This window comes from Oncorhynchus gorbuscha, linkage group LG09, assembly GCF_021184085.1.
Source record: "Oncorhynchus gorbuscha isolate QuinsamMale2020 ecotype Even-year linkage group LG09, OgorEven_v1.0, whole genome shotgun sequence".
Taxonomy (NCBI): Eukaryota; Metazoa; Chordata; class Actinopteri; order Salmoniformes; family Salmonidae; genus Oncorhynchus; species Oncorhynchus gorbuscha.
The window spans coordinates 27972580-28044668 of record NC_060181.1 but is presented as its reverse complement, the minus strand read 5'-3'; the positions used below and the strand labels follow the sequence as shown (position 1 = coordinate 28044668).

General features: G+C 42.1%; 2 protein-coding genes across 7 annotated transcripts in view; both read left to right on the top strand.

The window, feature by feature from the left end:
• Window positions 1-9990, top strand: part of umad1 (UBAP1-MVB12-associated (UMA) domain containing 1) — a 16341-nt gene extending 6351 nt beyond the window's left edge. For all 4 annotated transcript variants that reach the window (XM_046361867.1, XM_046361868.1, XM_046361865.1 and 1 more), the window contains 2 exons: window positions 3445-3524; window positions 8547-9990. In XM_046361867.1, the coding sequence (XP_046217823.1) occupies window positions 3445-3524; window positions 8547-8849 (383 nt within the window). In that variant the 3' untranslated portion in view covers window positions 8850-9990. The remainder of the gene's footprint in view (window positions 1-3444; window positions 3525-8546) is intronic.
• Window positions 9991-16369: 6379 nt separating this feature from the next.
• On the top strand, window positions 16370-51670 carry glcci1a (glucocorticoid induced 1a). 3 transcript variants are annotated; one of them, XM_046361864.1, is made up of 8 exons: window positions 16370-17225; window positions 35409-35554; window positions 40265-40354; window positions 46300-46446; window positions 46670-46819; window positions 47443-47659; window positions 47803-47923; window positions 48095-51670. In XM_046361864.1, the coding sequence occupies exons 1-8, from the start codon at window positions 16817-16819 to the stop codon at window positions 48423-48425; spliced, it is 1611 nt and encodes a 536-aa protein (XP_046217820.1). In that variant the 5' UTR covers window positions 16370-16816; the 3' UTR covers window positions 48426-51670. The 3 variants fall into 3 exon arrangements, with proteins under 3 accessions (XP_046217820.1, XP_046217819.1, XP_046217818.1); XM_046361863.1 differs by having other exon boundaries at window positions 35406-35554; window positions 46303-46446; XM_046361862.1 differs by having other exon boundaries at window positions 35406-35554.
• Window positions 51671-72089: the final 20419 nt, after the last annotated feature.

The window sequence follows — 72089 nt, the reverse complement described above, 5'->3', positions numbered from 1 at the left end:
CGAATCATGACATAACGTGATGTCAGTGACAAGGTCCACACTCTAAGCAGGTCACACAACTCCAGCATGAATCATGACATAACGTGATGTCATTGACAAGGTCCACACTCTAAGCAGGTCACACAATGAATCATGACATAACGTGATGTCATTGACAAGGTCCACACTCTAAGCAGGTCACACAACTCCAGCACGAATCATGACATAACGTGATGTCATTGTCAAGGTCCACACTCTAAGCAGGTCACACAACTCCAGCACGAATCATGACATAACGTGATGTCATTGTCAAGGTCCACACTCTAAGCGGGTCACACAACTCCAGCATGAATCATGACATAACATGATGTCATTGACAAGGTCCACACTAAGCTGGTCACACAACTCCAGCACGAATCATGACATAACGTGATGTCATTGACAAGGTCCACACTGCACAGAGCAGAGGTCGATGCAGAATGTAACTGTACTCCTTTTCATTCCTCTTCGCTTGTGTTAAGATGATCAGCTCATGATCCAAACCAGAACGTTATGTCTCTCTCCTTCCCTGACACTGTTTAGACAAGATTTTCATTTTGACGTCCTTTAAAAAAAGTTTTTTTTGCCAGTCCAGTTTCCGCTGACAGTTATCCAAACACACAAAGTGAAGGTATTTTCACGATGTTGAACGTGAAAACGACATGCAGCCTTACAATAATATGAAGTCAAGTACTACCACCGAACTAACCTGTCCTCTGTATCATAAAGCAGAGATTGTGTGTGTGTATATATATATATATATATATTTCAGTACTTTAGCTTGGTTATCCCTCTCTCCTTCTGAAGGATTTAGTAAATGGGAGAGAGAAATTCCTGCACGCTATTGAGCAGACGGATGCATGCTCTGTGTTTTACTGACAGAGAGAGAGGCCTGTTCCCGGATAGGGAGTTAGGGCCTAACTGCCTGTATGTGTACTCTCATGCCCAGAGAGAGAGGCCTGTGTCTGACTGAGTCCAGAGACAAGGCCATGTGTGTACAATGCTGACAACATATAAAGAGGTGAATATAGGCTAGGCTTACTTTACATGGCATTATTAAGATGCCCTTGTTGTCTTAGGACTTGCACTGCTTGTTGTGGAATAATGAGTGCTTTGTAGATGAACAATGCTTACCATGCCAATAATTAATTCACAGATGTGGATGGAAATGTGGGCTTGTCGGGAAATTGAGGGAAGAGCTAGGGATATTTTTGTACCTGTAGATCACAGCTATAAATTCAAGGCATGAATGGCATTTATATTGCATACTTCTATACCTCAAACATGGATGGATATATGAATATCCATCATAACAATAAATTAAGACAATAGACAAAATATTTGTATAAAAATAATCTGAGCTTGATGTTAGTGAAGCTGAGAGACATTGTACAACTAGACTAGAGTGAGCCGATAATTCCCATTGTTCCTGTGCAGAGTAGAGTAACCTTTGTTTTGTCAGGGTGCTCTGGGCCTCAATTCCCTCTCATGGAGATAATTTAACTCTCTATAGAGAGAGACGTTGGTGGACTGGAGACGCACTGAGCTCCGATCAAAGGAAACTGGTGAGATCAGGGAGGATGACTCCATGCTGGAGAGCGAGTTTACTCCCAGAGGAGAGGGGTAGGAGTGGAGATGGAAATGGTTACAGAGGGGAGGAAAAAGGGAAGGAGGAGAGTTTGAAAAGTGTTTATCTGTGGACATTGACAACATGCAGTCAATTAGTCTAGTTACTAAGGCCTGGTAGTTGTCCCCCAGATGACATTATGCAATAGGAATGGGGTTGGGAACATAGGCTAGGCTACACAAGAGAGAGGGTTGGGGACAGGCTAGGCTACACCAGAGAGAGGGTTGGGGACATAGGCTAGGCTACACCAGAGAGAGGGTTAGGGACATAGGCTAGGCTACACCAGAGAGAGGGTTGGGGACATAGGCTAGGCTACACCAGAGAGAGGGTTGGGGACATAGGCTAGGCTACACCAGAGAGAGGGTTGGGGACATAGGCTAGGCTACACCAGAGAGAGGGTTGGGGACATAGGCTACACCAGAGAGAGGGTTGGGGACATAGGCTAGGCTACACCAGAGAGAGGGTTGGGGACATAGGCTAGGTTACACCAGAGAGAGGGTTGGGGACATAGGCTAGGTTACACCAGAGAGAGGGTTGGGGACAGGCTAGGCTACACCAGAGAGAGGGTTGGGGACAGGCTAGGCTACACCAGAGAGAGGGTTGGGGCTATGCTACACCAGAGAGAGGGTTGGGGACAGGCTAAGCTACACCAGAGAGAGGGTTGGGGACAGGCTAGGTTACACCAGAGAGAGGGTTGGGGACATAGGCTAGGCTACACCAGAGAGAGGGTTGGGGACATAGGCTATGCTACACCAGAGATAGGGTTGGGGACAGGCTAAGCTACACCAGAGAGAGGGTTGGGGACAGGCTAGGTTACACCAGAGAGATAGTTGGGGACATAGGCTAGGCTACACCAGAGAGAGGGTTGGGGACATAGGCTAGGCTACACCAGAGAGAGGGTTGGGGACATAGGCTAGGCTACACCAGAGAGAGGGTTGGGGACATAGGCTACGCTACACCAGAGAGAGGGTTGGGGACATAGGCTAGGCTACACCAGAGAGAGGGTTGGAGACATAGGCTAGGCTACACCAGAGAGAGGGTTGGGGACATAGGCTAGGCTACACCAGAGAGAGGGTTGGGGACATAGGCTAGGCTACACCAGAGAGAGGGTTGGGGCTATGCTACACCAGAGATAGGGTTGGGGACAGGCTAAGCTACACCAGAGAGAGGGTTGGGGACAGGCTAGGTTACACCAGAGAGATAGTTGGGGACATAGGCTAGGCTACACCAGAGAGAGGGTTGGGGACATAGGCTAGGCTACACCAGAGAGAGGGTTGGGGACATAGGCTAGGCTACACCAGAGAGAGGGTTGGGGACATAGGCTACGCTACACCAGAGAGAGGGTTGGGGACATAGGCTAGGCTACACCAGAGAGAGGGTTGGAGACATAGGCTAGGCTACACCAGAGAGAGGGTTGGGGACAGGCTAGGCTAGGCTACACCAGAAAGAGGGTTGGGGACAGGCTAGGCTAGACCAGAGAGAGCTGCAGGTGTGTTCTGGTCCACGTAGTGCTCTGTGGGACTGTATTGCTGTGTTAATGCTGTGTAATCTATTAATGTGATCAGAAGGCCACTCTACTCGTTAAACTACATCTAATCACCCAATTGACCTGGTTGTCCCAATGAAGGAAAAAATACACCAGTCAGAATAATAACTTCTGTTACGAAGACCATTAGGAAAGTAGGACTTGGAGAGGGTTCTAGTAGTGGGACTCATGCACAGGTATGTTGATGAAGAATCTAGGCCTAAGCCCACAGTGTATAATGACACAATGACTCTTGTTTTTTTTTTCTCTCCAGGAGAAACTGTTGAGGAACAGAGGCAGAAGATCCAAAACATCAGCAAACCATCATGTAACGTCATTCTGCAACCATCAAAGGTGATTGTCTTTATAACCAGGGGACGGCGCTATGCAGAACATACAGTATAACTCTCCGTATGGGATCTGGTTGAAAATAGCACACCATATAGAGTCATTTAGGACGCAACATGGGTTGCGTTACTCAAAACTGCCAAGATGTCCGTCTAGCATTTGCTGTACCAGGAAACACAACTGTTGTAGACTTAAACCGACAGCAGTGAGACTGACTGACTTAAAGCACTGTGAGTTTGCTTTCTTCTTCCCTGTCTGGCCTAACTCATCCTGCCTGCATACATACTGCCTACAGTCTGCTGCTGCTGTGTTGGTGACAGATGCTGAGTGGCATGGGTGTGATCCTGTAAACACACAGAGGCTTGCGGGCCAACGAATGCCACTACCATTCAGCATGCTCCATGCCCGCTACACTGGGTCTGGACTGCAGTATGGACATATGGTGTCTGTAGAAAAGCTCTATTGTGTTGCTGCTAGTTGTCCGAATGATCTAGTTAGGGCTACTAGTCCTTGAAGTTGCCTGTGGCCATTATGAGTTTAATCAAGGGCAATATGTCAATGGAAGCTGTGTGTGTGTGTTGAATGTCAAATGGTGACATTGCACTGCAGCTTGGCTCCCGTAGTTCAATGATTAAGATCTACGGTGTGCCGTGCCCTGCCCTTTCATGTTGTGCACATAGGAAGTTGCAGACCCTTGACCTTCATACAGTACAGACACCTACCTACAACACTATAAACCTGTCCTGATTCATACTGTACAGACACCTACCTACAACACTATAAACCTGTCCTGATTCATACTGTACAGACGCCTACCTACAACACTAAACCTGTCCTGATTCATACTGTACAGGCGCCTACCTACAACACTATAAACCTGTCCTGAATCATACTGTACAGACACCTACCTACAACACGATAAACCTGTCCTGATTCATACTGTACAGACTCCTACCTACAACACTATAAACCTGTCCTGCTTCAGGGTGGGCTATATATGACAAATAGAGAGTGACAGATGGTGGGACACTACCTACAGTGTTCTTTATTGGTTTTTACAGAGGTTATATTAGGCTATAGTGGTTAAGGGTTAGAAATATAAGCTTACTTTATATGTGAAGTGGTAGAAGTTATAAAAAATGAGGAAAAGACGGCACACTGCTGTTCATGCTCCTAGGTGAGTCCTCGTCATCATCGTGTTTGAGAGCACAAACACTCAGACTCATTAAAGGATGTTTCCGTGGTTACGTCCCAACTGAATGTTATGTTAATTGTACAGGAATAAGCCATTTCCTGTAACATCTTTTCTGCATTTAGGCTTTTTTTCGGTCTTAATTACAAGGCCCAAAGCACAGCTTTGCACTTGGTGTGTACACCAAATTCTTTTGAATTAACGAAGTCAATTGAAGAGTAAAAACAGTAGGCCTATAATATCATGGAAGACACAGGCTAAAATCATTTTGTGTGGTGCTTGCTTGTGTTTTGTGGTACACTCACTAGTACGCTAGTTGAGTTTCAGTGTTTGCTTGTGTTTTGTGGTACACTCACTAGTAGAATTAGTGAGTGTACACAATTAAGTAACTAAGCGTACTATATACAGAAAATATTGAATTAGTCAGTTCCAATACCATATTTACATGTGAAGGAATACTGAAATGATGGAGGTAGATATGTAAAGGGTAAGGTGACTAGGCAACAGGATATAAGATAAACAGAGTAGCAGCAGCTTGTATGTGAGTGGGTGTGCGGGTGTGTATAGAGTAAATGTATGTACAAATTATGTGTGAGTGAGCAAATCGTGTGTGTGTGTGTGTGTGTGTGTGTGTGTGTGTGTGTGTGTGCGCGCATTAGAGGTCGCCCGATTTATGATTTTTCAACGCTGATACCGATTATTGGGGGACAAAAAAAAAGGCGATACCGATTAATCGACCAATTTAAAAAAAAAAAACATTTATTTATTTTTTATTATTATTTTTTTGTAGAAATGTTTTTGATTTGATTTCTTATTATTATATTTTTTTTTTTTGCGTGTGTGTGTGTGTGTGTGTGTGTATATATTTTTGTTTTTTTGTTGTAATAATGACAATTGCAACAATACTGAATTAACACTTTTATTTTAACTTAATATAATGCGTATGGGCTTTTGGATGGGTGTTCTTAAGGTGATTCCACAGGTTGGTGGTATTTTTTGATTTAGCAGTTGCTGACTCCATGCTTACATCTTTATCACAAATAAGACACCTGGTTTCCCTGGTGCCAATTCCATGTAATAGTCCCACACGGGTGCTCTGCTTTTCTCTGCCATCTGTAAAACACACACACAGCTCTGAAGTGACAATGATACTGAAGAGTCTGCTTAGGAGACAAATACTCTCAATTGTTTGAATAAAAATAGAGTTTAAGTTACCTGTGATGAATGTTGAAAACAAAAACTGTAATTTCTATATGCAGGAAATCCTATTTTAATAACGGACATGTTAAGAATTGACGACCAAAGTGCGAGTCATAATCCCCATGACACCTAGTAAAATCTGAAAAGCGGTTCCTTCATTTATTCCATAGGATATTTAGATTCACTTAAAATAAGGTCTGTGTTTCGTGTAGCCTTACACCACCTTGCCAATTTTATAACTGTAGATATCCATAGGACAAAGATTTATGAAAATATTTTGACAAAGGTTACCTTATCCTAGTGAGATTTACACGGATGTCAAAACGCCGAGGCGGTTTAAGCCTGCACGAGACACAGACCTTATTTGAAGTAGATCAAGACATTCTCTATGGAAGACATGAACAGTAAAATAACGAAGGAACTCCTTTCAAGTTCAGCCGCAAGTTATTACAGGAATTATAACGCGTTGACTATTTCTCTAAACCATATACCTTTGACTATTACGAGTCTGCTGCTGCCTACCACCCCCCAGTCAGACTGCTCTATAAATATCAAATACGAGCCTTAGGTCAAATCTGGAAACAATCACCTCGAAAACAAGACGTTTATTCCGTTCCGTATTTTATCTAACGGTTGGCATCCATGAGTCTAAATGTTCCTGTTACATTGCGCAACCTTCAATGTTATGTCATAATTACGTAAAATTCTGGCAAATTAGTTCGCAAAGAGCCAGGCGGCCCAAACTGTTGCATATACCCTGACTCTGCGTGCAATGAACGCAAGAGAAGTGACACAATTTCACCTGTGTCACGAACCGGCTCAAAGCCCGTAACAAAAGAGAGACAACGTGGAGATGAGTAACAAAATATATATTTATTAAATAAGTAACTAAGTACAATATACAATGGTGTGTGTAATCAGTAGTGTGAGTGTTTTGCATGCATGAATGTGATAATGCAGGGTGTTGAAAGGTGCCAAAGCAAACAACCAAAAGGCCACCAAGATGCACAACAAAATCTAGAAAGGTGTCTGCATGGAGAGAGTCTCCTCCATGAATGTGGAAGAGGTCTATTTATCCCGGGACACACAGGGTCCAGGTGTTTCCGGCATCCTAATAAGGAAACAAGAACAAAGAGAGAATACGGCAGACAGAGTGGGAGGGTCGTCACACCTGGTTAATATTACCTGCTAACCTGGATTTATTTAGCTAAATAAGCAGGTATAAAAATATATACTTGTGTATTGATTTTAAGAAAGGCATTGATGTTTATGGTTAAGTACACATTGGAGCAACGACAGTCGTTGATTGATTGTTTTTTATAAGATAAGTTTAATGCTAGCTAGCAACTTACCTTGGCTTACTGCATTCGTGTAACAGGCAGCCTCCTCGTGAGGCAGGTGATTAGAGCGTTGGACTAGTTAACTGTAAGGTTGCAAGATTGGATCCCCCGAGCTGACAAGGTAAAAATATGTCATTCTGCCTTGTTGCTAGGCCGTCATTGAAAATAAGGATGTGTTCTTAACTGACTTGCCTAGTTAAATAAAGATTAAATAAAGGTGTAAAACAAAACAAAATTGGCGCCCAAAAATACCGATTTCAGATTATTATGAAAACTTGAAATCAGCCCTAATTAATCGGCCATTCCGATTAATCGGTCGACCTCTAGGGTGCATAGAGACAGTTCAAATATTGAAATAGGTCAATAAAGATAGACGTTAAACTCGGGCTGTGTAGGTATTTTGTTAGCAATTTATCAGTCGTATTGCTTGGGGATAGAAGTTGTTCAGGAGTCTGTTGTTGTCAGACTTGATGCACCGGTATTTCTTGCCGTGCGGCAGCAGAAAAAAAGACCATGGCTTGGGTGGTTGGAGTCTTGGATGATTTTCTGGGCCTTCTTTTCTCACCAACTGATATTGAGGTTCTGGATGGCAGGGAGGTCGTCCCCAGTGATGTACTGGGCTGTCCACACAACCCTCTGTAGTGCCATGCGATCGAGGGTGGAGCTATTGCCATACCAAGCAGTGATGCAGCCAGTCAAAATGCTCTCAATGGTACAGCTGTAAAATCTTTTCAAGATTTGAAGGCCCATGGCAAACCTTTTCAACCTCCTGAGGGGAATGAGGCACTGTCGCGCCTTCTTCACAACTGTGCATGTGTGTTTTGGGCCATTTTTAAGTCTTTAGTGATTTGGACACAGGAACTTGAAGCTGTCTACCTGCTCTATTGCCGCCCCGTCGATGGGGCTGTGCTCGCCCCCCCAATTCCTACAGTCCACAATCAGCTCCTTGGTCTTGCTTGTGTTGAGGGAGAGGTTGTTGTTCCGACACCATATTGCCAGTTCACTGACCTCCTCCCTGTAGGCTGACTCATCGTCGCCTACAGTTGCTGGAGTCGTGTGTGTGGCCACACCTTGTGGCTTCCTTCCTTAAGACTTTGCAGAGCTCTGAAACATCATCTTGACCGTGTCATGACACTGTTTTGTATTCGATCACTAGTGTTTTAGTTGCAACCTACCCGCCCTTAAAAATCTGTTTTCATGTTTGCCAAAAATGTGCCACATTAGTGTTCCTTGTCATGTGTAACCTTTCTAAATGTAATGCCTGAAGGTGGACATTTTCTCTCCTCTGCTCCCCAGTCTTCCAGTGCAACACTTTCCCAGGCCTACCACTCTCCAGCCCCCGCTCCACCTTCCGTGATCGCCCCATCACCAGGGCCCATGTGGAAGCCCCCTGCGCCCATCGGGGAGGCCCCACCGTCTCTCCCAGAGCTACTAGGAGATGTCCCATTCACCCTGGCCCCCCATGTCCTGGCCATGCAGACAGGGGGTCCCGGGTTCCTCTTTTCTGAGATGCTGATGTCCCCCCGAGACATCAACCACAACCTGGCCTCCTTCACTTACGACTTCACCCTGGAGAACTCTGTGCTCTGTGACCATTGACCTGTCTACTTTCTGACTGTATGACCTCTGACCTTTTTGATCTGTCAACCTCCTCCAATACCAACCCTTTGTCAACCCTGGGTCGTGTTCATTGGGCAGCAAACAGAAGAAAAAGTACTGAAACAGGGCAGAAGAACCTGGGCTTGCCTAATAAGAAAGGCACATTTTTGTTTTTAGAGTTTAGCTACATGTGCTATACTGAACACAACCTTGGACTGTCTTGTCTCGTTACCATTCAGGTTTAGTTTCAGTTCCATGGGGCTCTGTCTGAGAATGGCAATACTATAATTAATAATAAACTTGGTTCTGGTGACGATCAGCATTAGGTGGGGTCAAAACTGCTCCTGCCTGCAGTGATGTAGGTACACACAGTATGTAGGTAGATGGGTACACAGAGTTCCACCTTTTTAAGATTGCAGATTAGGAATACTAGTTAAGCATGTTAATCACTTGCTGATGCATGTCATAGTAGTGCTGGTTCACTGTTTTAAGTGTGTGTGTGTGTCAGAGCGTTAGCTTCATGTCTGATGATAGGAATGCTTGAACATAGCTGAGACTTGCGTTGAAGAACAGAGTCAGGGTCTAGATTCACCTGCTGCTGTTGTTGGTTTAGGAATCACTGATTGACCTTTTGGGTTTGCACTAATGTACGTACCAGACAGATTTCAAATGGAATCTTAGGAAGGAAATGACTTCTTTATCTGGTTACGGTTTTTACCCTGGTGTCCTCACCTTTGCCAATGACGTTAAGAATACTTTAACAAGACATTTCCAAAAATTTTTTGTAGCATAAGCATTTCTACAATGGAACTTTGTAGCTTTTTGATAATGTATTTAAAATGTAAGAATATATATACCCCCTAATTTACAACAGTTATTTTCAGGAGAGTGGCCTTCTCTTTTGGTCATCTTCAGCATGGTGTCATCATGTGTTGTAACCTCCCAAACATTGTATTTGTTATTTATTCTGAACCAGGTTTCCTCTAGTTCTCATGGCACAGTTCAGATTTGACAGTGTTTCAAGGTATCCTGTAATATACAGTGCCTTCGGAAAGCATTCAGCCGTCCTTGATTTTTTCCCCACATTTTGTTATTTTACAGCCTTATTCTAAAATGGATTAAATAAAACATTTTTTTCTCAGCAATCTACACACAATAACCCATAATGACAAATTTGAAAACATTTTTTTTTTGTGATTATTTTTGCAAATGTATTACAAAAAATATACTTATTTACATAATTCAGGCCCTTTGCTATGAGACTTGACATTGAGCTCCGGTACATCCTGTTTCCATTAATCATCCTTAGATGTTTCTACAACTTGATTGAAGTCCATCTGTGGTAAATTTAGTTGATTTAGACATGATTTGGAAAGGCACACACCTGTCTATATAAGGTCCCACAGTTGACAGTTCATGTCAGAGCAAAAACCCAGCCATGAGGTCAAAGGCATTGTCCATAGAGCTCCGAGGCAGGATTGTGTCAAGGCAATGATCTAGGGAAGGGTACAAAATAATTTCTGCAGCATTGAAGGTCCCCAAGAACACAGTGGCCTCCATCATTTTTAAATGGTAGAAGTTTGATACCACCAAGACTCTTCCTAGAGCTGGCTGCCCGGCCAAACTGTGCAATTGTGGGAGAAGGGCCTTGGTTGGGGACGTGGCCAAGAACCCGGTGGTCACTCTGACAGAGCTCCAGAGTTCCTCTGTGAAGATGGGTGAACCTTCCAGAAGGACAACCATCTCTGCAGCACTCCAGCACTCAGGCCTTTATGGTAGTGGCCAGATGGAAGCCACTCCTCATTAAAAGGCACATGACAGTCTGCGTGGAGTTTGCCTAAAGACTCTCAGACCATGAGAAACAAGGTTCTCTGGTCTGATGAAACTAAGATTGAACTCTTTGGCCTGAATGCCAAGCGTCACATCTGGAGGAAACCAGGCACCATCCCTACGGTGAAGCATGGTGGTGGCATCATCATGCTGTGGGGATGTTTTTCTGTGGCAGGGACTGGGAGACTAGTCAGGATCGGGGGGCAAAGACTAACGAAGCAAAGTACAGAGAGATCCATGATGAAAACCTGCTCCAGAGCACTCAGGACCTCAGACTGGGATAAAGGTTCACCTTTCAACGGGACAATGACCCTAATCACACAGCCAAGACAACGCAGGAGTGGCTTTTAGGGACCAGTCTCTAAATGTCCTTGAGTGGACCAGCCAGATCCCGGACTTGAACCCGATCTAACATCTCTGGAGAGACCTGAAAATAGCTGTGCAGCGACGCTCCCCATCCAACCTGACAGAGCGATCTGCAGAGGCATGAGAGAAACACCCCAAATACAGGTGTGCCAAGCTTGTAGTGTCATATCCAAGAAGACTTGAGGCTGTAATCGCTGCCAAAGGTTCTTCAACAAAGTGCTGAGTAAAGTCTGAATTTTGCAAAAATGTATAAACACCTGTTTTTGCTTTGTGAGTTGTGTGTAGATAAGGATAAAAAAAAATCTATTTTAGTATAAGGTCACAAAAAAAGGTGGAAAAAGTCAAGGGGTCTGAATACTTTCTGAATTCACTGTATATACTGCATTGCACACTGGTAAGCAAATGATCTTGTGAACAATTACACATTCAGTTAACTCTCAATCAAAACTTTTGGACTGCTGTACAAATGGCCAAGAGAAGCCACATTATGTTGCATAATAAACTGTTTATTTTATGAAGTTAAGTAATTATGTGTAGTTAACTCACAAGACAACCACTCAAGAATCTGAAACGATGGCTCATAAGTTGCACTGGTATTTTCAGTGCAATGTTGTGGTATTCCACATCATGTGAAATCATCCACAGATGCTGCGTTTGTATAAGCAGCTCAATTATTTTTTTTCAAATTGATTTTACTAATCAGATCAGCTCTTGACAATAATTGGGCAAAAAAAAATCTGAATTTGGCTGCCTGTGTAAAGTTACTTTCTACTGTATACATTAGGAAATGTTTGGTATTGACCCTCTCTGGACAATCCTTTGCTATGCATAGCTGCAAACCAAGTGTATTCTGTCTGTCTATGTTAAACGGCACTGTGGATTTTCCCAGGCCTCTTCCTCTCTTTGTCATTCAATCACTGACCTAACCTTGCATGTTGATTTTGTTTCACAGGCATGGAAATACACTGCTCAAATAATAAAGGGAACACTAAAATAACACATCCTAGATCTGAATTAATGAAATATTCTTATTAAATACTTTTTACATAGTTGAATGTGCTGACAACAAAATCACAAGAATTATCAATGGAAATCAAATTTATCAACCCATGGAGGTCTGGATTTGGAGTCACACTCGAAATTAAAGTGGAAAACCACACTACAGGCTGATCTAACTTTGATATAATGTCCTTAAAACAAGTAAAAATGAGGCTCAGTAGTGTGTGTGGCCTGTATGACCTCCCTACAACGCCTGGGCATGCTCCTGATGAGGTGGTGGATGGTCTCCTGAGGGATCTCCTCCCAGACCTTGACTAAAGCATCCGCCAACTCCTGGACAGTCTGTGGTGCAACGTGGCGTTGGTGGATGGAGCGAGACAAGATGTCCCAGATGTGTTCAATTGGATTCAGGTCTGGAGGAACAGGCAGGCCAGTCCATAGCATTATTGCCTTCCTCTTGCAGGAACTGATGACACTCCAGCCACATGAGGTCTAGCATTGTCTTGCATTAGGAGGAACCCAGGGCCAACCGCACCAGCATATGGTCTCACAAGGGGTCAGGATCTCATCTCGTTACCTAATGGCAGTCAGGCTACCTCTGGCGAGCACATGGAGGGCTGTGCGGCCCCCCAAAGAAATGCCACCCCACACCATGACTGACACTCCGCCAAACCGGTCTTGCTGGAGGATGTTGCAGGCAGCAGAACGTTCTCCACGGCGTCTCCAGACTGTCACGTCTGTCACATGTGCTCAGTGTGAACCTGCTTTCATCTGTGAAGAGCACAGGGCGCCAGTGGCGAATTTGCCAATCTTGGTGTTCTCTGGCAAATGCCAAACGTCCTGCACGGTGTTGGGCTGTTAGCAAAACCCCATCTGTGGACGTCGAGCCCTCATACTACCACCCTCATGGAGTCTGTTTCTGACCGTTTGAGCAGACACATGCGCAGTTGTGGCCTGCTGGAGGTCATTTTGCAGGGCTCTGGCAGTGCTCCTCCTGGTCCTCCTTTCACAAAGGCGGAGGTAGCGGTCCTGCTGCTGGGTTGTTGCCCTCCTACGGCCTCCTTCATGTCTCCTGATGTACTGGCCTGTCTCCTGGTAGCGCCTCCATGCTCTGGACACTACACTGACAGACACAGCAAACCTTCTTGCCACATCTCGCATTGATGTGCCATCCTGGATGAGCTGCGCTACCTGAGCCACTTGTGTAGGTTGTAGACTCCGTCTCATGCTACCACTAGAGTGAAAGCACCGCCAGCATTCAAAAGTGACCAAAACATCAGCCAGGAAGCATAGGAACTGAGAAGTGGTCTGTGGTCACCACCTGCAGAACCACTCCTTTATTGGGGGTGTCTTGCTAAATGCCTATAATTTCCACCTGTTGTCTATTCCATTTGCACAACAGCACGTGGAATGTATTGTCAATCAGTGTTGCTTCCTAAGTGGACAGTTTGATTTCACAGAAGTGTGATTGACTTGGAGTTACATTGTGTTGTTTAAGTGTTCCCTTTATTTTTTTGATCAGTGTATATACTTGTTATCTTTTGTATTTTGGGGAGATTTAACTTTGAGTAACTTTAGTTTGTTTGTTTTACTTGGATGTATTTTGGGGGTTTAATTACAAAGTGGTTCATTTATGTGGTTGTGCTTGTTTGCTATTAACAATACATTGTTTTTAAAATGATTTAATTATCTTGTCCTGCTGTTTATTATTTTGTAATTGAACTGAGGTTTCTCTAAAGGTGGTTGAACTGTAAAAGCATGAGTACTGTATTTTTATTAGTAGTAGTAGCTACTACATAGGAAATGTGTTTTTATTGGGTTAGAATATGTTTTACATGCTCTAACCCAATGACAACATATCCTCTATCTGCCCTACTTACCTGCTTCTGTTTTCATAATGGCAGTACCTGAGCATCAGCCAAGTATTTGCACATTATCCTGATATCAAGTACTCAGTGTTGGGGAAGCTACTCTGAAAATATTGTTACCAATTACTTCACACTGGAAGAAAGTAAGCTACACTAAAGCTACCCTTAAAAAATATACAGTTTACTTCACTAAAGTTATTTTGAAATTGTAGTCCACTACATCCAAATGTAAATCTGAAATGTCATAGTTGAAAAATGTCAAGAACAGATCCCTCTGTTGTCCGATGTTAACAGAATGTAATTTGTTCTATTAATCAAACTATTTTTCAAGTGAGAATTGGACAGGTCTGATGCTGATTTCACCCATATTTTGTTTTTGCAAAAAGAGTAGTAGAGTTTAGTTCTAGTAGTTAGCTACATCACTACATGGCCAAAAAAGTATTTAACTAATGAAAATACTACCTTGATTTGAATTTAGTTCAACGACCACCAAGCTACTTCAAAATGTAGGTAAATTACTAGTTGAACTACTCCCCAACACTGCAACTTCAAAGTGATATTAAGAGTATATGAAGGATGTTACATGCAATAGTACATCTGGAAAACCTCAACATTCAGTTGTGGTTTCTTTGAAAATGTAGCCTACCTGTGAAGAAGTTTGAATGGCACGTTAAAATCAAACTATTTTACATTGTGGTATATCTGGAAAGTTTACACCCCCCTATTCTGAACCCGGTCTTCAGCGCTACTTCTTTTTCAGTCCTTGTCCAATGCATTTTAAATGTGCAATATGCAGAAATGGCTCTGCCATTTCCCGGTTGCTAAAAATCGAATAGTTTGCAAAATATTGTATTTTCAGCTGTTTGAAGCTGCTGTACAAAACCAAAAGTAAAAGATGCTAAAGACAACTTATAGCGCACATGGAACAGATCTACCACTTCTTAGACTTGCTTTCAATGAGAGTGACATATTCTATGACTTATATTTCTATGTGAATTTGGTCGTCACCCAAAAAGTTACATATTGCAGCCAGTGGTGGAAAAAGTACCTAATTTTCATATTTGAGTAAAAGTAAAGATACCTTTAATAGAAAATGACTCAAGTGAAAGTTACCTGGTAAAATTCTACTTGTGTAAAAGTATTTGGTTTTGAAATATACTTAAGTATCAAAAGTAAATGTAATTGCTAAAATATTCTTAAGTATCAAAATCAAAGTTTAAATCATTTAAAACTCCTTATCTAAAGCAAACTAGATGGCATTATTATTATTATTTTTAAATATATTTATGGAAAGCCAGGGGCATGCTCCAACAGTCAGACAATATTTACAAACTAAGCATGTGTTTAGTGAGTGTGCCAGATCAGAGGATGTAGGGATGACAAGGGATGTTCTCTTGATAAGTGTGTGAATTAGACCATTTTCCTGTCCTGCTAAGCATTAAAAATGTAATGAGTACTTTTGTATGGAGGAAAAAGTACTTACTTTTCTTTAGGAATGTAATGAAGTAAAATTTGTAAAAAATATAAATAGTAAAGTACAGATACCCCCCAAAAAATGACTTAAGTAAAAATAATTGAAAGTACTACTTTACACAACCGATAGCAACTGTAACATTTATTTTGGTTCTGTATCCGCTTTGTTTTTCAATCGTATATGCATTTGATTGTGAATCAGCTACACACACACACACATATATATATATATATATATATATATATATATATATATTGTATGTTTAGCCTAGTGGTTAGAGCGTTGGACTAGTGACGTTAGTAACGGAAGGTTGCAAGTTCAAATCCCCAAGCTGACAACGTACAAATCTGTCGTTCTGCCCCTGAACAGGAAGTTAACCCACTGTTCCTAGGCCGTCATTGAAAATAAGAATTTGTTCTTAACTGACTTGCCTAGTAAAATAAATACATTTAAAAAAGAACTTGATCAAATTTGTACAAAAGCAGGCTATTAAAACAAGTTAAAAAAAATATTTGGATTATTATTGTCTTGTTGGTAGTGAAAATACATATGGGGCTTAGTACTTTATAAAACTGTAATACATGTGTTAGTGTAACAGTATTGCTTCTGTCTGTTACATTAGTACAGCAGTATGTGGATTTTTAGGAGGGATCTAGCTACACTATTTTAATATTTCAACTGTGCAGTGGATGTTTCAATTTACGATGTATAAGAATAACATTGCAAGTTGTCAACAACAGAAACCCAGACGACCTTTGTTTTTCTGAAGATTGTGCACCACCCATTTCTCTGAGCTTTAACTCTGCAACCAATCGCTTGCTCGAGAGCGGTCTGTCTTCAGCCAACTTCAATGAATCGATTGGTGGATGCATAGTGTGCCCGATGACCTCGTCCTTCTAGTATTATATGAACCAATCAGAGGTTTACAGTGAGTTTTTTTTGTCCCGCCCTGGTCTGTCAGCCAGTAGTTTGCCAGAAGAGGGACACTGGAAAGGGATTGCGCGTTGGAAGACAGACGACACAGCGACATAGCTAACTAGCTAGCTATGTTGTTATAGCGCTTTTATAAGTGAACTTCGTGATTTAAATAGTTTTGTTCGATATGAAAATGTTTAATTGAGTTTTTCGAGAATGCATATTTGTTGAAACACTTCAACATGGACAAGTAGAAGAAAAAGTGAGAAAATGTAGTAGCTAAGCTAACTCTGGGCAGCTTATTAATAACTAAACTCAACTGGACTTTTACAAGAACAAATGTTCCAGCTTTTTTGGGAAAGTTACCAACTTGCTTTATCATGTAACATTGATATATGTGAGTAAACAAACGAAAGTACTCGCAAGTAACTTGAGGCTTATTCAAGATTTAACTTTGTATATTTGTTTTTGCCAAGTTTGTGAACTGGAAGAGTTGCACTGTGGCAATCAACATAATGTCAACAGCATCATCAGCAGCAACCAACTCAACCCAACAGCAGCAACAGCGGGTCAAGCGAAGCGGTGACAGCGGGGTCTCCCCAACCATCTCTCCGGCCGGCTGCAGCAACGGCAGCACCACCACGATCCGGTTGCAGCCTATTCGTGCCACGGTGCCATACCAGCTCTTGCGTGGAAGTCAGCACAGCCCAACCCGCTCCTGCTCCTCTTCCTTCACAGTCGCGAGCAACACAGAACCGACATCGACGTCCCCTTGCAACAGTCCCTCCAGCCCGACGCAGCTGCTGCTCGCGAACCCGGGTGGAAACGGCTCGGTGGAGGGCAGGCTGGTCGCAAGGCAGAGACGCTCGCCGCCGGACAGCAAGAGCTCACCTGAGCAGTGTCCGATCTCGCCTGTTTTCAAAGGTGCAGTAGTGCCGTTTGTCCACCATTTATTGCATCCAAAGCTAGACAGGCTAGCTGTTGCTATAGCTAGCAAGCTAATTGGGTCAGATCGGGGTCTCTGCTAGACGCATCAGCATCACTAACACTTATTGTTTTGCCCAACATTTGTGTGTTTATAGGCCAATCCAGATATAGAAAAAAACAAACCTAGCTAACCCTGAAAATGCTGAAATGTATTGCGTATGTCATATGAATTATTATGGACCCAGTATCCAAATGTTGTCATGTTCAAATAATGAATTGGCATCGAGGCGATGCTTTGAAACCAGATATGTACTATGTTGTTTGATTTGCAAACTACTACTTTGGGCTTTCGATTTCTGTATCCGTGGCTATTATGGTGACGATGCAGTTACTGTACCTCCAGGCCAGCGCGCGGCAGTTGGATAAACACGACTGGTTCGCCGTATTAAAATAAATGAATAACTGCAACCACATCGGCGGACATGTTAAACGTATTCAATCAATATCATTCATGATTAGAGTGACATGGAAATGTATTTAGGTATTTTCTCTGAAATGGACGCTTGTTTACCAGCGCGAAGGAATGGAAATAATTACGTCGTTGACTGGAGAAGGTCGCGCGCTTATGGCAACACTGAGGCCTAGCAGGAGCGAGCGCATCTCGAGACGTAAACACGATAATTCTATTGCAAATATGAGTGCTGCTCTTGCTCGTTGCAAATAAGTTTATCTAAAGCTGTAGTGTTATTTTCCACCAGAGTCAATTGCACTCTCCTGTATTTGACAGGTAGGTAAATACATCCATCTAAGAGGTGAAATGTTATTAGGGAGTGCTATTCTTTCCCATAACTTATGATGGTATGGATTCTCGAAGAGGTAGAGACTGTATTCCAATCAATTTCTTTACCCACCAGGTCCACAATATGCTCTCTCTGTGCACCCTCTCTCAAAATAGGAGACCCCAGTAGCCTAGGTGTGCAATGCGGATTCTGCAGGTTTAGTAGGACTGTCAGCTGGTATTAGTACTGATTGAACAGCGGGATACCACTGCCCAGACCCCTAGAAAGCCTTGACCTCTCTCCATGTCAAGCTAGATATTATGGATGCAATATGGTGAGGTCACTGATCACCACAGAGTTTCTATACTTTTTAGGTCGGGGGCATTGGACAGGGGGCACCACGACCGGGTTTGAATGGAAAAGGAGGCCTTAACATGTCTTATCATACAATCTCTTAAAAAGCATATGATATTAAAAGGGCTAGATTTCTCATCTTTAACAGTTTGTCATTTGTACTGTAGTATTTATGAATTTGAGCTCAGGTCAAGCATGTAGGGTCTAGTCTCCAAAGAATGACAAGTGACAACCACATGATAGAAAAAGTAATTTGATACCCTCTGTGTTAGTATGCCATGCGTATGCAGTCATTGTTGATGGCCCAATGTGTTATGCAGTCATTAGAACTCATCTATTAACATTAGAGGTCGACCCATTATGATTTTTCAACGCCAATACCGATTATTGGAGGACCAAAAAAAGCCTATACCGATTCATCTTAATCGTCCGATTTTTAAAAATCTATTAATTTGTAATAATGACAATTGCAACACTACTGAATGAACACTTATTTTAACTTAATATAATACATCAATAAAAATGTATTTAGCCTCAAATAAATAATGAAACATGTTAAATTTGGTTTAAATAATGCATAAACATATGAAAGTTGGTGGTTCCTTTTAACATGAAACTTCAATATTCCAAGGTAAGAGGGTTTAGGTTGTAGTTAATATATTATTTATAGGACTATTTCTCTCTATACCATTTGTATACCTTTGACTATTGCATGTTCTTATAGGCACTTTAGTATTGCCAGTGTAACAGTATAGCTTCCGTCCCTCTCCTCGCCCCTACCTGGGATCGAACCAGGAACACATCGACAACAGCCACCCTTGAAGCAGCGTTACCCATGCAGAGCAAGGGGAATAACTACTCCAAGTCTCAGAGCGAGTGACGTTTGAAACGCTTTTAGCGCGCACCCCGCTAACTAGCTAGACATTTCACATCGGTTACACCAGATTCATCTCGGGAGTTGATAGGTTTGAAGTCATAAACAGCGCTGTGCTTGCGAAGAGCTGCTGGCAAAACGCACGAAAGTGCTGTTTGAATGAATGCTTACGAGCCTGCTGCTGGCTACCATCGCTCAGACTGCTCTATCAAATCATAGACTTAATTATAATATAATAACACACAGAAATACGAGCCTTTGGTCATTAATATGGTCAAATCCGGAAATTATAATTTCAAAAACAAAACGTTTATTATTTCAGTGAAATACGGAACCGTTCGGTATTTTATCTAACGGGTGGCATCCCTAAGTCTAAATATTCTTGTTACATTGCACAACCTTCAATGTTATGTCATAATTACGTAAAATTCTGGAAAATTAGTTCGCAATGAGCCAGGCTGCCCAAACTGTTGCATATACCCTGACTCTGCGTGCAATGAATGCAAGAGAAGTGACAATTTCACCTGGTTAATATTGCTTGCTAACCTGGATTTCTTTTAGCTAAATATGCAGGTTTAAAAATACATACTTCTGTGTATTGATTTTAAGAAAGGCATTGGTGTTTATGGTTAGATACAGTTGGATACAGTCCAACGATTGTGCTTTTTTCGCAAATGCGCTTTTGTTAAATCATTCCCCAGCGTTGCATCGATTATATGCAACTCATGTCACGCTAGATAAACTAGTAATATCATCAACCAGGTGTAGTTATAACTAGTGATTATGATTGATTGATTGATTGCTTTTTATAAGATAAGTCTAATGCTAGCTAGCAACTTACCTTGGCTTCTACTGCATTCGCGTAACAGGCAGGCTCCTCGTGAAGTGCAATGAGAGGCAGGTGGTTAGAGCGTTGGACGAGTTAATTGTAAGGTTGCAAGATTAGATCCTCCGAGCTGACAAGGTGAAAATCTGTCGTTCTGCCCCTGAACAAGGCAGTTAACCCACCGTTCCTAGGCCGTCATTGAAAATAAGAATGTGTTCTTAACTGACTTGCCTTACCTTTTTAAACGGCAAAATCAGTCCCCAAAAATACAGATTTCCGATTGTTATGAAAACTAGAAATTGGCCCTAATAAATCGGCCATTCCGATTAATCGGTCGACCTCTAATTAACACTATTTAGTTCCTACATTAGCATTAAGGACTCCCTGAAAAACACTGGCCATTGTTACTGAGTGGACTATCCTGGTTAAATAAATTAAATGAGGTAGTGCTTTGGGCCCAGTCTGTGTTGGTTATGCAATATGCACAAGTCTGTGCGTAAGTAGGTGTTTGTTTGATAATGGGAGACAAGCTGGCAAGCTCACACTCTGGTTTGTCACTACTGAAAGCGTTCCTTGGTTCAGTGTGGCATGTTCTGACATTCCATCACATTAAAAAAAGGTAATTTTCTGAGAGATGACATCATCATGCTTAAAGACCAGGAAAACCCCTAGAGAGACACTCCCACAACATTCTCATTCATCTTGACTCAAAGGCCCTTTTAACACATAACCTTTAGCTGAAACTAGCTTATATGAACCCAAAATAACAGGAAGGTGTTTAAAACAATCTGTTTAAAGTTGACTGACACTCAGTCAGTTCTGTGTCGGAGGTATGCCTATATCCTATCTATGGCTTTCTGCAGAGACCGGCCTAACTCATTGCTACAGGGTTGTTATGTTAAGGCAATGATTTTGTACTGCTTCAACCTAACATATATATGTTAGGGACATGAGTTGCTTGCATTTCCATAGCATATTGAATCTGGGCTCATATTCCACCATGTATAGAATAATCAATACCTTGTTGTATAAAAAGGGGGGATGTTATGGTTACAGGTCTTTAAGCGTATAGCTTGTAAAGCAGGCTTATAGATGACTGCAGGCTGGGAGTGATTTAGAATACATTACTCTGGCATGAACAGCTTTTATCTTCAGGTAGTAAGTTGGGGGGCAGTTAAACTTTCTAGCAATTTCTTGTAGTCACCCCTTTATGGCCGGTTTCCTGGACACAGATTAAGCCTCAGTCTGGTCCAGGACTAAAAAGCATATTCAGTGGATATTCTGTAAAGTGTTTCTGTGCCCGAGAAAATTGCCCCTCGTGTCAAGTTAAGTAACAAATGGGACAGTGAATATGTTGACGTAGGCATTATATAATCTAGTCTATGTTCCATTTTGACACCTGAAGTCATTACCTACAAGGGACTTGTGAATTCTGTCCAGGTATAACTTCAGAGAGAGCGAGGGCTGTAAACTACGCTGAAAAGTGTGTGACGCAACAGTTAATGAGCCAGTTCACGACGCTCTCGTGAAGCTGTAAAACAAAGACATGGCAGCTTCCTGTAATAGGCTTGGCATTAAAGGAACACAACACAACAACAACCACCTACTTCCTGATGAAAGGATCCATACTGCAGATCTGTGAGCTACGTCCTATATTAAGCTAGTGTACTACTTTTGACCAGAGCCACAGCTGTTCAAAATGGCACATAGTGCACTACTTTTGGACAAATCTATAGGGCTCTGTCATGCTCAGAGCCTGTTCTGCGAGTGACAGTCTTTGTGTGACCCTGTGCTGAACTGTCAGCCACACTTAAAGTGAGAGAGGGATTATGAGTGATTAACTCATGACATCATCACCTTGAATCGAGAACACAACCTGTCTCTCTTCCAAACTCCAATACGAGTCAATGTTGCCTTTCAATAGTAAGGGGTTGAATGAATGAGTTAGTCGTGCAGATAGAGAGGGATTGCGTATCTTGCATGAATGCTGAGCATTCAACCTCTGGAAACACCAGGATTGTGGGTTCAATTCCCGCATGGTTCACAGAGCCTACACACACTCAAAATATATGGATGCACTAACTAGTGTAAGTGGCTTTGGATAACAGCGTCTGCTAAGTAGCATGTGTTATTGTACTATTAACCCCCTTTTGTAAACCGTTTAATACTGTACGGATACACAGTGAGAGTGATTTCATCACCTTTATTTAAGAACTATTATTTTGAATCATCACATAGTTTTCTGTCACCAATGTCAAATAAATGTCCCATAGCTTCTACATAAAAGGCTTTCATCTTGGTTAGAGAAGCTTGTATCTGCGACCAGACCCAAATGTTAGGCTATTTCAACTTATTTCTTCCGTTGTTTACATCTCTATTTTTGGCCTGGCTGAAAAATCATTGAAATTTCCGGAAAGCATATGCACACAGGGCATCATTCCAAAGTGGGAATATGTGTTTTTCTTTCATTCTTGTTTTTTGGTATGATGACGGGTGCTCTCAATGTAGAGGCCTGGTTGGACTGACACCCCAATGCTAACATTTATTTAAGTTAAATACAAAATGTATAACTAAAATATAGTTGTATAAGTATTCACCCCCTTTGTTTAGGCAAGCCTACATTAGTTGAGGAGTACAATTTAGCTTAACAAATCAAATAATGAGTTACAAGGACTGATAATAGATGTTGACATGATTTTTGGAATGACTAACCCTTTCTCTGTCCCCCATACATAGAACATCTGTCAGGTCCCTCAGTCAAGTATTGAATTTCAAGCACAGATTCAACTACAAAAGACCAGGGAGCTTTTCAAAAGCCTCATAAAAGAGGGCAGTGATTGGTAGATGGGTAACAATAACAAATCAGACATTGATTATCTCTTTAAGCATGGTATAGTTAATAATTATGCTGTGGATTATGTATTAAACCACCCTTACACATCAAAGATACAGTCGTCCTTCTGAGCTGACCTGCAGGACAGGAATGAAACTGCTCAGGAATGTTAACAGGAGGCTATTGGTGATTTTAAAACAGTTGGAGTTTAATGGCTGAGATGAGAGAACTGAGGATGGATCAATAACATTGTAGTGACTCAAACAGAGTGAAAATAAGAATACAAATATTCCAAAACAAGGCACTAAAGTAATACTACAATTAAAGGAAAAGAAATACACTTTTTTGGCTTAAATGCAAAGCCTTCTGTTTGGGGAAAACCCAACACATCCGTGAGTAACTGCCTCCTTATTGTCAAGCATGGTGGTGGCTGCACCATGGTATGGGTATTCTTTATTTAATTAGGCAAGTCCATTAAGAACAAATTCTTATTTACAATGACGGCCTACTCCGGCCAAACCCGGGCAACACTGGGCCAATTGTGCGCCGCCCTATGGGACTCCCAATCACAGCCGGATGTGATGCAGCCTGGATTCAAACCAGGTACTGCAGTGACGCCTCTTGCACTGAGATGCAGTGTCTTAGACCACTGCGCCACTCGGGAGCCCACCCGGGGTATGCTTGACAGCGTCAAAGACTGGAGAGTTTTTCAGGATGCAAAGAAGCAGGATAGAGTTAAGCACATTCAACATTCTAGAGGAAAAGCTGTTATGTCTGCCTTACACCAGACACTGGGAGAGGAATTCACAAATCTCTTATGAAACTTACCCAAGAAGGCAGCTTTAGTTGCTGCCAAAGGTGTTTTTTTCATATGTTATTTACTCAGGGGGGTGAACAAGTATGTAACCAAGCTATATTAATGTTTTATTTTTAATTCGTCTTTAAAAAATGTTTAAATATTTCTTCCACTTTGACATTACAGAGTATTTTAAGAAGATTTTTGACAAACATTACAATTAAATACATTTTAATTACAGGTTGTAATGGTAAAATGTGGAAAAGTCTAAGGGAGTGAATACTTATACAAGCCACTGTAAGTAGCCACATAATGTAAACCTGTGCATTTTTCCCCTGGTATGATAGATTGGTGAGAGATATGCTATAGTAATGGTTACATTATAGTCAATATGCTATTGTAATGGGGGCTATAACCATATTAGGGTTATTGAATGACTTGAGACTGATGGTTATTGCATGTGTTAGCTGTTGTTTCTGTCACATATGTAACCTAGGCTTAAACCTGTGACATTGTCCTGTTAAGATAGGTTTTCCATAGGTAAGCCTGTGTTCCCTTAAACATTGTTCTGGTGTGGGAGAGTTTCTCCGTCAGTCAACACCATTCCTTTCTCTCTGTTCGTTCCCCCGGTAATTGCCATCTATCACCTTAATCTAAGTCATTGTGGGTGTATTTGATACATAGTTAGTCCTTGCCTCACCAATGTTCAGCAGTAGGTGTTAGTCTATGGCCTGAGGAGAAAGTATGTAGGTTTAGAAGTGTCTTTCTAACTGCCATGACGTGCCTAGTACTGTATAGCACTTTATTGTTGTAACTGTTTACTAGGCCTATTCCATATAGTATCGTATTCTAGATTTTCCAGCTCTGTTTAACTATTATTTTTAAAACTGACTGCAGATTGGCCCTAGCCTGGCATCCAAACGGATTACGTTTTAATCGTGAAAGCAGCCTTCCGTCTGGTTTAACCAGGCTAGTTTGGATCTTTTTCCTTCATGAAAGTCTCCACTTTAGGCTTAACCTTGTGAAACCTGACCTTAACTGTTGGATGTTATTTTGATAAGGCACTTTGAAGAGCTCAGCTTGAATGTTTATTCTTTGTTATCTGACTGGTGCCGTTTTTGAACGTTCCTTGTGACAGTGTGTCACATTACCTAGCTTTGAAGAAGACATCGTAATGTCTGTTTTGAATGTTTGCATATTGATCCATTCCCTTACAGTTTTCCCCCTCGTGTGATAGGGATTTACGCTTCGTTGCAACAGATATAATCAAACTGATCTTTGTTTTTCTCGTTCCCTTATGTTGATATGAATGCTTGTATTGCCGACTAGACCTAACCATTACAGGCACAGAGCTGGTGTGAGGAAGGCCAACACTCATAAGGTGTCCGCATGCTTCAGTTCGGCTGACACCTAGCTCAGCTTGCATACTCCCTTAAAAGACGGCTTGAAAAACGAGAAAAATGTGGCAATAGTACCGTTTGTCAATTTTGAGACTCCATAGCCAAGATACACTTCCTCAAAATAATCAGAGGTAATTCAAGAAATATCTCATTCATTTTGACGTTTTTTTGCCGAACAAAAGTTTGTCCCGCAGTTTTGCATCTGACTAGGATGTTTGGTGCAGTATATCCCTAGTGACAATAATTTGCATGAGAACGAGTCATCTCTCATTTAATGACAACAGGCACTTCATTGACGAATCCCTACTGTTGACCAATCGCTGATGAGGGGGTGTAGACTTATGCTCTTGACTTTGGCTTGCCTTGAGAATTTTGTGTGTGCGCCCGAACAGCCGAAAAACCTCTGCTGAAGTCAAAAACCAACAAAACGTCACAAAATGCCGTCATAATAAATGCTCGAACTGTTTCGGCTGGGAAGCATGCGGACGCCTTTAGAAAAAGGGTTCGAAAATCCATTTTGTTTCCAGGTAGAAACATTTTGGGTTCCATGTAGAACCCTCTGTCGAAAGGGTTCTATCTGGAATGAAAAACGATGCTACTAGGAACCAAAAGGGTTATACCAGGAACCAACCAGGGTTCTTGATAGGGTTCTGCTATAGGGACTGCCGCAGAACCCTTTAAGGTTCTAGATATAACTGTTTTTTTCTAAGAGTGTAGTAGAACAGCAAACATTTAAATGAGCAAGTTACAACTCATACAAATGAAATGATGAGAAGTCCAATAAGTTTGAAGAGGAGTGTCTTAATGATTTGACCTGCGATATAGATCAAAACTTTTGGGTGAACTGTTGGAATCATAGAAATAACATGATTTATATTAAGAAGCAAAGTGGAAAGCAGCATCATTTTTGTTTGGAACAATCTGTTGACTGCATTTGACCTAACATAATGGCATGCAACTGTTCCACAAGAGGAGAGAAAAATGGAATAAACTATGAAAACGGACATTGCACTTGGCTGAGTGGCATTTGAAAATATTGCATGTGATATGAATTTCTTGCTATATGGATATTGCACATGTCAATATTTTGTGATTTTGAATGTGAATTAGATTATGATGTGACAATTCTAAAGTATCCCAGAGCTTTTGTGTTTAGTCGGAAAAAGACTTTCAACATCTTTCAAGAAGAGCTTAGCATATTATTTCCTCTTTCTTACTTCCTGTTACTTCTTACTTCTTCTGACCTCTGCTTCGCTGATACAGCTAACTGCTGCTTGACATAGTGTGTCAGAACACAGCCAAGGCTTTACTAGAAGTACCCTCAGAATGCACTAGTATTTACCTGTAATCCAGTGGATTTTCCCCAGGTGACGCTGTCCTGTGCCTTTCTCAGTGGGATCTGATCCCACTAAGGCGTACAGGACCTGTCAGTCAGCGCAGGGGGCCAGCCTCCCTAAGCCCACCTAGTACACTTGAGGGCAAAACACTGCTGTGCTAATGTCTTTGAAAAACATGTCAACCTCTTCCCTCAAAACCTATTTTTGTCAAATACACATGGTTAGCAGATGTTAATGCGAGTGTAGCAAAATGCTTGTGCTTCTAGTTCCGACAATGCAGTAGTAACCAACGAGTAATCTAACCCAACAATTCCAAAACTACTACCTTATACACACGTGTAAAGGGATAAAGAATATGTACATAAAGATATATGAATGTGTGATGGTACAGAACGGCATAGGCAAGATGCAGTAGATGGTATTGAGTACAGTATATACATATGAGATGAGTAACGTAGGGTATGTAAACAAAGTGGCATCGTTTAAAGTGGCTAGTGATACATGTATTACATAAAGATGCAGTAGATGTTATAGAGTACAGTATATACATATGAGATGAGTAATTTAGGGTATGTAAACATTATATTAAGCAGCATTGTTTAAAGTGGCTAGTGATGTATTTTACATCCATTTTCATCCGTTATTAAAGTGGCTGGAGTTGAGTCAGTGTGTTGGCAGCAGCCACTCAATGTTAGTGGTGGCTGTTTAACAGTCTGATGGCCTTGAGATAGAAGCTGTTTTTCAGTCTCTCGGTCCCTGCTTTGATGCACCTGTACTGACCTCGCCTTCTGGATGATAGCGGGGTGAACAGGCAGTGGCTCGGGTCGTTGTTGTCCTTAATGATCTTTATGGCCTTCCTGTGACATTGGGTGGTGTAGGGGTCCTGGAGGGCAGGTAGATTGCCCCCGTGATGCGTTGTACAGACCTCACTACCCCTTGGAGAGCCTTACGGTTGTGGGCAGAGCAGTTGCCGTACCAGGCGGTGATACAGCCCGCCAGGATGCTCTCGATTGTGCATCTGTAGAAGTTTGTGAGTGCTTTTGGTGACAAGCCGAATTTCTTCAACCTCCTGAGCTCCTGAGGAGCTGCTGCGCCTTCTTCACGACACTGTCTGTGTGGGTGGACTAATTCAGTTTGTCCGTGATGTGTACGCCGAGGAACTTAAAACTTACTACCCTCTCCACTACTGTCCCATCGATGTGGATAGGGGGGTGCTCCCTCTGCTGTTTCCTGAAGTCCACAATCATTCCCTTTGTTTTGTTGACGTTGAGTGTGAGAATATTTTCCTGACACCACACCCCGAGGGCCCTCACCTCCTCCCTGTAGGCCGTCTCGTCGTTGTTGGTAATCAAGCCTACCACTGTAGTGTCATCCGCAAACCTGATGATTGAGTTGGATGTGTGCATGGCCACGCAGTCATGGGTGAACAGGGAGTACAGGAGAGGGCTCAGAACGCACCCTTGTGGGACCCCAGTGTTGAGGATCTGCGGGGTGGAGATGTTGTTACCTACCCTCACCACCTGCGGGCGGCCCGTCAGGAAGTCCAGTACCCAGTTGCACAGGGTGGGGTCGAGACCCAGGGTCTCGAGCTTGATGAGGAGTTTTGAGGGTACTATGGTGTTAAATGCTGAGCTGTAATCGATGAACAGCATTCTCACATAGGTATTCCTCTTGTCCAGATGGGTTAGGCCAGTGTACAGTGTGGTTGCGATTGCGTCGTCTGTGGACCAATTTGGGCGGTAAGCAAATTGGAGTGGGTCTAGGGTGTCAGGTAGGGTGGAGGTGATATGGTCCTTGACTAGTCTCTCAAAGCACTTCATGATGACGGAAATGAGTGCGACGGGGAGGTAGTCATTTAGCTTAGCTTTCTTGGGAACAGGGACAATGGTGGCCCTCTTGAAGCATGTGGGAACAGCAGACTGAGATAAGGATTGATTGAATATGTCCGTAAACACACCAGCCAGCTGGTCTGCGTATGCTCTGAGGACGCGGCTGGGGATGCCGTCTGGGCCTGCAGCCTTGCGAGGGTTAACACGTTTAAATGTTTTACTCACGTCGGCTGCAGTGAAGGAGAGTCCGCAGGTTTTGGTTGCGGGCCGTGTCAGTGGCACTGTATTGTCCTCAAAGTGGGCAAAAAAGTTATTTTGTCTGTCTGGGAGCAAGACATCCTGGTCTGTGAAGGGGCTGGTTTTCTTTTTGTAATTTGTGATTGACTGTAGACCCTGCCACATACCTCTTGTGTCTGAGCCGTTGAATTGCGACGCTACTTTGTCTCTATACTTATGCTTTGCTTGTTTGATTGCCTTGCGGAGGGAATAGCTACACTGTTTTTATTCGGTCATGTTTCCGGTCACCTTGCCCTGGTTAAAAGCAGTGGTTCGCGCTTTCAGTTTTACGCGAATGCTGCCATCAATCCACGGTTTCTGGTTTGGGAATGTTTTAATTGTTGCTATGGGTACGACATCGTCAATGCACTTTCTAATGAACTCGCTCACCAAATCAGCGTATTCGTCAATGTGGTTGTTGGAATCAACGTGGAACATAATCCCAATCCACGTGATTGAAGCAGTCTTGAAGCGTGGAATCAGATTGGTTGGACCAGCGTTGAACAGAGCTGAGCGCGGGAGCTTCTTGTTGTAGTTTCTGTTTGTAGGAAGGGAGCAACAAAATGGAGTCGTGGTCAGCTTTTCTGAAAGTAGGCCTTATATGCGTAGCGGACGTTAGAACAACAATGATCCAGGGTTTTACCAGCCCTGGTTGCGCAATCGATATGCTGATACAATTTAGGGAGTCTTGTTTTCAGATTAGCCTTGTTAAAATCCCCAGCTACAATGAATGCAGCATCAGGATATGTGTTTTCCAGTTTGCATAGAGTCAAATAACGTTTGTTCAGGGCCATTGATGTGTCTGCTTGGGGGGTAATATATACGGCTGTGATTATAATCGAAGAGAATTCCCTTGGTAGATAATGCGGTCGACATTTGATTGTGAGGAATTCTAAATCAGGTGAACAGAAGGACTTGAGTTCCTGTATGTTGTTATGATCACATCACATCTCGTTAATCATAAGGCATATCCCCCCGCCCCTCTTCTTACTAGAAAGATGTTTGTTTATGTCTTCGCGATGCGTGTAGAAACCAGCTGGCTGTACCGACTCCTTTAGCGTCTTTTGAGTGAGCCATGTTTCCGTGAAGCAAAGAACGTTACAGTCTCTGATGTCTCTCTGGAATACTACCCTTGCTCGGATTTCATCAACCTTGTTGTCAAGAGACTGGACATTGGCGAGAAGTATGCTAGGAAGTGGTGCACGATGTGCCCGTCTCCTGAGCCTGACCAGAAGACCGCTTCGTTTGCCTCTTTTGCGACGTCGTTGTTTTGGGTTGCCGGCTGGGATCCGATCCGTTGTCCGGGTGGAAGGCAGAACACAGGATCCGCTTCGCGAAAGTCATATTCCTGGTCGTAATGATGGTGAGTTGACGTTGCTCTTATATTCATTAGTTCCTCCCGACTGTATGTAATGAAACCTAAGATTACCTGGGGTACCAATGTAAGAAATAACACTTAAAAAATACTGAATAGTTTCCTAGGAACGAGAAGCGAGGCGGCCATCTCTGTTGGCGCCGGAAGTTTTTTGCAACACAACAAAATACCAACATTTACTCAATACTTCCTAGTTATGAGAAACTTCAGCGTAGGTCAAGTCCTCCATAAATCATAGGGGTTATTGTGCACTTCACCAGTCTGTTTCATGTCATACTGGAATGTTGTTTTTAGAAACCTGGCCTGTTTGGTCAACTTTGCTAAAGGCCTATATATACGCTAGCTAGCATCGTGTGAGTTGAAAGTTTTAGTTTTTGAATATTCTAGTCCCTTACAAGGCCACAGGGTTAGGATGGTGTAAATATTGCTGTTTCTATCGCACATACACACACACACCAACCAGAGAGTGTTGCTAGAACAAACACACAGCCCTTGACCCAGATCCTCAGGTCCCAGGGAGCCTGGAAAGAGCCTTGGGGGTGTGTGAGAGGTATTTTTTATCAGGTGTAGGGTTGCCTCATCATGAAGGCTTGGCCGTGAGGAAGGATGGGCTGGGCTGCTCCAAGGGTAACCAAGTCAACCTGCAGTCTCTGACCACAACACTGTGACATTGTTGTTTCAGTCTGCATCCTCACATATTGCCACTAAAAAATATATTGTGGGGATTCTAAAAAGTGCTTCTGACTGTACAGAATGTGGTGGATTGGCATAGTAATCTGATCTGTTTTTTAATAGATTATAAGCGCAAAGGTAATGTACTGGGTCAGACAGCAGACCTATCAGCTTGCTGCCAGCTCTTACCAAAGTTTTTGAAAAAATTGTGTTTGACCAAATACAATGCTATTTCTCTGTAAACAAATTAACAACAGACTTTCAGCATGCTTACAGAGAAGTGCACTCATCTTGTACTGCACTGACACAAATGACTGATGATTGGTTGAAAGAAATTGATTATAAGAAGAATGTGGGAGCTGTATTGTTAGATTTCTGTGCAGCCTTTGAAATTATTGACCATAAACTGTTGTTGAGAAAACGTACAGTACCAGTCAGACGTTTGTACACACCTACTCATCCAGGGTTTATTTTGTACTATTTTCTACATTATAGAATAATTGTGAAGACATCAAAACTATGAAATAACACATATGGAATCATATAGTAACCAAAAAAGTGTTAAACAAATCCAAATATATTTTAGATTTTAGATTTTTCATGACAGCTTTGCACCCTTAGCATTATCTCAACCAGCGTCATGAGGTAGTCACCTGGAATGAGTTTCAATTAACAGGTGTGACTTGTTAAAAGTGAATTTGTGGAATTTCTTTCCTTAATGAGCCAATCAGTTGTGTTGTGACATGTTAGGGGTGGTATACAGAAGACGGTCCTATTTGGTAAAATATAAAAAAATAAGTAAAATAAGTCCATATTATGGCAAGAATAACTCACATAAGCAAAGAGAAACGACAGTCCATCATTACTTTAAGATATGAAGGTTGGTCAATCCAGATAATGTCAAGAACTTTGAAAGTTTATTTTTGTGCAGTTGCAAAAACCATCAAGCGCTATGATGAAACTGGCTCTCATGAGGACCGCCACAAGAAAGGAAGACCCAGAGTTACCTCTGCTGCAGAGAATACGTTCATTAGAGTTGACTGTCTCTCATGAGGACCGTCACAGGAAAATAAGACCTAGAGTTACCTCTGCTGCAGAGATTACGTTCATTAGAGTTGACTGCATCTCAGATTGCAGCCCAAATAAATGCTTCACAGAGTTCAAGTAACAGACACATCTCAACATCAACTGTTCAGAAGAGACTGTGTGAATCAGGCCTTCATGGTCGAATTGCTGCAAAGAAACCACTATTAAAGCACACTTGCCTAGTTAAATAAAGGTGAAAAAAATTCAAAATAAGAAGACGCTTGCTTGGGCCAAGAAACACGAGCAATGGACATTAGACCGGTGGAAATCTGTCCTTTGGTCTGATGAGCCCAAATTTGTGACTTTTGGTGACAAACGCTGTGTCTTTGTGAGATGCAGAGTAGGTGAACGGAGGATCTCCGCATGTGTGGTTCCCACCATGAAGCATGGAGGAGGAGGTGTGATGGTTTTGGGAGGCTTTGTTGGTGACACTGTCCGTTATTTATATAGCATTCAAGGCACACTTAACCAGCATGGCTACCACAGCATTCTGCAGCGATAAGCCATCCCATCTGGTTTGTGCTTAGTGGGACTGTCATTTGTTTTTAAACAGGACAATGACCCAACACACCTCCAGGCTGTGTAAGGGCTATTTGACCAATAAGGAGACTGAAGGAGTGCTGCATCAGATGACCTGGCCTCCAAAATCACCCGACCTCATCCCAATTGAGATGGTTTGGGATGAGTTGGACCGCAGAGTGAAGAAATAGCAGCCAACAAGTGCTCAGCATATGTGGGAACTCCTTCAAGAATGTTGGAAAATAATTCCAGGTGAAGCTGGTTGAGAGAGTGCCAAGATTGTGCAAAGCTGCCATCAAGGTAAAGAGTGGCTACTTTGAAGAACCTCAAAACCCTTGCATGAGTAGGTGGTGTCCCAAACTTTTGACTGGTACTGTATGTGTTATGGATTTTCAACCTCTGACATATCGTGGATTCAGAGCTATCTATCTAATAGAACTCAGATTGTTTTCTTTAATGGACGCTTCTCTAATGTCAAACATGTTAAGTGTGGTATACCGCAGGGCAGCTCTCAAAGCTTTCTACTCTTTTCTATTTTTACCAATGACCTGCCACTGGCATTAAACAAAGCATGTGTGTCCATGTATGCTGATGATTCATCCATATACGCATTTCGAACCACCACTAATTAAGTCACTGAAACACTTATCAAAGAGTTGCAGTCAGTTTTGAAATGCTTGGCCAGTAATAAACTGGTCCTGAACATCTCTAAAACTAAGAGCATTATATTTGGTACAAATAATTCCTGAAGTTCTAGATCTCAGTTGAATCTGGTAATGAATAGTGTGGCTGTTGAAAAAGTTGAGGAGACTAAATGACTTGGTGTTACTTTAGATTGTAAACTGTCATTGTCATATAATATAGATTCAGTAGTTGTAAAAATGGTGAGAGTTCTCTCTGTAATAAAGAGATGCTCTGCTTTTTTGACACCACACTCCACAATGCAAGTCCTGCAGACTAGTTTTATCATAGGTTGATTATTGTCCAGTCATATGGTCAAGTGCTGCAGCTGGCCCAGAACAGAGTAACATGTCTTGTTCTTCATTGTAATCAGAGGGATAATATCAATACTATTCATGCCAGTCTCTCTTGGCTAAGAGTTGAGGAAGACTGACCACATCACTTCTTGTTTTTGTAAGAAACTTGAACATGTTGGAAATTCCAAATTGTTTACATATTGAACTTGCACACAGCACTGACACACACGCTTACCCCATTGGACATTCTACCAGGGTTCTTTTCACACTCCACAGGGCCAGAACAAATTCAAGGAAACATACAGTATTATACAGGGAAGTCCCTTCCATCTCATGTAGCGCATGTGAAACCTGGTTAAAACAACCACTCTCCCCCATGTGACCTACTTGTATGTACTGACATGTATGTGGAACTGATAGATGCACACTACATGTTAATGTTTTTAAGTGTACATTATATATATAAAAGTATTTGGACACCCAAATAAGCTATTTCAGCCACACCCGTTGCTGACAGGTGTATAAAATTGATCTCCATAGACAAACCTTTGCAGTGGAATTGCCTTACTGAAGAGCTCAGTGACTTTCAACGTGGCACCGTCATAGGATGCCACCTTTCCAACACGTCAGTTTGTGAAATCTCTGCCCTGCTAGATCTGCCCTGGTCAATTGTAAGGGTTGTTAGTGTGAATTGGAAACGTCTAGGAGCAACAACGGCTCAGCCGTGAAGTGGTAAGCCACACAAGCTCACAGAACAGGACCGAGTGCTGAAGCGCAGCACATAAAAATCGTCTGTCCTCGGTTGCAACACTCACAAGTTCCAAACTGCCTCTGGAAGCTACAAGAACTGTTCGTCGGGAGCTTCATGGGTTTCCAAGGCCAAGCTGCTGCACACAAGCCTAAGATTACCATGTGCATCGCCAAGCGTTGGTTGGAGTGGTGTAAAGCTCTCGGCCATTGGACTCTGAAACAGTGGAAACTGAAATTCTCTGAAATGATGAATAACGCTTCACCATCTGGCAGTTCGATGGACGAATCTGGGTTTGGTGGATGCCGGGAGAACGCTACCTGCCCCAATGCATAGGGCCAACTGTAAAGTTTGGTGGAGGAGGAATAATGGTCTGGGGCTGTTTTTCATGGTTCAGTATTGCCCCTTGTTCCGGTGAAGGGAATCTTAATGCTACAGCATACAATTACATTTTAGAAGATTCTATGCATCCAACTTTGTGGTAACAGTTTGGTGAAGGCACTTTTCTGTTTCAGCATGACAAAGCCCTCGTGCACAATGCGAGGTTCATACAGGTTTGTTAAGATCGGTGTGGAACAACTTGACTGACTTGCACAGAGCCCAGACATCAACAGGGTCTCTAACACCTTTGGGATAAATTTGACCTCACTAATGCTTCCATTCAGCCACAAGAGCAAGTTCCCATAGCAATGCCCTAACACCTTCCCAGAAGAGTGGAGGCTGTTATAACCGTAAAGGGGAGACCGACTCCATAAAAATGCTCATGATTTTGGGATTGAGATGTTCGACGAGTAGGTGTCCACATACTTTTGATAATGTAGTGCATGCAAATTGTAAAGTATCTTGTCTGTCATGTTTTTTCTTTTCTTTTTTTACCCCTTTTTTCTCCCCAATTTCGTGGTACCCAATTGGTAGTAGTTACAGTCTTGTCTCGTCGCTGCAACTCCCGTACGGGCTCGGGAGAGATGAAGGTCGAGAGCCATGCATCCTCCGAAACACAACCAAGCCGCACTGCTTCTTGACACAATGCACATCCAACCCGGAAGCCAGCCGCACCAATGTGTCAGAGGAAACACCGTACACCTGGTGACCTGGTTAGCGTGCACTGTGCCCGTCCCGCCACAGGAGTCGTTAGTGTGCGAAGTGTGCGATATCCCTGCTGGCCAAACCCTCCCTAACCTTGACGACACTGGGCCAATTGTGCGCCGCCCCATGGGTTGCAGCCAGCTGCGACAGCCTGGGCTCGAACCCAGAATCTCTGGTGGCACAGCTAGCACTGCGATGCAGTGCCTTAGACCACTGCACCACCTGGGAGGCCACTGTCTGTAATGTTTTTATCGTTACGTGTCAGACCTCAGTAAGGCTAGCTGTCGCCATTGGTGTTGTCTAGTGTTGTCTAATGGGGATTCTAATAAATCGTTGCCTGTGAGAGCCTCCTCATTTAAAATGTCTCATCCCCCTCCTCTCTTGCACACCCTCTCTCTCTTTCTCTCTAGTAGAGAGGTCCAAGCCCCAGCAGCGTAACACGGGAGCCATCCGGCGGACTTCCTCCCTGGGTACCATCACCGGCCCCTACCTTACCGGCCAGTGGCCTCGTGACCACCACGTGCACTACCCCTCATGCATGAAAGATAAATCCACTCAGGTAGGTGTCCCCTCAATTCCTGTCCCCACTATGTGTCATGTTTTATCTGGTTCCCCCACTGAGATGAATGAATGACTGTACACTATTCTTTGTGCATTAAAGACAAATCCACTCAGGTAGGTGCCTCCCCACTTCCTGTCCCCCTAACCTATCCTTCATGTGTCACGCTTTGTTCAGTCCCCCTACTGAGATGAATGCATGTGGCATTTAATTCAACGACAAAGACCTAACGATATTCCAGCTAGAAGAAACTAGGTTTATTGGTCCTTCTGTAGCTCAGTTGGTAGAGCATGGCGCTTGTAACGCCAGGGTAGTGGGTTCGATCCCCGGGACCACCCATACGTAGAATGTATGCACACATGACTGTAAGTCGCTTTGGATAAAAGCGTCTGCTAAATGGCATATATTATTATTATTATATATTATTGATAGCTCTGGTTTTCTGATCTGCACAGTTTGATCAGCAAAGTTAGTTTTGAACTAGCATGCTGAGGTGAAGGACAGGAAACAACTACAGATGTAGGATCTTAATTTGACTTATATTATATTGTCACAGCAAAATAATCCAGCAGCAACAGAATTTTAACATTTACTCCATAATGGTTCTTGATGGATGGTTAGGCTATTAGCTGGTCAAAAGTAGGCTACATTAAAAGTGCAAAACTGTTAATATAACTGTGTGTTAGTGTGAGTTTTCAGTGAATTTACAGTGCCTTGCGAAAGTATTCGGCCCCCTTGAACTTTGCGACCTTTTGCCACATTTCAGGCTTCAAACATAAAGATAAAAAACTGTATTTTTTTGTGAAGAATCAACAACAAGTGGGACACAATTATGAAGTGGAACGACATTTATTGGATATTTCAAACTTTTTTAACAAATCAAAAACTGAAAAATTGGGCGTGCAAAATTATTCAGCCCCTCTACTTTCAGTGCAGCAAACTCTCTCCAGAAGTTCAGTGAGGATCTCTGAATGATCCAATGTTGACCTAAATGACTAATGATGATAAATACAATCCACCTGTGTGTAATCAAGTCTCTGTATAAATGCACCTGCACTGTGATAGTCTCAGAGGTCCGTTAAAAGCGCAGAGAGCATCATGAAGAACAAGGAACACACCAGGCAGGTCCGAGATACTGTTGTGAAGAAGTTTAAAGCCGGATTTGGATACAAAAAGATTTCCCAAGCTTTAAACATCCCAATGAGCACTGTGCAAGCGATAATATTGAAATGGAAGGAGTATCAGACCACTGCAAATCTACCAAGACCTGGCCGTCCCTCTAAACTTTCAGCTCATACAAGGAGAAGACTGATCAGAGATGCAGCCAAGAGGCCCATGATCACTCTGGATGAACTACAGAGATCTACAGCTAAGGTGGGAGACTCTGTCCATAGGACAACAATCAGTCGTATATTGCACAAATCTGGCCTTTATGGAAGTGGCAAGAAGAAAGCCATTTCTTAAAGATATCCATAAAAAGTGTTGTTTAAAGTTTGTCACAAGCCACCTGGGAGACACACCAAACATGTGGAAGAAGGTGCTCTGGTCAGATGAAACCAAAATTGAACTTTTTGGCAACAATGCAAAACGTTATGTTTGGCATAAAAGCAACACAGCTCATCACCATGAACACACCATCCCCACTGTCAAACATGGTGGTGGCAGCATCATGGTTTGGGCCTGCTTTTCTTCAGCAGGGACAGGGAAGATGGTTAAAATTGATGGGAAGATGGATGGAGCCAAATACAGGACCATTCTGGAAGAAAACCTGATGGAGTCTGCAAAAGACCTGAGACTGGGACGGAGATTTGTCTTCCAACAAGACAATGATCCAAAACATAAAGCAAAATCTACAATGGAATGGTTCAAAAATAAACATATCCAGGTGTTAGAATGGCCAAGTCAAAGTCCAGACCTGAATCAAATCGAGAATCTGTGGAAAGAACTGAAAACTGTTGTTCACAAATGCTCTCCATCCAACCTCACTGAGCTCGAGCTGTTTTGCAAGGAGGAATGGGAAAAAATGTCAGTCTCTCGATGTGCAAAACTGATAGAGACATACCCCAAGCGACTTACAGCTGTAATCGCAGCAAAAGGTGGCACTAAAAACTATTAACTTAAGGGGGCTGAATAATTTAGCATTTTTCAGTTTTTGATTTGTGAAAAAAGTTTGAAATATCCAATAAATGTCGTTCCACTTCATGATTGTGTCCCACTTGTTGTTGATTCTTCACAAAAAAATACAGTTTTATATCTTTATGTTTGAAGCCTGAAATGTGGCAAAAGGTCGCAAAGTTCAAGGGGGCCGAATACTTTCGCAAGGCACTGTATGTAAATGACAAAGCTCATCTGTAGGAACATTCTCAGCAACAAAAGAATGATTTAAAAAAGTGACCAAAATAAGATCCTACATCTGTAATCAGAAGTGGCTGAGTACTGAGCTGCATCACTATAAGGAAGTGGGCTCTTTCAAATGACTAGTGGCAGTCAGGTTTGTACAGTACTCAGTCACTGATTCACCTGCACACACAGATATTATTTAGCCACTGTTACCCTGTTTCCGTCAGTCACTTTGAGATTTACCAACTACACATCTGTGGGTCTCTCTAGACTTACAATAGATTAACCAGCCTGACTCTCTGTATTGACCTGCCTGGCTTTCTGTGTTTTGAACAAGTAGGCTCTGGGTGTCACTGCAGCACAAAGGTGTCATTGTGGAGAACATGCGAGCTCCTGTCTGTCTGTGTGACACACGGCTTCTGCTTGTCAGATGAAGTCAACTGTTTGTGCAGAGCCATGTTGCTGCCAGTCCTGCTGCAGCTGGAATTTCCCCCTCCTCTTTCTCTCCTCCTGCTCCTCTTTCTCCTTCTTCCATTCTTCACCTTTTCCTTGTAATTTTCTGTCATTCTCAGCCTTTGGGTCTGTGACCTGGAATGTTCTCCTCCTCCCCCTCTTCTTCCTCCTCTTCCTCGCTCTGTTCTGTACATTGCTGTGACGTGCAACACCCACACCATCCTTCCAAGTTATGACAGACAGGCCCAAACACATAGCACCAAGATTATGCCAAGAGAGAAGAAGTATTTGTGTGTGGAAGATTGATTGTGCAGGCTAGTGAGTGTACTGGGCCAGTAGGTTAGGTTAAACCTATTCCTCAACTGGACTAAAACTCCTTTTAATGGACATTCTGCTTTCTGCGTTGAACAGGATTTTACAGTGTCAGCCCAATATTCTGGATCCCTCAAACTGGTCATTGAAGGGGTAGATTAGGCCTTTAGTTTTTTATTTCTCTTCTCTGGGTCTAGTGTGGGAGCCAGCCTCAGTGAGGGAACTAGCAGGGTTATGACACCACCGGAGCCAGAGATGACATCCCATAATGACCTCCTACATCCTGTTTTTACTGCACTGCTCGGCAACCAGGGCCCAATAAGCTCCTCAGGCCACCCAAACGCCACATTGCTAGATCATCCCAGAAACCATATTACTGTGGACTCAACCTGGCAGCCGGTTTACTGTATGAATCAACCCGTCCATTCCACTTTTCCTTCACTTCAGCTCTTTGTCCAGATGCATGGAAACATCTGCCACATCTACACGTAGGGAAGGTGGACAAGGGAAGGGAAGGTGGACCTAACAGAGATCGGTATGTGGTCACACATTGTCCACTGAAAGAGGAGAGGAGATGGTGTGTGTATGTGTGCGCATGCGTGTAACTCAGTTTTTGTGTGTGTGTGCGTGCGTGTGTTTGTGTGCTCCCCCTCCTCTTCCCTTAAATAGGAGATGAAAAAGACAATGTTCAAAGCTTTCTCTCTCTGTTTCCTGCCTGGCTTGGTGATGGTGTTGAGCGGGTTACGGAGGACAACCTTTGAAATGTGAAGTCTCCACAGATTAATAGAATAACTCAACTCACCACTTCACAATATCTACTACCGCTTCTGGTTATAGCACTGGCCTAGCACTTCCATTGGCCCTTACAGTGTACATTCTCGGATGCTCTGATGAAAGCATAACCGCTGAAACGCTTTTCACATTAAAAAGGTGAAATTAGGTGATGTCTTTGTTTAAAGAGTGGAGTTCCGCTGCTTCCCAATGTTCTTGACCTTGGGATTTAATTTGAAGTGTACATTCTGTCCTCTCTCTCTCTCTCTCTGCCCTCTTGAAAGCAGAGACACACAGAGCTAGGACTATCTATATCACAGCACCCACACTATTTAATCCCAGTCTGATGCCTGCCATGTGTGGAGAGCCCTTCTTCTCTCTTTTTCTCCTGTTTACACTTGTTTACACTCCTCTCTTCCTCCTCCTTGCCTCTCTCAGCTCCAGGAGCAGGTCAGACCAGGGGTAACCAAGGGGACGAAGCAAGGACTTCTCTCTGTCCAGTTGACATAATCACTTCATCACAGTAGCTGTACCTAGGCTGTGGCGTTTAGAGACCTCTCCTTGTTCTGATGTCAACTGACACACACAACTCACGGCTAGTTATGCTCCATTTTCGATCTTGTTATACAGGATGTACTCATATCAAGGTTTGCATGTCAAACCTTACACTTTGCAAAGGGCACATCTGAAATGGCAAAGTAGAGCTCTGTTTAGGCTTAGGGCAAAGGCCTTTTATTCCTGACCATAATGATCATGATGATTGACGTGGCTAATGAGGATAAGTGGTTGGTAATTAGGTCATGATATCATCGGTCGTTTCCTTGTTGTGTCCAGACACCTGGATGTTGGAGTGAAGAAGCAGGAGAGAGGAGGAGCACACACCAGCGCTCTGCGTCTTGGGGCAGCGCCGACCAGCTCAAAGAGGTACACACTCACACACCACACTTAAACATGTCACAAGAAACGCTATTTAAGAAACGACAACTTGCAGCACATTCCTAATGACCGTTGGACCAAGGGGGTTCTCAAAGCAACAATGACAACATACTGTACAGTAGGCCTCCCTGTAAAACTGATGGAATATGCTATCCTAGCACACTATGTATCCGTATCATTGCTGTCATCCTCCTTTAATCCAGACATAGATTCTGCCATGTTGAGATGGCTTGAAGTTGACAAGACAATACTAGAATGTTATCAGTGTCTATAGGAAACTGCCTACCACCTGCCATCCGTCTCTCTTTCTCACACGGTACCACCTTCTATATATAACTTCCTGTCTGACCTCAGACTTCCGCATGCTCAGGGCTTGGTCTGTTCTAATGCTGGGTGTCAGAGACAGAGCGTCGCGCCGGGCCGGGCGGTCGTTGTCTTATCATCCCCTCTCAGCTCCACCCTGGTGCTATAATGTCACAGGCAGGGAGGAGGCAGATAACACTATCTATCTCCCTCGTTAACTAACCAGACACATAACCCAACAGGCAATTTATGGACAGGAAAGACAGCCAGGCAGGCCTCGGATTCCTCTTTCATTTTTAACCTCTCTCTCTCTTTCTTTCTTTCATTCTTTCTCTCCCCTTTCTGTCTCCATCTCTCTGTTTGTCTCTCTCTCTGTTGTCTCTCACCATCCTAGTTTAGCAGCTGGAGAACAGCTAAAATAGTGGTGTTGAGGCATGTTCCTTAGTGCTAGTCGTGGAGCTTGGGGCTGTAGTGGAGCTGCAGTGCAGAAGGGTTGAGTTGAAGTCTCCTTCAGTTAGGGCTATATAACCTCAAGAGATCCCAGTGTTATTAAGCGACTGTAATCCACAGTAATCCTAACCTCATAGACCTCATTATTTACAAACACTTCCTGTCACTTAACTCTTGTTGTGATCTTATTTCCTCAGCGTTATATAGGATGTACTCGCTCCACTTTCAGCCGTGTGTAAAGTGCTGCCCGGGCCAGCTTAATGTCTTACAACTCACACACACCCACGCACGCACACACACAGCAATGTCGCAGGGACAACATGTTTGTTGACTTGCCATGTCATGCTGCCGGACAACGAACACATTCATACTTTGTCACAGCTGCTGACTGGGTTTTCAGTTATCTACTATGCACTACCTGTTTTCAGTTAGCTACTGTGCGCTACCTGTTTTCAGTTAGCTACTGTGCGCTACCTGTTTTCAGTTAGCTACTGTGCGCTACCTGTTTTCAGTTAGCTACTGTGCGCTACCTGTTTTCAGTTAGCTACTGTGCGCTATCTGTTTTCAGTTAGCTACTGTGCGCTACCTGTTTTCAGTTAGCTACTGTGCGCTATCTGTTTTCAGTTAGCTACTGTGCGCTACCTGTTTTCAGTTAGCTACTGTGCGCTATCTGTTTTCAGTTAGCTACTGTGCGCTACCTGTTTTCAGTTAGCTACTGTGCGCTACCTGTTTTCAGTTAGCTACTGTGCACTACCTGTTTTTAGTTAGCTACTGTGCACTACCTGTTTTCAGTTAGCTACTGTGGGCTACCTGTTTTCAGTTAGCTACTGTGCGCTACCTGTTTTCAGTTAGCTACTGTGCACTACCTGTTTTCAGTTAGCTACTGTGCGCTACCTGTTTTCAGTTAGCTACTGTGCGCTACCTGTTTTCAGTTAGCTACTGTGCGCTACCTGTTTTCAGTTAGCTACTGTGCGCTACCTGTTTTCAGTTAGCTACTGTGCACTACCTGTTTTCAGTTAGCTACCGTGCGCTACCTATTTTCAGTTAGCTACTGTGCGCTACCTGTTTTCAGTTAGCTACCGTGCGCTACCTGTTTTCAGTTAGCTACTGTGCGCTACCTGTTTTCAGTTAGCTACCAAGCGCTACCTATTTTCAGTTAGCGAGTGTGCGCTACCTGTTTTCAGTTAGCTACTGTGCGCTACCTGTTTTCAGTTAGCTACTGTGCCCTACCTGTTTTCAGTTAGCTACTGTGCGCTACCTGTTTTCAGTTAGCTACTGTGCGCTACCTGTTTTCAGTTAGCTACTGTGCTGGCATAAATCAGTTGAGCAACATATTTTATAATACATGTTGGCTTTTTTTCTTTTCTTTACTGTCTTTATTTTGGACCAAGCCTTATAGGAGAGATTTGGCCTATTATCACCTACTGATTCTTTATATCTGGAAGCTGACTAACTGTTGAGTGCACCAGGTTCATGATGGCTAAAGAAAGTGGATCACGTATCAGCCTGTCCATTCAGACAGAGCCTCCTGTTACGCTCGGTGTTTGTGTTTTGTTTCTATAGTAAAAAGACTTGGTGGAATGTTTCACAATGTTTCACATTGCATTTACACAAACCATCCTTTATCTTCTTCCACCATAGCATGTCTTGCTGGTGTAAAAGGTGACCTGTGTTGTGCTACTATGGTAAAATGACTGAGTCTACAATGACTTCTGTGTAAAGGCGCAAGGAAAATAACATGTCTGGGCTTGTCCTGGCTGGTAGTGAGATGCTGCATACATAATAAGAATAACATGGCTACCATGTGGCAACTGTTTATCTGATTTGCCATTAACTGTACTGTGCTTATATCTGATATAGAAAGGCCCCCACTTTTCTGAGAGTTCAAAAGGCTATTTTGGCAATTGGAACTTTCCTCTGTGGGCTAATATGGATGCAGAATTATAAAGACATAAATATTTGGGTCAAATATATATCTAGAGCCACACAAGACAGGAGTTCTAGCCATTTGTCCTTATTGGTCAGAGCACAGGGGATTCTCAAACCAGATAAGGAAGCCAATACACTCTCATATCTTCTGTTAGATGCAGTTTAGCACCGTCTCTGGGGCTTTCAAAGGTGTGAATGGCACCATGCAAATGAAACATATTGGTACATCGTAAATGGCCTTTCGAGATGTGTTTGCATACTCAAATTGACCCAGTCTGTGTGCTCGTTTGATGTTTTATGGATTCTTCCTTTAGCTATTAGATCAATGACTAGCCTGCCAGCTAGTCGCCTTCCTTCCACACTCCTTTAGATGAACACTACCATTCAAAAGTTTGGGGTCACTTAAAAATGTCCTTGTTTTCCATGAAAATATACATTAAATGAGTTGCAAAATGAATAGGAAATATAGTCAAGACGTTGACATGGTTTTAAATAATGATTTTTAATTGAAATAATAATTGTGTACTCCAAACTTTGCTTTCGTCAAAGAATCCTCCATTTGCAGTAATTACAGTGTTGCAGACCTTTGGCATTCTAGCTGTCAATTTGTTGAGGTAATCTGAAGAGATTTCACCCCATGCTTCCTGATGCACCTCCCACAAGTTGGATTGACTTGATGGACACTTCTTACGTACCATACGGTCAAGCTGCTCCCACAACCGCTCAATAGGGTTGAGATGTGGTGACTCTGCTGGCCACTCCATTATAGACAGAATACCAGCTGACTGTTTCTTACCTAAATAGTTATTGCATAGTTTGGAGCTGTGCTTGGGTCATTGTCCAGTTGTAGGAGGCCCCAATTCAGGCCCCAATTCAGCGCCGTCCACAGGGTATGGCATGGCGTTGCAAAATGGAGTTTTAGCCTTCCTTCTTCAAGATCCCTTTTACCCTGTACAAATCTCCCACTTTACCACCACCAAAGCACCCCCAGACCGTTACATTGCCTCCACCATGCTTGACAGATGGCGTCAAGCACTCATCCAGCGTCTTTTTATTTTTTCTGCGTCTCACGAATGTTCTTCTTTGTGATCCGAACTAGAGGTCGACCGATTAATTAGGGCCGATTTCAAGTTTTCATAACAATCAGGAATCAGCCTTTTTGGACGCCAATTATGGCCGATTACATTGCAATCCATAAGGAAACTGCGTGGCAGGCTGACCACCTGTTACGCATGTGCAGCATCAAAAGGACCTTGTGGCTGCAAGGAGCCAAGGTAAGTTGCTAGCTAGCATTAAACTTATCTTATAAAAACAATCAATCTTCACATAATCACTAGTAAACTACACGTGGTTGATGATATTACTAGGTTAACTAGCTTGTTCTGTGTTGCATATAATCAATGCGGTGCCTGTTAATTTATCATCGAATCACAGCCTACCTCAACTTTGCCAAACGGGTGATGATTTAACAAAAGTGCATTCGCAAAAAAAGCACAATCGTTGCACAAATGTACCTAACCATAAACATCAATACTTTTCTTAAAATCAATACACAGAAGTATATATTTTTAAACCTGCGTATTTAGTTCAAATAAATTAATGTTAGCAGGCAATTTAACTAGGGAAATTGTGTCACTTCTCTTGCGTTCATTGCACGCAGAGTCAGGGTATATGTGACCATTTCTTCCTGGACTGTAATTAATTTGCCAGAATTGTGTGGTTTCCTTTTTCCTTTACATAATTATGACATAACATTGAAGGTTGTGCAATGTAACAGCAATATTTAGACTTAGGATTGCCGCCCGTTCGATAAAATACAGAACAGTTCCATATTTCACTTAAAGAATAAACATTTTGTTTTCAAAATGATAGTTTCTGTATTTGACCATATTAATGACCAAAGGCTCGTATTTCTGTGTTTATTATATTATAATTAAGTCTATGATTTTATATTTGATAGAGCAGTCTGACTGAACGGTAGTAGGCAGCAGCAGGCGTGTAAGTATTAATTCAAACAGCACTTTACTGTGTTTGCCAGCAGTTCTTAGCAATGCTTGAGCACAGCTCTGTTTATGACCTCAAGCCTATCAACTCCCGAGAATAGGCTGGCAATGCTAACGTGCCTATAAGAACATCCAATAGTCTACGGTATATGAAATACAAATGGTATAGAGAGAAATTCCTATAATAACTACAACCTAAAACTTCTTAACTGGGAGTATTAAAGAACAGGGAATATTGAACCACCAGCTTTCTCATGTTCTGTGCAAGGAACTCAAACGTTAGCTTTTTTACATGGCACATATTGCACTTTTACTTTCTTCTCCAACCAACACTTGTGTTTTTGCATTATTTAAACCAAATTGATCATGTTTCATGATTTATTTGAGACTAAATATATTTTATTTATGTATTATATTAAGTTAAAATTAAAGTGTTCATTCATTCAGTATTGTTGTAATTGTCATTATTACAAATATATATATAAAAATTGTCCGATGAATCGGTGTCGGCTTTTTTTGGTCCTCCAATAATCGCTAATAATTGAAATAATTTAACAATTTAAAAATCATAATCGATCGACCTCTAATCCAAACACCTCAAACTTAGATTCGTCTGTCCATAACACTTTTTTATAATATTCCTCTATCCAGTGTTTGTTATTCTGCCCATCTTAATCTTTCCTTTTTATTGGCCAGTCTGAGATATGGCTTTTTCTTTCCAACTCAAAAACAAGGACATTTCTATGTGATCCCAAACTTTTGAACAGTGTATGTAGGGACTGCACAACTCCCAAGTGTTGCAGCGGTCTAAGACACTGCATCTCAGAGCTAGAGGCGTCACTATAGACACCCTGGTTCGATTCCAGGCTTTATCACAACCGGCCGTGATTGGGAGTCCCATAGGGTGGCACACAATTGGCCCAGAGTCGTCCGGGTTTGGCAGGTGTAGGCCGTCATTGCAAAAAATATTTTGTTTTTAACTGACTTGCCTAGTTAAAGAAAATACATTTCCAGCTCTACATGTGATCTGATGTATTAATCACTGGAGCTGCCTGCCTAGGGGCTTTTCCCTGAGCTACGGCGACCCCTGGTGGATATATATAGTTCAGCTGTTAACATGCTACTATTCCTTTCTCTCTTTCCCCATGTTTATGTTCTCTCTTTGTCTCTGCCTTTCTCCCTCTCTTCTCCTCTCCACTTCCCCCTCCTCTCTTCCTCCTTCCTCTCCTCCTCCTCTGTTCTCCTCAGCAGATAGCCAAGCTCCGGCAGCAGCTGCGTGGCGGTAATAAACAGCAGCAGGGAGGTCGTCAGTCTCAGTGTCAAAGAGACAAAGACAGCCTGTCTCCTTTACAGGGACCTAACAACACCATCAACACCACCGCCAACCAAGCACAGGTGAGGCACAATACTGCCATCCAACCCTGAGTTAAAATAAAACGGTGTGTTTAGCTTGTTTGGCAGAGTGGAACCAATGCAATCGGCCTAGAAGTTCAAACTCTGCGCCCTCGCCAACCCAACATGCCAGTGAAGCTTAATCACAAAAACTGTGCTTCTTATAATATGTGTAAGTTGGAGGTTTCATTTTGGAATGTCTCTCTCTGTGGTTGTTTCCCTGCAGTGGTCCTGCATGTCTAAGTCATCTCAGATGTCCAACATGACGGTGCCCAAGTCCTCCATCACCAGAGTGCCCAGCAGCATGGAGGGAATCAACCACGAGCTGGAGAAGGTCTTCATCAGAGACAATAACGGAGAGAAGGAAGAGCTCAAGGTGTGGGAACGGACTGTTAGACATATACGATCACTTATTTCAACCGGGACTCAGAGCATTTCGTATTATTCTGTACGTAAATCAGAGACAATTCATTTAGTATGATATGTTACGTTTCATGTTTCATATGATATGTATTAATTTGTGGATGTCCATCCTCCATTTCATATGATATGTTATTAAGAATTGCAATTTGTTGTTGCTAACTCTAGCTAGGTGGCTAACGCTAACTTGAGATTTGAACACATAACTTTTGGGTGCCTAGACGTTTGCGTTATATGCCCAGACCAACCACCTTCCTTTAGTTTTTTGCTTTAAGTAACCTATCTTATGTAACCATACCAAACGTAACATATCATACTCATTTGAGTGTCCCGGATTTACAATTACTATTTTACGTCTAGTCTATGAGACAAGGCTGCATATTTGCACTTCATATTTACGCATATTGACTTCAGTCAGGCTCATGTGTCTGGAGGTGACAGAGGAGTAAGCACGCACACAAACGCAACCATTCATTCACCTGTTGTGTCACTGTCAATCCTATTACTTGCAAATATTTACTGACCAACATCTTGCTCTCTCTCCCCCCTCCTCCTTCCTCATCCCCCTGCCATCCCCAGGTGTTGGAGGTACCAGACGGGCGGCGAGCCCCCTTTCCCCCCCAACAGCGTAGCAGCAGTACCCGCAGTGTGGACACACAGACTCCCTCTGTCCCTGGCCGCTCCAGCAGTAGTTCCAGCCTGTCCCCCTGTCCCTCTCCTGCCTGCCCCCCGGGGTCCGGCTCACACGGGGGCAGCCCTTACTCCACTGACGATCTGCTCTACGACAGGGATAAAGGTAGGACTGTTAAAATTCCATCTCAGACCAAGGGCAAGGCCTCCACTGTCCATCCTGCTGTTGTGCCCTTGAGCATGGCTCTGAACTCCCACCTTGGACTGTGTTTGTGTCTGACCGTTTCTGACCATTGTCTCTGTCTACAGACAGTGGCAGTAGCTCTCCGCTGCCTAAGTTTGCCTCGTCTCCTAAACCCAACAACAGCTACATGTTCAAGAGAGAACCCCCAGAGGGCTGTGAGAAGATCAAGGTGTTTGAGGAAATGAGGTAAGTACAGCAAGAGACCAGGGACCTGGTCCAGGAGGGTTTGATTATATTTTTTAGGATCTCTTTTATCGCATCACATTTTCCAAGTGGTTGATACTGAAGGTCAGTTACTCATAGATGTCATGAAAAGAGTTAACACGCCGTCTCTTCCTTTTCCCTTTGTCTGTCCAGCTCCAGGCAGTCAGCGTCCGTCCCTCTCTTCTCCTGCCCCGACAAGAACAAGGTCAACTTCATCTCCACCGGCTCCGCCTTCTGCCCCGTCAGACTGACCCCCGGTGCCCTGCACCTCTCTGTGACCTCTCACCCCGATGATGACCCCGAGGCCGGCCCCAGCTCAATGATGTCAGCATTCTGCCGTGTCCTCCCCTCTCAGGTCCACACCTCCACCAGCACAGACGACGCTCCCACCCCCGAGGAAGCTGCTCCTGCAACGCCCACCTCTCCCCAGCAGGGGGAGACACTAGAGACTGCCCTTCAGACAGACAGCCTGGCCATCAGCTAGACCTGGGCAGAGCTGGCCTCTGTCACATGGTTCTGTTTCTTATTCTTATTAATCATTTGATTATTACGTCCCCACCACCATCATCATCATCATCACTGAAGTCTGGTCTCCTTTCTCTAAATTACCTCCCCCTCCTCTCTGTCTCTGCTGAACTCTACATACTCTGCATGGCGTAGTGCTAGCAACAATGTACCTGATGACGACGACAACAACAACAAACAACTGAGAAAACAAAGACAAGTGTCCCACATGTTCCTAGCCTATTCCTAAAGCACTGTTCCTATCAGAGATAGACATGATGTTCTTTAACAGCACGTAATAAGTAGAGATATTGGACGCTGGCATGGGATGGATGGGAAGAAAATTAGACACTTTGGATAAGGGGCATGCGTTTTAAACTGGCAGTGTGTTTAAGATTAAAGACATGCTCCGGTACTTTGCCAACTAAAAAAGTATATTTTAAACCTTCCGCTTTGGGCTGGACGTGTCAATGTGTGGATCATACATGCATAATCTATGAGCGGAATTACTGTCTTACCTCAATTAGCCACGGAATTCCTAGTTTGAAAGCCACTATTTTCTTGAAGATGTGCTGCGCCATTTCTTCTACATTTCCCCCTACATAGGCCAGCCAGCCCCCTAGCAATTTGATTTCTAGCCAATGAGCTTCAGCCCCTGGCATTTGAACGACAGCTAGCGTTATCCAATGAAAATTGCAGGTTGGACCTAATGGCTCAGCGAGAGAGAGATCAATCGCATATGTGAAGTAGTACGCAATTTTCAGAGACTACTTTTGGCTCGTGTGTGCTACTTTCAGAACTACTGGCTAAAAGTGATGCAAAAGTACCGGAGAATCTCTTTAACTTATGTGTTATTGTGTTCTGTTTTGACATTCTCCACAGTATGAATAAGCTCTATACACCATATTACACATTATATATCTTGTGAAAAGAAAAAAAACAACGCTTGTTTAAATAGAAAACGGTGTATTGCTGTGTTATGTTATGTACAGTAACAGAGAAAGGAAGAAAAAAAATGTTCAGGATTTATGTTTACACAATCCAGGTTATGTTTCCAAACCTCCTTTGAAACATGCAAAGAATAATCAAAAAAGTGGGGGAAAAAGACATAAAGAAGAAAATTCTAAATGGCCGCAACAATCCGTTGCACAGTCTCCATTGCGTCTGGCCTTGCTTCAGGTATATATCACAAACGGAGTCTAAACTCAGGAAATTTGGAATGTATGCCCATATTCCATGACACAGGTTGACTCGGCTCCGACTGCATTTCCTTGTTGAAGCTTTGCTTTCTCTCATTCCAGATTCCATTCCATAAATTCTGAACCTTTTATTCCCCCTAGACATGGTGTTATGATGTGCTGCCCTAAGACTTGACCTGTGCTTGGTTGACATGAAAGGTTGACTGTGTTGTTAGCAGTGGTGGAAAAAGTCCCCAATGTCATACTTGAGTAAAAGTATACATACCTTAATAGAAAGTTACTCAAGTAAAAGTTTTTTAAAAGCAGGCGGCACAGTTTTCTTGTTTTTAAATTGTATGGATAGCCAGGGGCGTCCATAGTATGAATAGCCAAGGGGCACACTCCAACACTCAGACATCATTTCCAAAAAATGCCTTTGTGAGTCCGTCACAAACATGTACTTTTGGGTGTCAGGTAAAATGTGTGGAGTACAAAGTACATTATTTTCTTGAGGAATGTAGTGAAGTAAAAGTTAAATATATAAATAGTAAAAATATAAATAGTAAAGTATAGATACCCCCAAAAATTACTTAAGTAATACTTTAAAGTATTTTTACTGAAGTACTTTACACCACTGGTTGTTAGGTGTCTTGGTTGTCTTTATGAGTGACTAGTAAGAGACCAAGACCACTGTGAGAGATAACGGCTGTGCATGTTTGAGAGAAGTCTGTAATGGCCATGACTGTCGATGCCTGACAATTCTGTGTGGTCAAACCCTCTGCAGCCGTTGTGCTGTGGTCAAGGTCAGGTAGCAACTTCAGTGTTCAACTTCAGGTCAATCTGGGTTGACTGGTCCAAGTCAAATCATGGCCTGCAGTAACATCAAATAAAATAAGCATTTGATTGGTTACATTCAGGTGACGTCCAGTCTGAGACTGTTTTAATATCACATAGACAACATAATTATGCTTTACTATTGATTCATAAGACATTCCATGAGATACTAGCTGGTTAGGGGTCGAGAAGACTCATCAAGTCATGTCCAAACGTTGATCTTTAGGCCCTCCAGTGCGCTGAGTTTAAGGTTTGATTAGAGAGGACCTAGTAGGTTTATTGCACCTGCATAATTGGTAGATGTTTCAACTTTGGATTTCTAAGGGAAGGAGTAAACTGTCCCGATCCTTATCCAGTCCATGTCTTTGTAAAGCATTACACTTCAGAATGTCATGACTCATGAGTAATTATTGACATCATCTTCCTCAAAGGAAGCAATTCTCCTATGAGCGTTTGATTCTGTGCACAATAATTCCCTCTGCAGATTTGTCTGTAACATCATTCTTGCATGGAACACAACACCACCTGTACAATGATTCCTTTAATAAGACCTTCAAGTCAAAGATAAACCATAATCAGAAACATTATTTATTTTAATATGCTAATGTGTGCTTGTGGAATTCCTGTCTGCATTGATACTCTTGTTCGTTGTTAGATATACTATATGGCTTTTAAAAATATCAATGCAATGTTGATGTTGTTTTTAATCATTTAGCACCTTATTATCAAGCGATATAGCTTATCCAATGACTTACATACATTAACTATGTGGCATTGGTTAACTAGATGTGTGCAATAATAGACAAGGTGTTGGTGTCCGTTGGGTCGGATATGTTTCGCTTCTTCTTCACCACTCCCATTTCCTCTCTCTCATTCCTTTGGTTTGGAGTATAGAGCCAAATCAGCACTTAAGCCAGATTCACACTATAGGACTGTACTGTGCTGGCTCTGATCATTTATTTTCCAGCACGGTTCCAGCAACTATAGTGGCTCGGCCCGGTATGGCTCAGTAGTGTGAAAAGCCTAACAACCTGTTGAGAAAGCCATTACTCGATACATAAACCAGCACTGGATATGATGTCACCAGAGCACATAGTTATTGGCTAGCAGGTCATCAGTGTTCATCAGCTCACCCTATCAGCTCGCTCCTCATTGGATCTGTGGGGCAAAAGGTCATGCACAAACACAATAAAAGGATTGGTTGTTGATGTGATTAACCAGTTTGTGTGTTGTTTTTACCATCACTGAGTGTGTGCAAGTTATAGAAGGAGGGGAGTTTGTGAAAGTTATAGGAGGAGGAGACTGAAAGTTATAGGAGGAGGAGACTGAAAGTTATAGGAGGAGAGTGTGAAAGTTATAGGAGGAGGAGACTGAAAGTTATAGGAGGAGGAGACTGAAAGTTATAGGAGGAGGAGACTGAAAGTTATAGGAGGAGAGAGTGTGAAAGTTATTGAAGGAGGAGGAGACTGAAAGTTATAGGAGGAGGAGACTGAAAGTTATAGGAGGAGAGAGTGTGAAAGTTATAGGAGGAGAAGACTGAAAGTTATAGGAGGAGAAGACTGAAAGTTATAGGAGGAGGAGACTGAAAGTTATAGGTGGAGAGTGTGAAAGTTATAGGAGGAGAAGACTGAAAGTTATAGGAGGAGAAGACTGAAAGTTATAGGAGGAGGAGAGTGTGAAAGTTATAGAAGGAGAGAGTGTGAAAGTTATAGGAGGAGAAGACTGAAAGTTATAGGAGGAGAAGACTGAAAGTTATAGAAGGAGGAGACTGAAAGTTATAGGAGGAGAGTGTGAAAGTTATAGGAGGAGAGAGTGTGAAAATTATAGGAGGAGAATACTGAAAGTTATAGGAGGAGAAGACTGAAAGTTATAGAAGGAGGAGAGTGTGAAAGTTATAGGAGGAGATAGTGTGAAAGTTATAGGAGGAGAAGACTGAAAGTTATAGGAGGAGAAGACTGAAAGTTATAGGAGGATGAGAGTGTGAAAGTTATAGAAGGAGGAGAGTGTGAAAGTTATAGGAGGAGAGAGTGTGAAAGTTATAGGAGAAGACTGAAAGTTATAGGAGGAGAGAGTGTGAAAGTTATAGGAAGAGAGAGACTGAAAGTTATAGGAGGAGGAGACTGAAAGTTATAGGAGGAGAAGACTGAAAGTTATAGGAGGAGAAGACTGAAAGTTATAGGAGGAGAAGACTGAAAGTTATAGGAGGAGAAGACTGAAAGTTATAGGAGGAGAAGACTGAAAGTTATAGGAGGAGGAGACTGAAAGTTATAGGAGGAGAAGACTGAAAGTTATAGGAGGAGAAGACTGAAAGTTATAGGAGGAGGAGACTGAAAGTTATAGGAGGAGAAGACTGAAAGTTATAGGAGGAGAAGACTGAAAGTTATAGGAGGAGGAGAAGACTGAAAGTTATAGGTGGAGAGTGTGAAAGTTATAGGAGGAGAAGACTGAAAGTTATAGGAGGAGGAGACTGAAAGTTATAGGTGGAGAGTGTGAAAGTTATAGGAGGAGAAGACTGAAAGTTATAGGAGGAGGAGACTGAAAGTTATAGGTGGAGAGTGTGAAAGTTATAGGAGGAGAAGACTGAAAGTTATAGGAGGAGGAGACTGAAAGTTATAGGTGGAGAGTGTGAAAGTTATAGGAGGAGAAGACTGAACGTTATAGGAGGAGAAGACTGGAAGTTATAGGAGGAGGAGAGTGTGAAAGTTATAGAAGGAGAGAGTGTGAAAGTTATAGGAGGAGAAGACTGAAAGTTATAGGAGGAGAAGACTGAAAGTTATAGAAGGAGGAGACTGAAAGTTATAGGAGGAGAGTGTGAAAGTTATAGGAGGAGAGAGTGTGAAAATTATAGGAGGAGAATACTGAAAGTTAGAAGAGGAGAAGACTGAAAGTTATAGAAGGAGGAGAGTGTGAAAGTTATAGGAGGAGAGAGTGTGAAAGTTATAGGAGGAGAAGACTGAAAGTTATAGGAGGAGAAAACTGAAAGTTATAGGAGGACGGGAGTGTGAAAGTTATAGAAGGAGGAGAGTCTGAAAGTTATAGGAGGAGAGAGTGTGAAAGTTATAGGAGAAGACTGAAAGTTATAGGAGGAGAGAGTGAAAGTTATAGGAAGAGAGAGACTGAAAGTTATAGGAGGAGGAGACTGAAAGCTATAGGAGGAGAAGACTGAAAGTTATAGGAGGAGAAGACTGAAAGTTATAGGAGGAGAAGACTGAAAGTTATAGGAGGAGAAGACTGAAAGTTATAGGAGGAGAAGACTGAGGAAGACTGAAAGTTATAGGAGGAGAAGACTGAAAGTTATAGGAGGAGGAGACTGAAAGTTATAGGAGGAGAAGACTGAAAGTTATAGGAGGAGAAGACTGAAAGTTATAGGAGGAGGAGAAGACTGAAAGTTATAGGAGGAGGAGACTGAAAGTTATAGGAGGAGGAGAGAGAGTGAAAGTTATAGGAGGAGAAGACTGAAAGTTATAGGAGGAGAAGACTGAAAGTTATAGGAGGAGAATACTGAAAGTTATAGGAGGAGAAGAATGAAAGTTATAGGAGGAGGAGACTGAAAGTTATAGGAGGAGGAGACTGAAAGTTATAGGAGTAGACTGAAAGTTACAGGAGGAGAGAGTGTGAAAGTTATAGAAGGAGGAGGAGACTGAAAGTTATAGGAGGAGAAGACTGAAAGTTATAGGAGGAGAAGACTGAAAGTTATAGGAGGAGGAGAAGACTGAAAGTTATAGGTGGAGAGTGTGAAAGTTATAGGAGGAGAAGACTGAAAGTTATAGGAGGAGGAGACTGAAAGTTATAGGTGGAGAGTGTGAAAGTTATAGGAGGAGAAGACTGAAAGTTATAGGAGGAGGAGACTGAAAGTTATAGGTGGAGAGTGTGAAAGTTATAGGAGGAGAAGACTGAAAGTTATAGGAGGAGGAGACTGAAAGTTATAGGTGGAGAGTGTGAAAGTTATAGGAGGAGAAGACTGAACGTTATAGGAGGAGAAGACTGGAAGTTATAGGAGGAGGAGAGTGTGAAAGTTATAGAAGGAGAGAGTGTGAAAGTTATAGGAGGAGAAGACTGAAAGTTATAGGAGGGAGAAGACTGAAAGTTATAGAAGGAGGAGACTGAAAGTTATAGGAGGAGAGACTGAAAGTTATAGGAGGAGAGAGTGTGAAAATTATAGGAGGAGAATACTGAAAGTTATAGGAGGAGAAGACTGAAAGTTATAGAAGGAGGAGAGTGTGAAAGTTATAGGAGGAGAGAGTGTGAAAGTTATAGGAGGAGAAGACTGAAAGTTATAGGAGGAGAAAACTGAAAGTTATAGGAGGACGGGAGTGTGAAAGTTATAGAAGGAGGAGAGTCTGAAAGTTATAGGAGGAAAGTGTGAAAGTTATAGGAGAAGACTGAAAGTTATAGGAGGAGAGAGTGAAAGTTATAGGAAGAGAGAGACTGAAAGTTATAGGAGGAGGAGACTGAAAGCTATAGGAGGAGAAGACTGAAAGTTATAGGAGGAGAAGACTGAAAGTTATAGGAGGAGAAGACTGAAAGTTATAGGAGGAGAAGACTGAAAGTTATAGGAGGAGAAGACTGAAAGTGATAGGAGGAGAAGACTAAAAGTTATAGGAGGAGGAGACTGAAAGTTATAGGAGGAGAAGACTGAAAGTTATAGGAGGAGAAGACTGAAAGTTATAGGAGGAGGAGACTGAAAGTTATAGGAGGAGAAGACTGAAAGTTATAGGAGGAGAAGACTGAAAGTTATAGGAGGAGGAGAAGACTGAAAGTTATAGGAGGAGGAGACTGAAAGTTATAGGAGGAGGAGAGAGAGTGAAAGTTATAGGAGGAGAAGACTGAAAGTTATAGGAGGAGAAGACTGAAAGTTATAGGAGGAGAATACTGAAAGTTATAGGAGGAGAAGAATGAAAGTTATAGGAGGAGGAGACTGAAAGTTATAGGAGGAGGAGACTGAAAGTTATAGGAGTAGACTGAAAGTTACAGGAGGAGAGAGTGTGAAAGTTATAGAAGGAGGAGGAGACTGAAAGTTATAGGTGGAGAGTGTGAAAGTTATAGGAGGAGAAGAATGAAAGTTATAGGAGGAGGAGAGTGTGAAAGTTATAGGAGGAGAGAGTGTGAAAGTTATAGGAGGAGGAGACTGAAAGTTATAGGTGGAGAGTGTGAAAGTTATAGGAGGGGAAAACTGAAAGTTATAGGAGGAGGAGACTGAAAGTTATAGGAGGAGAAGACTGAAAGTTATAGAAGGAGGAGACTGAAAGTTATAGGAGGAGAGTGTGAAAGTTATAGGAGGAGAAGACTGAAAGTTATAGGAGGAGAAGACTGAAAGTTATAGGAGGAGGAGAGTGTGAAAGTTATAGAAGGAGGAGAGTGTGAAAGTTATAGGAGGAGAGAGTGTGAAAGTTATAGGAGGAGAAGACTGAAAGTTATAGGAGGAGGAGAAGACTGAAAGTTATAGGAGGAGGAGACTGAAAGTTATAGGAGGAGGAGAGAGAGTGAAAGTTATAGGAGGAGAAGACTGAAAGTTATAGGAGGAGAAGACTGAAAGTTATAGGAGGAGAATACTGAAAGTTATAGGAGGAGAAGAATGAAAGTTATAGGAGGAGGAGACTGAAAGTTATAGGAGGAGGAGACTGAAAGTTATAGGAGTAGACTGAAAGTTACAGGAGGAGAGAGTGTGAAAGTTATAGAAGGAGGAGGAGACTGAAAGTTATAGGAGGAGAAGACTGAAAGTTATAGGAGGAGAAGACTGAAAGTTATAGGAGGAGAGAAGACTGAAAGTTATAGGTGGAGAGTGTGAAAGTTATAGGAGGAGAAGACTGAAAGTTATAGGAGGAGGAGACTGAAAGTTATAGGTGGAGAGTGTGAAAGTTATAGGAGGAGAAGACTGAAAGTTATAGGAGGAGGAGACTGAAAGTTATAGGTGGAGAGTGTGAAAGTTATAGGAGGAGAAGACTGAAAGTTATAGGAGGAGGAGACTGAAAGTTATAGGTGGAGAGTGTGAAAGTTATAGGAGGAGAAGACTGAACGTTATAGGAGGAGAAGACTGGAAGTTATAGGAGGAGGAGAGTGTGAAAGTTATAGAAGGAGAGAGTGTGAAAGTTATAGGAGGAGAAGACTGAAAGTTATAGGAGGAGAAGACTGAAAGTTATAGAAGGAGGAGACTGAAAGTTATAGGAGGAGAGTGTGAAAGTTATAGGAGGAGAGAGTGTGAAAATTATAGGAGGAGAATACTGAAAGTTATAGGAGGAGAAGACTGAAAGTTATAGAAGGAGGAGAGTGTGAAAGTTATAGGAGGAGAGAGTGTGAAAGTTATAGGAGGAGAAGACTGAAAGTTATAGGAGGAGAAAACTGAAAGTTATAGGAGGACGGGAGTGTGAAAGTTATAGAAGGAGGAGAGTCTGAAAGTTATAGGAGGAGAGAGTGTGAAAGTTATAGGAGAAGACTGAAAGTTATAGGAGGAGAGAGTGAAAGTTATAGGAAGAGAGAGACTGAAAGTTATAGGAGGAGGAGACTGAAAGCTATAGGAGGAGAAGACTGAAAGTTATAGGAGGAGAAGACTGAAAGTTATAGGAGGAGAAGACTGAAAGTTATAGGAGGAGAAGACTGAAAGTTATAGGAGGAGAAGACTGAAAGTGATAGGAGGAGAAGACTAAAAGTTATAGGAGGAGGAGACTGAAAGTTATAGGAGGAGAAGACTGAAAGTTATAGGAGGAGAAGACTGAAAGTTATAGGAGGAGGAGACTGAAAGTTATAGGAGGAGAAGACTGAAAGTTATAGGAGGAGAAGACTGAAAGTTATAGGAGGAGGAGAAGACTGAAAGTTATAGGAGGAGGAGACTGAAAGTTATAGGAGGAGGAGAGAGAGTGAAAGTTATAGGAGGAGAAGACTGAAAGTTATAGGAGGAGAAGACTGAAAGTTATAGGAGGAGAATACTGAAAGTTATAGGAGGAGAAGAATGAAAGTTATAGGAGGAGGAGACTGAAAGTTATAGGAGGAGGAGACTGAAAGTTATAGGAGTAGACTGAAAGTTACAGGAGGAGAGAGTGTGAAAGTTATAGAAGGAGGAGGAGACTGAAAGTTATAGGTGGAGAGTGTGAAAGTTATAGGAGGAGAAGAATGAAAGTTATAGGAGGAGGAGAGTGTGAAAGTTATAGGAGGAGAGAGTGTGAAAGTTATAGGAGGAGGAGACTGAAAGTTATAGGTGGAGAGTGTGAAAGTTATAGGAGGGGAAAACTGAAAGTTATAGGAGGAGGAGACTGAAAGTTATAGGAGGAGAAGACTGAAAGTTATAGAAGGAGGAGACTGAAAGTTATAGGAGGAGAGACTGAAAGTTATAGGAGGAGAAGACTGAAAGTTATAGGAGGAGAAGACTGAAAGTTATAGGAGGAGGAGAGTGTGAAAGTTATAGAAGGAGGAGAGTGTGAAAGTTATAGGAGGAGAGAGTGTGAAAGTTATAGGAGGAGAAGACTGAAAGTTATAGGAGGAGAAGACTGAAAGTTATAGAAGGAGGAGACTGAAAGTTATAGGAGGAGAGTGTGAAAGTTATAGGAGGAGAGAGTGTGAAAATTATAGGAGGAGAATACTGAAAGTTATAGGAGGAGAAGACTGAAAGTTATAGAAGGAGGAGAGTGTGAAAGTTATAGGAGGAGAGAGTGTGAAAGTTATAGGAGGATAAGACTGAAAGTTATAGGAGGAGAAGACTGAAAGTTATAGGAGGACGGGAGTGTGAAAGTTATAGAAGGAGGAGAGTCTGAAAGTTATAGGAGGAGAGAGTGTGAAAGTTATAGGAGAAGACTGAAAGTTATAGGAGGAGAGAGTGTGAAAGTTATAGGAAGAGAGAGACTGAAAGTTATAGGAGGAGGAGACTGAAAGCTATAGGAGGAGAAGACTGAAAGTTATAGGAGGAGAAGACTGAAAGTTATAGGAGGAGAAGACTGAAAGTTATAGGAGGAGAAGACTAAAAGTTATAGGAGGAGGAGACTGAAAGTTATAGGAGGAGAAGACTGAAAGTTATAGGAGGAGAAGACTGAAAGTTATAGGAGGATGAGACTGAAAGTTATAGGAGGAGAAGACTGAAAGTTATAGGAGGAGGAGACTGAAAGTTATAGGAGGAGGAGAGAGAGTGAAAGTTATAGGAGGAGAAGACTGAAAGTTATAGGAGGAGAAGACTGAAAGTTATAGGAGGAGAAGACTGAAAGTTATAGGAGGAGAAGAATGAAAGTTATAGGAGGAGAAGACTGAAAGTTATAGGAGGAGAAGACTGAAAGTTATAGGAGGAGAAGACTGAAAGTTATAGGAGGAGGAGACTGAAAGTTATAGGAGGAGAAGACTGAAAGTTATAGGAGGAGGAGAAGACTGAAAGTTATAGGAGGAGGAGACTGAAAGTTATAGGAGGAGGAGAAGACTGAAAGTTATAGGAGGAGAGAGAGTGAAAGTTATAGGAGGAGGAGACTGAAAGTTATAGGAGGAGAAGAATGAAAGTTATAGGAGGAGGAGTTAAGATGAAAGTTATAGGAGGAGGAGACTGAAAGTTATAGGAGGAGAAGACTGAAAGTTATAGGAGGAGGAGACTGAAAGTTATAGGAGGAGAGAGTAAAAGTTATAGGAGGAAGAGACTGAAAGTTATAGAAGAAAGAGACTGAAAGTTATAGGAGGAGGAAGACTGAAAGTTATAGGAGGAGGAGACTGAAAGTTATAGGAGGAGGAGACTGAAAGTTATAGGAGGAGGAGTGTGAAAGTTATAGGAGGAGAAGACTGAAAGTTATAGGAGGAGAGAGACTGAAAGTTATAGGAGGAGGAGAGAGTGTGAAAGTTATAGAGGAGGAGAGTGTGTGAAAGTTATAGGAGGAGGAGAGTGTGAAAGTTATAGGAGGAGGAGACTGAAAGTTATAGGAGGAGGAAAGTGAAAGTTATAGGAGGAAGAGACTGAAAGTTATAGGAGGAAGACTGAAAGTTATAGGAGGAGGAGACTGAAAGTTATAGGAGGAGGAGACTGAAAGTTATAGGAGGAGGAGACTGAAAGTTATAGGAGGAGGAGACTGAAAGTTATAGGAGTAGACTGAAAGTTACAGGAGGAGAGAGTGTGAAAGTTATAGAAGGAGGAGGAGACTGAAAGTTGTAGGAGGAGGAGACTGAAAGTTATAGGTGGAGAGACTGAAAGTTATAGGAGGAGAAGACTGAAAGTTATAGGAGGAGGAGACTGAAAGTTATAGGAGGAGAGACTGAAAGTTATAGGAGGAGGAGACTGAAAGTTATAGGTGGAGAGTGTGAAAGTTATAGGAGGAGAAGACTGAAAGTTATAGGAGGAGGAGACTGAAAGTTATAGGAGGAGAAGACTGAAAGTTATAGAAGGAGGAGACTGAAAGTTATAGGAGGAGAGACTGAAAGTTATAGGAGGAGAGAGTGTGAAAGTTATAGGAGGAGAAGACTGAAAGTTATAGGAGGAGAAGACTGAAAGTTATAGGAGGAGGAGAGTGAAAGTTATAGGAGGAGAGAGACTGAAAGTTATAGGAGGAGAAGACTGAAAGTTATAGGAGGAGGAGACTGAAAGTTATAGAAGGAGGAGACTGAAAGTTATAGGGAGGAGAGTGTGAAAGTTATAGGAGGAGAGACTGAAAAGTTATAGGAGGAGAAGACTGAAAGTTATAGGAGGAGAAGACTGAAAGTTATAGAAGGAGAGAGAGTGTGAAAGTTATAGGAGGAGAGAGTGTGAAAGTTATAGGAGGAGGAGAAGACTGAAAGTTATAGGAGGAGGAGACTGAAAGTTATAGGAGGAGGAGAGAGAGTGAAAGTTATAGGAGGAGAAGACTGAAAGTTATAGGAGGAGAAGACTGAAAGTTATAGGAGGAGAATACTGAAAGTTATAGGAGGAGAAGAATGAAAGTTATAGGAGGAGGAGACTGAAAGTTATAGGAGGAGGAGACTGAAAGTTATAGGAGTAGACTGAAAGTTACAGGAGGAGAGAGTGTGAAAGTTATAGGAGGAGGAGACTGAAAGTTATAGGTGGAGAGTGTGAAAGTTATAGGAGGAGAAGAATGAAAGTTATAGGAGGAGGAGAGTGTGAAAGTTATAGGAGGAGAGAGTGTGAAAGTTATAGGAGGAGGAGACTGAAAGTTATAGGTGGAGAGTGTGAAAGTTATAGGAGGGGAAAACTGAAAGTTATAGGAGGAGGAGACTGAAAGTTATAGGAGGAGAAGACTGAAAGTTATAGAAGGAGGAGACTGAAAGTTATAGGAGTGAAAGTTATAGGAGGAGAAGACTGAAAGTTATAGGAGGAGAAGACTGAAAGTTATAGGAGGAGAAGACTGAAAGTTATAGGAGGAGGAGAGTGAAAGTGAAAGTTATAGGAGGAGAGACTGAAAGTTATAGGAGGAGAGAGTGTGAAAGTTATAGGAGGAGAAGACTGAAAGTTATAGGAGGAGAAGACTGAAAGTTATAGAAGGAGGAGACTGAAAGTTATAGGAGGAGAGTGTGAAAGTTATAGGAGGAGAGACTGAAAATTATAGGAGGAGAATACTGAAAGTTATAGGAGGAGAAGACTGAAAGTTAGAAGGAGGAGAGACTGAAAGTTATAGGAGGAGAGAGACTGAAAGTTATAGGAGGATAAGACTGAAAGTTATAGGAGGAGAAGACTGAAAGTTATAGGAGGAGGAGACTGAAAGTTATAGAAGGAGGAGAGTCTGAAAGTTATAGGAGGAGGAGAGAGTGTGAAAGTTATAGGAGAAGACTGAAAGTTATAGGAGGAGAGAGTGTGAAAGTTATAGGAAGAGAGAGACTGAAAGTTATAGGAGGAGGAGACTGAAAGCTATAGGAGGAGAAGACTGAAAGTTATAGGAGGAGAAGACTGAAAGTTATAGGAGGAGAAGACTGAAAGTTATAGGAGGAGAAGACTAAAAGTTATAGGAGGAGGAGACTGAAAGTTATAGGAGGAGAAGACTGAAAGTTATAGGAGGAGAAGACTGAAAGTTATAGGAGGATGAGACTGAAAGTTATAGGAGGAGAAGACTGAAAGTTATAGGAGGAGGAGACTGAAAGTTATAGGAGGAGGAGAGAGAGTGAAAGTTATAGGAGGAGAAGACTGAAAGTTATAGGAGGAGAAGACTGAAAGTTATAGGAGGAGAAGACTGAAAGTTATAGGAGGAGAAGAATGAAAGTTATAGGAGGAGGAGACTGAAAGTTATAGGAGGAGAAGACTGAAAGTATAGGAGGAGAAGACTGAAAGTTATAGGAGGAGGAGACTGAAAGTTATAGGAGGAGAAGACTGAAAGTTATAGGAGGAGGAGAAGACTGAAAGTAATAGGAGGAGGAGACTGAAAGTTATAGGAGGAGGAGAGAGAGTGAAAGTTATAGGAGGAGAGAGAGTGAAAGTTATAGGAGGAGGAGACTGAAAGTTATAGGAGGAGAAGAATGAAAGTTATAGGAGGAGAAGAATGAAAGTTATAGGAGGAGGAGACTGAAAGTTATAGGAGGAGAAGACTGAAAGTTATAGGAGGAGGAGACTGAAAGTTATAGGAGGAAGAGACTGAAAGTTATAGGAGGAGAAGACTGAAAGTTATAGGAGGAGGAGACTGAAAGTTATAGGAGGAGAGTAAAAGTTATAGGAGGAAGAGACTGAAAGTTATAGAAGAAAGAGACTGAAAGTTATAGGAGGAGGAAATGGAAAGTTATAGGAGGAGGAGACAGAAAGTTATAGGAGGAGGAGACTGAAAGTTATAGGAGGAGGAGTGTGTGAAAGTTATAGGAGGAGGAAAGTGAAAGTTATAGGAGGAAGAGACTGAAAGTTATAGGAGGAGGAGAGTGTGTGAAAGTTATCAGAGGAGGAGAGTGTGTGAAAGTTATAGGAGGAGGAGAGTGTGAAAGTTATAGGAGGAGGAGTGTGTCAAAGTTATAGGAGGAGGAAAGTGAAAGTTATAGGAGGAAGAGACTGAAAGTTATAGGAGGAGGAGACTGAGAGTTATAGGAGGAGGAGACTGAAAGTTATAGGAGGAGGAGACTGAAAGTTATAGGAGGAGGAGACTGAAAGTTATAGGAGGAGGAGACTGAAAGTTATAGGAGTAGACTGAAAGTTACAGGAGGAGAGAGTGTGAAAGTTATAGAAGGAGGAGGAGACTGAAAGTTGTAGGAGGAGGAGACTGAAAGTTATAGGTGGAGAGTGTGAAAGTTATAGGAGGAGAAGAATGAAAGTTATAGGAGGAGGAGAGTGTGAAAGTTATAGGAGGAGAGAGTGTGAAAGTTATAGGAGGAGGAGACTGAAAGTTATAGGTGGAGAGTGTGAAAGTTATAGGAGGAGAAGACTGAAAGTTATAGGAGGAGGAGACTGAAAGTTATAGGAGGAGAAGACTGAAAGTTATAGAAGGAGAAGACTGAAAGTTATAGAAGGAGGAGAGTGTGAAAGTTATAGGAGGAGAGTGTGAAAGTTATAGGAGGAGAGAGTGTGAAAGTTATAGGAGGAGAAGACTGAAAGTTATAGGAGGAGAAGACTGAAAGTTATAGAAGGAGGAGAGTGTGAAAGTTATAGGAGGAGAGAGTGTGAAAGTTATAGGAGGAGAAGACTGAAAGTTATAGGAGGAGGAGACTGAAAGTTATAGAAGGAGGAGACTGAAAGTTATAGGAGGAGAGTGTGAAAGTTATATGAGGAGAGAGTGTGAAAATTATAGGAGGAGAAGACTGAAAGTTATAGGAGGAGAAGACTGAAAGTTATAGAAGGAGGAGAGTGTGAAAGTTATAGGAGGAGAGAGTGTGAAAGTTATAGGAGGAGAAGACTGAAAGTTATAGGAGGAGGAGACTGAAAGTTATAGGTGGAGAGTGTGAAAGTTATAGGAGGAGAAGACTGAAAGTTATAGGAGGAGAAGACTGAAAGTTATAGGAGGAGGAGAGTGTGAAAGTTATAGAAGGAGGAGAGTATGAATGTTATAGGAGGAGAGAGTGTGAAAGTTATAGGAGGAGAAGACTGAAAGTTATAGGAGGAGAAGACTGAAAGTTATAGAAGGAGGAGACTGAAAGTTATAGGAGGAGAGTGTGAAAGTTATAGGAGGAGAGAGTGTGAAATTTACAGGAGGAGAAGACTGAAAGTTATAGGAGGAGAAGACTGAAAGTTATAGAAGGAGGGTGTGAAGTTATGTGTGAAAGTTATAGGAGGGAAGAGAGTGTGAAAGTTATAGGAGGAGAAGACTGAAAGTTATAGGAGGAGAAGACTGAAAGTTATAGGAGGAGGAGACTGAAAGTTATAGGAGGAGGAGACTGAAAGTTATAGGAGGAGGAGAGTGTGTGAAAGTTACAGGAGGAGGAGAGTGTGTGAAAGTTACAGGAGGAGGAGAGTGTGTGAAAGTTATAGGAGGAGGAAAGTGTGTGAAAGTTACAGGAGGAGGAGAGTGTGTGAAAGTTATAGGAGGAGGAAAGTGTGTGAAAGTTATAGGAGGAAAGTGTGAAAGTTATAGGAAGAGGAGACTGATAGTTATAGGAGGAGGAGAGTGTGAAAGTTATAGGAAGAGGAGACTGATAGTTATAGGTGGAGGAGAGTGTGTGAAAGTTATAGGAGGAGGAGAGTGTGTAAGTTATAGGAGGAAAGTGTGTGAAAGTTACAGGAGGAGGAGAGTGTGAAAGTTATAGGATGAGGAAAGTGTGTGACAGTTATAGGAGGAGAGTGTGTGAAAGTTATAGGAGGAGGAAAGTGTGTGAAAGTTATAGGAGGAGAGTGTGAAAGTTATAGGAAGAGGAGACTGGTAGTTATAGGATGAGGAGAGTGTGTGAAAGTTATAGGAGGAGGAAAGTGTGTGAAAGTTATAGGAGGAGGAGACTGAAGGAGGAGGAGAGTGTGTGAAAGTTATAGGAGGAGGAGAGTGTGAAACTTCTAGAAAGAGAGTGTGTGAAAGTTATAGGAGGAGGAAAGTGTGTGAAAGTTATAGGAGGAGGAGACTGAAGGAGGAGGAGAGTGTGTGAAAGTTATAGGAGGAGGAGAGTGTGAAACTTCTAGAAGGAGGAGAGTGTGAAAGTTATAGGAGGAAGAGACTGAAAGTTATAGGAGGAGGAAAGTATGAAAGTTATAGTAGAGTGTGTAAGGTTTCATGAATGTTTTTGACCTGCTGTGGAAGAGGAAACAAGACAAAATAAACTGTCCAAAACACATTTTACAACAACAATACCACCAACAAATGAACTATCAACCAGCGGTGGAAAGATTCATGCAAAAATGCTACGATGTTCCTGTGTACAGCAACCAATCACACTAACAAAGCTTTGAACATGCTCCGCTCCTCTCTCACCTCTGTGTTAATAGAGACCGCTGATGCAAAATAGGTCCATATGTAACATTTAGTAAAAACTCAGGAAGACTGGTAAGAAGCCTCCCTACAGGGCAGCGTTTGGTTTTCCTCTGTTTTGCACACCATTTCCTTGGTGTGTGCTCAAAGATGTTATTGGAGAATGTTGTTAGGCGATGAGCTTGCATACCGAGGGTACAGTACCTTTAGTTGTACTGTGAGAGTCCGCCCACTGTTCTCAGATGACTGGTCCTGATGCCATGACACACACGTTGTTTTGGTGTTGTGTTATGGACAGCCGTGTGCGGCTGATGACTCTTTTTTTAATTTGAATCAACATAGAAATCTTGTGTCTTATTTAAACAAAGTTATTAGCAGAACCAAAGCACTTCCTCTGGAGTTGTGTGTGAATGTCAAAACGAGGTCCACTTATACAGTTTATTTTAGAAGTTTTACAAATATACCTCATGTACATTTTTTAAATGCATACACTATCAAACACGTATTTATTTTCACAGCCAGGTTGGGCCTTTTCATGTACAGTTTATTATCTAGCCATCTTTGAGGGGTCGCTATGAAATAGCAGAGTGTCAGTAGAGTGTTCTCTAGTGATAGAAAGGGGCCACTACAGAATAGATTCTACTTGATCTCAAACACATTACTCTCAATACACCATACCTGGTGCCTGCGCTCCAGTAAATACCTTTCTGACACTGATGGTGAGTGTCTGCAAATTAAAGCAATACACTAATTGTTTTAATTCTCTGAATGATATCCACCCCAACTGTGTCATCAACTGTGTCATCAACTGACAGATTGCTATAACATGATGTGGTTAGCTAATACTTCAAATACCGATCCAGGCGTTGTAAGATCTGGCATGCATCAGAAACGCCTTGGCAGAGGAACACGACCGGTGTGTGTGTGTGTGTGTGTTTGTGTGTATGCGCGCGTGTGCTTGTGTGTGGTAGACCTCGATATCATACACTACAAGGACAAAATAAATGCTTCAGGGTAGATTCTGGAATCTCAATGGAGACATACTGCATCTATGACGCAACATCTTCCTTATTGAGGATGATTGATTTATTGATACAGGGTGCGTGTGAATGTGTGGCTAAAGTGTTGAGGGTGCGTGTGAATGTGTGGCTAAAGTGTTGAGGGTGCATGTGAATGTGTGCCTAAAGTGTTGAGGGTGCATGTGAATGTGTGGCTAAAGTGTTGAGGGTGCATGTGAATGTGTTGCTAAAGTGTTGATGGTGCATGTGAATGTGTGGCTAAAGTGTTGAGGGTGCATGTGAATGTGTGGCTAAAGTGTTGAGGGTGCATGTGAATGTGTGGCTAAAGTGTTGATGGTGCATGTGAATGTGTGGCTAAAGTGTTGAGGGTGCATGTGAATGTGTGGCTAAAGTGTTGAGGGTGCATGTGAATGTGTGGCTAAAGTGTTGAGGGTGCATGTGAATGTGTGGCTAAAGTGTTGAGGGTGCATGTGAATGTGTGGCTAAAGTGTTGAGGGTGCATGTGAAAGTGTGGCTGAAGTGTTGAGGGTGCACGTGAATGTGTGGCTGAAGTGTTGAGGGTGCATGTGAACGTGTGGCTGAAGTGTTGAGGGTGCATGTGAATGTGTGGCTGAAGTGTTGAGGGTGCATGTGAAAGTGTGGCTGAAGTGTTGAGGGTGCATGTGAATGTGTGGCTAAAGTGTTGAGTAAAAAAGGTGGCGGGGAACAAATATCGGTAGATGTAATCTGCACACTTTGAATGTATCTCATGTACAGGTGTAGTAGGTCACCCGCCCTATATTTGCCAAGAGCCTCTATGGTGAAAAGTGCAACAAGATAAATGTTGCCCCACGGCCATTAGTTAGTGGGTGACCATGGCTAAGCTGTCATAGTGATGGGAGAGGTGGGGAGGTTACTGTCTCTCTCTTCTCCTCCTGGGAACACAGTGGCAACAAGTACACCCTGCCCCATCCCTTGCGTCTCCCCTTTGAGGAACATAAACTTGTTTTTCAACCACTCCACAAATTTCTTGTTAACAAACTATAGTTTTGGCAAGTTGTTTAGGACATCTACAATGTGCATGACACAAGTAATGTTTCCAACAACTGTTTACAGACAGATTATTTCATTTATATTTCACTGTATCACAATTCCAGTGGGTCAGAAGTTTGCATACACTAAGTTGACTGTGCCTTTAAACAGCTTGGAAAATTCCATAAAATTATGTCATGGCTTTAGATGCTTCTGATAGGCTAATTGACATAATTTGAGTCAATTGGAGATGTACCTGTGGATGTATTTCAAGGCCTACCTTCAAACTCAGTGCCTCTTTGCTTGACATCATGGGAAAATCAAAAGAAATCAGCCAAGACCTCAGAATTTTTTTTTTGACCTCCACAAGTATGTTTCAATTTCCAAATGCCTGAAGGTACCACATTCATCTGTACAAACAATGTTTCAACAATGTATGCAAGTATAAACACCATGGGTCCACGCAGCTGTCACAACGCTCAGGAAGGAGACGCATTCTGTCTCCTAGAGATGAACGTACTTTGGTGTAAAAAGTGAAAATCAATGCCAGAACAACAGCAAAGGACCTTGTGAAGATGCTGGAGGAAACAGGTACACAAGTATCTATATCCACAGTAAAATGAGTCCTATAAATCAAATCAAATCATCTCAAATCATATCGACATACCCTGAAAGGCCGCTCAGCAAGGAGGAAGCCACTGCTCCAAAACCGCCATAAAAAAGACAGATTACGGTTTACAATTGCACATGGGGACAAAGATTGTACTTTTTGGAGAAATGTCCTCTGGTCTGATGAAACAAACATAGAACTGTTTGGCCATAATGACCATCATTATGTTAGGAGGAAAAAGGGGAGGCTTGCAAGCTGAAGAACACCATCCCAACCGTGAAGCACGGGGGTGGCAGCATCATGTTGTGGGGGTACTTTGCTGCAGGAGTGGTGCACTTCACAAACTAGATGGCATCATAAGGGAGGTAAATTATGTGGATATATTGAAGCAACATCTCAAGACATCAATCAGGAAGTTAAAACTTGGTCGCAAATGGGTCTTCCAAATGGACAATGACCCCAAGCATACTTCCAAAGTTGTGGGAAAATGGCTTAAGGACAACAAAGTCAAGGTATTGGAGTGTCCATCACAAAGTCCTGACCTCAATCCCATAGAAAATATGTGGGCAGAACTGAAAGTGTGTGTGCGAGCAAAGAGGCCTACAAACCTGACTCAGTTACACCAGCTCTGTCAGGAGGAATGGGACAAAATTCACCCAACTTATTGCGGGAAGCTTGTGGAAGGCTACCCGAAACGTTTGACCCAAGTTAAACAATTTAAAGGCAATGCTACCAAATACTAATTGAGTGTATGTACACTTCTGACCCACTGGGAATGTGATTAAGGAAATAAAAGCTGAAATAAATAATTCTCTCTACTATTATTCTGACATTTCAAATTCTTAAAATAAAGTGGTGATCCTAACTGACCTAAGACAGGGAATTTTTACTAGGATTAAATGTCAGGAATTGTGAAAAACTGAGTTGAAATGTATTTGGCTAAGGTGTATGTAAACTTCCGACTTCAACTGTAGCTATTTCATAGCTGTGGTCTTGAGGAGGAGAGGAGTGACAGACAGTCTGTCAGATAACACTGCTGTTAGCTTGTTTATACAGTGACTGAGGAGTAGGGTACCATACAATATAGTACAGGCTACATGAAAGCACTGTCACATGGACTGTAAACAGCCTCAAACCAACACATTACGCAGGCTGAAACATGCATAATGTTAAGTGGATGACAGTGGGTCACGGCTCGGTTATATTTGGATATATCCTGTCACACCCTGATCAGTTTCACCTGTCCTTGTTATTGTCTCCACCCCCTCCAGGTGTTGCTTGTTTTCCCCAGTGTATTTATCCCTGTGTTTCCTGTCTCTCTGAGCCAGTGTATTTATCCCTGTGTTTCCTGTCTCTCTGAGCCAGTGTATTTATCCCTGTGTTTCTTGTCTCTCTGAGCCAGTGTATTTATCCCTGTGTTTCCTGTCTCTCTGTGTCAGTGTATTTATCCCTGTGTTTCCTGTCTCTATGAGCCAGTGTATTTATCCCTGTGTTTCCTGTCTCTCTGTGCCAGTGTATTTATCCCTGTGTTTCCTGTCTCTCTGAGCCAGTGTATTTATCCCTGTGTTTCCTGTCTCTCTGTGCCAGTGTATTTATCCCTGTGTTTCCTGTCTCTCTATGTCAGTGTATTTATCCCTGTGTTTCCTGTCTCTCTGAGACAGTGTATTTATCCCTGTGTTTCCTGTCTCTCAGTGCCAGTTTGTCATCTATGTCCAAGTCAACCAGCGGTTTATCCCATTCTCCTGCTTTTGCTGTTTCTCCTTTTTCTAGTCCTCCTGGTTTTGACCCTTTCCTGATTCTGGACTTTGTACCCGCCTGCCTGACCATTCTGCCTGCCTTGACCTCGAACCTGTCTTCCACTCTGAACCTCATGGACTCTGATCTGGTTTTGACCTTTTGCCTGTCCACGACCATTCTCTTACCTACTCCTTTTTGGATTATTAAACATCTAAGACTCCAACCATCTGCCTCTGTCTGCATCTGGGTCTCGCCTTGAGTTACTCAAACTTCAAAAAGCCTGTTGATTTAGTCTGAAGTATTCAAATGAAGACACGCAGGAATGAAGTCTTATATCATTACTTGAAAAATTCAATGTTGGCTGACTTGCATATATTTACCAGCTGACTTCATATTTAACAGATTATGGGACATTAAATGGAAACTTTAACGTTAAACTTGAGACATATCGATTTGGAAATCCCAGTTTGACATATCCATTTGTCAATCATATGCCAAGCAGAACGTGAGTTTTGATCCTTTGCGTACAGAAAGCTGGCTTCTTTTAAAGCTTTGCATCTTGAACCATATACCTATTAGGCCTATCGTAACTACACTTTCAGGTTTAGGCACATAATTCAATGGACGCATTGAAGGGGAATTCATGTAGGTCTTACAATTTCCAACATTTGAAATTAGAATGTGTGTTTTAAAAGCAGTTAAAGGGATTTGGGGTGACCTAAAAATTGATTTTAAAAAACTATTCAAAAGGAACAATGATATGTACTATTTGTATCCATTAGGTGGCAATATAGGAACAAAAGAGAGTCAACTAAAGCTATGTGGTGTTTAGAGCTATCTAGAGCAGTGGTTCCCAACCTTTTTTGGTTACCGTACCACCAACTGAATTTGCCTCTGCCCGGAGTACCCATGAAATACCCCTCACGTGCATTTTACCAGTAACCCTATGGACCCATGAGTCTTTTTAAGTACCCCCTGTGGATAGTACCCCTGGTTGGGAACCACTGATCTGGAGGACATAATAATAGATCCTATGAGATTTAAATGACATTCAAATGCAGAAAATGTGCTATTTAAAATGCCTCTGAGAATATAATGCAGTCATAATATATTATAGAATGGTACAAATATGCTCGTTTAAAAATATGTTAATTTTAAGGATGCAAATTTATATTATGACAACATGTCTCGGTCTACCTGCTAATATTCAATGTAATGCATGTCATCTAGGCATTAAAATAACATAAGATCACAAAGTGGAAATGGCATTCGTTATGATATGAATACTTTCTCAGAGTTCTTACTTTTGACTGAACACACAGCAGGCAGCCTTTTTTTAACAGAGAAAACTCAATTTGGCCCTGTTTCAATTCTGGCTAATCGGCTTTCAGACAAACTCCATTCTCTGAGCTAATCTCCACCTCCCACCAACCTTACTGGGAAACATGGAACAAAGGTAAGACTCTTTCTTTTCAAATCACATTATGGAACAAAAAGCCTCTTGTAATCCTCTGTTTTCTCTGTTTTAGTAGTGTTGCTGTTCCCATATTATTCAAAGCCAATATTTCATGCATAATAATAATACTAATCTGCCCTTCTATTAAAGAAGCAATGGAACAAAGCCAAACCAGTGAATTTCTATCACATCAATGACTACCAACGTCAGTCATACAGTATGTGGCAGGCCTGTGTGGCATAATCAATTGATGTACTCAATCTACTTGCATTACAAAAACAAAAATGCTACGGTCAGAGATTCAACTGGCAACAACACCCTCCTCACATTCATTTACTAAACTGTAACACTTTACTTAAAGCCCACAAGTAAAATGCATTATGATGCTGTTATAATGCATTATAATGCCTTATACATGGTTGTAACAAGTTATAAAGCATTGTACCTACACAAAGTGTGGAAGACTAAACTTGGCAGAGATGAGCAGAGACAGGCAGACAGGTTCGTTTCCCCTTTCACCTTAATTCACACCCAGAACAATCAGCTCCTCAATTACTGGCTAGTTAGTGAGAGCTGGCCCCAATCAGAGCCCTCTTCACCTGACCAATCAGCACTCAGGACACAGAGTCCAAGCTCAGAGGTTAAACCCACACTTCCTCACTTGAGTTTCTGTCTCTTCTCACACTGAGATAGTCTGGTAGATAAGCTCAAACATGGATCACTTTGGTATAGAAGTGTGAAAATTATACAACTTTTCTTGCCTCAATTTCAAATTGAAGAATATGATCTTATTTTGGGCTTATCTACAGGATTTAGAGTAGGAAATACTGAATACTGACAAAGTACTTCTGTTAGTATGCTATGCTTTAGTATTTGCATTTATTATGGATCCCTGTAAACTGCTGCCAAGGCAGCAGCTATTCTTCCTGGGGTCCAGCAAAATTAAGGCAATTATATACAATTTTAAAAACACTACAATACATTTCATAACAGATTTCACAACACATTAAGTACGACTCTACTACCACATATCTACAACACAAAATCCATGTGTAAGTGTGTGTATAGTGTTTATATTATCATGTGCATGTATGTATGTATGTATGTGTCTGTGCCTGTGTGTGTGTCTCTTCACAGTACCCACTGTTCCATATTTTTTATAGTGTTGTTAAGAAGGAAGAGCAGTTCTTTATTATGGACAGACTTCTCCCCATCTTAGCTACTGTTGCATCAATATGTTTTGAACATGAAGGTTTACAATCCAGGGTTACTCCAAGCAGTTTAGTCTCCTCAAGTTGCTCAATTTCCACATGATTCATTAAAAGAAATAGATGACTGGTCCCAAATTAAATGCGTTTAGTTTTGAAATATTTAGGACTAACATATTTCTTGCCACACATTCTGAAACTGACTGCAGCTCTTTGTTAAGGGTTGCAGTGATTTCTATTGCTGTGGTAGCTGACAGGTATAGTGTTGAGTCATCGGCATACATAGACACACAGTCTTAACTCAGAGCCAGTGACAGGTCATTAGTAAAAAATGTAAAAAGT

Coding starts and splice junctions, on each gene's coding strand:
- glcci1a (XM_046361862.1), top strand. CDS start 16,817: ATGTCAACAGCATCATCAGCAGCAACCAACTCAACCCAACAGCAGCAA. Junction 17,226..35,405: donor GATCTCGCCTGTTTTCAAAG/GTGCAGTAGTGC, acceptor CTTTCTCTCTAG/TAGAGAGGTCCAAGCCCCAG. Junction 46,447..46,669: donor CCACCGCCAACCAAGCACAG/GTGAGGCACAAT, acceptor GTTTCCCTGCAG/TGGTCCTGCATGTCTAAGTC.